At 43.3% G+C, this 72,089-nt stretch overlaps 1 long non-coding RNA gene across 3 annotated transcripts; it reads right to left on the bottom strand.

Annotated features, from left to right (window-relative positions):
* Positions 1 to 25,250: 25,250 nt before the first annotated feature.
* Positions 25,251 to 46,404, bottom strand: LOC118533328 (uncharacterized). Of its 3 annotated transcripts, XR_013448974.1 has the most exons (4): positions 46,289 to 46,404; positions 45,950 to 46,041; positions 27,073 to 30,501; positions 25,251 to 26,181 (listed from the first exon to the last, which is right to left on the bottom strand). It is a non-coding gene; the product is annotated as an uncharacterized LOC118533328 (long non-coding RNA). The 3 variants fall into 3 exon arrangements; XR_013448973.1 differs by lacking the exon at positions 46,289 to 46,404 and having other exon boundaries at positions 45,950 to 46,141; XR_004916186.2 differs by lacking the exon at positions 46,289 to 46,404 and having other exon boundaries at positions 27,073 to 27,341; positions 45,950 to 46,141.
* Positions 46,405 to 72,089: the final 25,685 nt, after the last annotated feature.

Genomic DNA, 72,089 nt, shown 5'->3' with positions numbered 1-72,089 from the left:
CTGTTTCAATAAAATGAATAGCCCCCAATATAAAAAGGGAATATTGTTCTACATGTTATCATTAGATTTCTTTCCAACTATTTTTGGACTTTAACCAAGTACACATGACTGTCTTGTGACTCTTTTTATTAACGTACCACTACATTTGTGTTTAGAGATTATAATAGAAAACATCTCTTCAGGGCGCCTGGGTGGCTCAGTCGTTAAGCGTCTGCCTTCGGCTCAGGTCATGATCCCAGGGTCCTGGGATCGAGTCCCGCATCGGGCTCCCTGCTCTGCGGAAGCCTGCTTCTCCCTCTCCCACTCCCCCTGCTTGTGTTCCTGCTCTCGCTATGTCTCTCTCTGTCAAAAAAATAAATAAAATCTTTAAAAAAAAAAAAAAAAGAAAACATCTCTTCAATCAAGAGACGTATGACTAATTTTTCAAATATAAGCACAAAGCCCCCATGGTTCCCAATCCCTGCAATTAACAGACCCGGGAGTGCCTGGTGTTGAATAAGCCCCAAAGCCCATTTGCCAGGGGCAGATTAACAGTGGCAGTCACCGGCCCTCCTCCCCATGGCCCTTTGGACACCAAACGCCATTTCTTTGTGTGTCTTATCACTCAGCCACTGCCTGGGCAGATTCTCCCCACGAGGGCAGGCTTATTCAGTCAAACAGAACCACTAAATAATTTCTGCCCTCCAGTGTCTACTCAACGTGGCAGAGAGATGATCAAGGCCCAGCCTGCCAGGAACCTCACAGTGGACGTGGCATTGAGCTTCTACGCCATCCAATTCCCCCACAGTGACAGTTTGACCCAACCTTGTAACTCAGTACTGCTCAAGGGTCTGTGATTTTCAAAGCTGCTAAACAAGACTGATATTCTAGAGCCAACAAGAAGAAGAAAGAGAAGAGGGAGAAGAGGGAGAATAAGGAGAAGAGGGAGGAGGAGGAGAAGAAGGAGAAGGAAGAGGAGGAGGAGGAGGAAGAAGAGGAGGAGGAACAAAAACAACCAAACAAAACACCCTAGGTTATTTATCAGTAATGTTGTTGAGCTCCAATTTCTGAAAGATAATGTTGGCCGAGAGTGGGTGGAAACAGTCACCCAATTTCATTCTGAAAATAGGCGGGGTGTGGATAACAAAATCAAGCTCAAGCAGATAACAATCTGTGACCCAGCATGGGGAGGAAGGGCCTGAGGAGCAGCAAGGAAGTCGGGACCCAAGTGCTTAGGATAGAGTGAGCCCCAGGTCAAGGCTAAGAAGTGACAGTGGGAGCATTATAATAGATATGGCTTTTTACCTGAGAGACTGCCTTACTTATTGCAAACTCAAATGCCTTCAGAAGCCAACCTGGCAATGTATATCAGAGTGAGAAAAATCAAATGTCTCAATTTGTATTTTATTTTACCATTTTGGATTACCAGGAAGACACTCAGGAAGGGAGTTTTATGGTAACAGAAATGAACACAGCACTCAATGGCCAATGGTGACTCACATGGGACTTCATGTGGGTGTCAGCGGTAGGACGTGGAGAAGCCCATCCTTCCATGGGGTGGCCCTCACTCAGCTCCAGAGCTGGTGGCCAGGGGACAAGGCAGGTTCCCCAAGAGAGCCCAAAGTAGGATTTGTCCATGTTCTTTACAACTCTCCAAGGAAAACATGTCTGCAGGCATCCAACAGAAAGAACCCTCTGGGTCCTCCTCCTCAGGTAGCACGGGAGAAAGCCCAGTTGAGTGGAGGTGGCATATCATGTCCACTCCTACCGGAAGGCTGCCAATCAGAGACCCATGTCCTTTGCTTCCAAGTCTAGGACTCTTGACACCGCATCCCCAGACGATGCATTGAGAGTCATCCAAACCGTCCCCCCGTCTAACTGATCACCTCCTAAAAAGTGGCAAAGCTTTATTCAGGAAGGATCATTTCCTTTGATCTGCCACAAAGCCACACCAAGTTCAGGATTTCTTCAAAACCTGCATTGAGATCTCCTTCTCCAGGGAGCCTGTCCTGAATAACTTTGCTTACTTAGAATTCTGAAAATACTTATCATAGAAATTCCACTACTGTGTCTATCTTTAGTCCATACCCACTCTCCAGCTTTGTACACACACATACACATACACACACACACACACACACACACACACACCCCTTGCTTCCTCAAGAGAACTACATTCTGCTTGAATTAAAAGAAGGTCTTGTGTGCCCATGTGCATCCACGTGCTGTGTTTGTAATGCCCACATGACAGTTCCGAGGAAAGAAATCCACATATCAGCGCTGAGTTGATGCGGTACATATTGTGGGAACATAGGGACAGTGGCACCAGGATCATATTATGCCCAATTAAAAGAGCAAACATAGGCATTTCTCAGAAAAATTCATATTTTGGAAGTATCATATGCTATGAAAACCTAAATGTCACTAACTGGGATTCAGATGGGAGATGCATGGCTTTCTTTCCTCTAAGACTAAAAGTTCAATGTTTGAAACTGAAGTAAGTCATGATTCCCGCCACCGGCTGATGAAATTAAATGCTCCCGTCAGTCCCGGTAGTTAAAAAACTGCAGCATCCAAGTAAAGTTCTAGTGCTCCCGAGCCCCGTGAGTGACAGATCCATTTCATAAGCTTTAGAAAACATGAGATTCTTTTGTGTACTAAAATCTGATCATGATCGTGCCACCGAGGCCTTTGGGCAACTCTAAATATAGAATTATGATTTTTTAAAGATAAGGATTTGGAACAGGCAGGATGATTCTGTGCTCCTGGGGAGACTGAAGTCTTCGGAATGTGGTGTGTGTTGAGTTTTCTCTTGGACAACAGGCAAGAGGTAGGAAGTGGGATCTGACCTCTCTGGGTTGCAGGCATGAGCTGGGACAGATGCACCACTGTTTATGATGAAGTAGCACATGGCTAGTGACCAAAAGATACGGATCATGGTGCTCATTCTGTTGCCACAAATATATTATGTGACCTTAGAATATTGCTCATTCTCTTTCTGCCTTCTCTGGCTAATGCCCGACCCATATATATCATGAAATGGTTGTGGGAAGAACATGTCCATGACTCTAGAAATAGCAGACAGATTGGTCTTCATTGAGTCCTATCTTGGTCTCATACTCTTGGAGGTGTTCAAACATTAGAGAAACAATATCTTTACGAATCAAGAAACAAAGTTCCAAAGGCAGACAGACGCACCTGTGAGAAACAGTGACTGAGATAAGCAATTTGATTGAGAGTAATAATTATGACATATTATTAGAATACCTATTCATTCAACCAGTATCTGTATGCTCACTTTGGGCCAGGCCCTTGGCAACACAAAACAACAGGATATGTTTATTTAGACGTAAAAGATAGATCAATTAAAAAACAGTTGTTAATTGATTATTTGTATACATCATACTTCATCACATTAAAGAAGTCATTGATTTTAACGTAGAACAGCATTTTATATGCCACACAGATCTTTAAGTGGTCGGCATAGACCCACCCTTGTAGAAACTTCTAAACATGTTTATGTTCAGAGTAAGTTTTTTCTCGAGTATGTAAGTCCCATTTCTGCGACTGCTCTTTCTGACAGTTTGATCCTGGTTTCAAGGGTTTGCAAGATAGGGCCTCCATGTATGCGAAGCCGCTGATGATAAAACTACTGAGCCAGCCTACCTTGTGTTGAGGAGGTCTCTCCCCCGTCCCCACTCCCAAGGCTGACCTAGACACTGATCCTAATTCTCTCCTAACCTGACTTGGTCACTCATTACATTGGTTTCCCTCCACTTCTATCTCACATCTCCACCCATAAGATAGGTTGGGTCAAGTATTCGACCCTCACTAAAGCCACATGTCATTACAAATTCAGCTCTGGTAGCTGAGAAACAGCCCCAAAGTGATGCTGAAAGCAGAAGGAGAGGAAGCAGGGGCTTCAGAAAGCAGCCCCTTCCAACCACCCCATCCAACCCCACCCGAGCGGGGGACACAGGGATGCTTTCAGCCTGGCAATGCCCCACCCTGGCTCCTCATGCTTGCAGGCGCACGTGGATCAGATGCAGGGTCCCATCTGATCCTGCCATGTCACACACATGGTAAAAAGTGTTCTTTGTCAAGTGGCTTCTGCCCCTCATGCTGGAGATAGGGTGAGTCGAAGCTGCTAGAGAAACAGGGGAAACCCCGCCAGGTTTTGCCCCGTGGGATGCTGTTCCTATAGCCACACCACAGGATCCTACCTCAATGTCATTTCTAACAGGAATGCAAAGTGCACCAAAGTGCAGAAACCCGAAACCACTTGTTTTATGAAAATCTGCCTCTGGGACCTACTCATTAATATTATTTCCTGAAAACAGAAATAGACTCTCAAGTGCATCTAGAGATTTTAGGCAATGACCACAGGCATGATTTCCATATCCTAAAGCCAGAACCCAGTATGACACTTGAATATGAAGCCAGGCAGACATACTCCCGCTCCTCCTACAAACAGGAAAAGAAAGGAGGGAAGCAAGAAGGAAGGAGGGATGGGAGGGAGAGAGGAAGAAAAGAAAGGAAAGAGAAAAGGAAAAAAATTGCACTATAAGAAAATGTAAACAAAATTAAAATTAAATGTTTTTAAAATAAAAAAGTATATATAAAGTGACTAGAAGGAAGTATCTAAAACCTAACATCCATTGCATTTTCTAGTCCCATAACGTATAAATAGTTATGATTCCTTCATGGTTGAACATACGTCATTTGGATCACTACGAATTTCTTCTTAAATTTGGGTCAAGACAGCTCTCCAAACATTTTTCTATTTCCTGCCAATCTGTGCAAAAGTAATCCGTGACAATACCATGTGTTTATCACTCAGTAGCTGGAGGTCCTAGAGGCGCAGATCATGACAGGCAGAAATAGATAGAAGAAACTGGAAGGACATTTGGTCCTCTCATGTTGAGGATGTCTTCACACTGGGCAGAAAAGTGAATTATTTGAAATACATTCAGTACTCTACTAGCAGCAAGAGTATTGGAAGTTAAGTGCTTGTGGAGTACTTGACGTGCCATAGGCTCAAGATAAATATTAAGTGAATAATTGTGACGTTTCTGTTTAAATTTTTAAAAAACAGATTAGTCTGTATCTGAGCTGTCCGATATAGTAGCCACCAGTTCTGTGTGGCTATTTAGATTTTTTTAAAAAATTAAAAATTAAATAAATGCTAATATTCAGTTAACATTTCCTCAACTAGCCACACATGGGCCCCACAGCTACGTGTGGGTCTTGGCTGCCATATTGGGCATTGCAAAGATTCTGCTGGACAACATGGGTCCATCTACTGACAGTGCAGGTCCCCCACAGCTCACAAGACCACCATGGCTATCTGACATGACCCTCCTTATTCTTCTTACAGAGAGTCTTATTTTTATATAACCTGCCTCCCCTTAAAGTTTGTTGATTTAGGATAAGAAAAAAACGCAGCCCCATGAGATGCCGAGATCCAGTGGAGCTTTCCCCACCTCTGAATAGAATAGAACTTCTGGGTTGGTTCCAGAAGGTCCTGACTCTCCCCATTGACCACCCCTCACTCCAGACTTCTTGTTTGTAATTGGTTTGCTGACCGGTTGATGTTTTTGTTTTGCTCGTTTGCTTGCTGCTTTTTATAGCTAGTGTTCTCTGAGGGCCTGAGGGTAACTTCCAGATCTAAAGGTTGTATTGTAGATTCTAGAAGCTATGAGACTGGGTTGAATCTGTTGTGACTTCTGCCTTTTATTATGATTTAAATAATTCCCTCAGATGAGCATTCATGTTATTCAATATCTTTACTATGTTTTACATGATTATCACTCTTGTGAAGTAAGGGATTCCTTCTTACCTTTTCCTCAGTGCCACTAGAGAATGTATTTTAGTACCACCTTCTGTTGCCGACATCACACTTATTTTTAACTTTCAAAGCAGTAGCACATACATTATTCAAAGCTTTTGCTAGAAGATCTGGGACAGACTCTGCTCTGGTGATTGCCTTTGAAAGCTATGAGTTGCCAAGCACTGAGCAAATCTCTTCTCCCATTTGCTAATGTTTTTATCTATCACTTCCATTCACCAAGTAAGTATAGGAATTATTACCAAAAAAAATCATTCGTGTGACCAGACGGAGGAACTGTTGCTGATCATTAATTCATAACATCTAATTTATTCTTCTAACTGTCTTCATCCAGTGCTGTTGGGTGTGAGGGTTCTCGTTTCCAACTGTCGTCATGCTGGGATTAACTGAATGATGAGTGCATGAGTGTGCGTGAGTGTACTTGTACTTCAGCTTTCACTTGTGACTTTGTCTGCAGGATAAAATGAATGTAAGTGGTCTCAGGTGTTCTTCCATTTTCCCACCTATAAAAGAAGATGATTAAATAATACAGTTGTTTACTTTCGTCCCTAACATATCTATCAAGCTATGAAACAGCAGTACATCTGATGACATGAGTGTGGTGCTGGATGTAGGTGGCAGCAGTCAGGGCATCCCTCCCTTCTGTCACCATGTGGTCTCCATAGAAAGTGTGCTCCATTTTGATGAAGCTCACCAAGTTCCCAGCACACAGCTCAGGCTCTCACCCAGAGCAATGGTTACATGTTCGCTTTTGAAGCATCCAAAGCAAGCATCCAAAGCATCCTTCATAAGTTATTTTCATTTCCACTGCGATCAAGGCGACCCTGCGGAGCAGCCTCCAACAATATAATCTCATAACTGTCATCAATTTCATCTGGGAATGCATGACTTTCAATACAGAAAGAAGTATTTCTTTTTAATGAGAGCTTTAGGAAATATATATAAAGAGCACTCTAGACAGAGTTCATACAGATTTACCCAATGAATGTCACACTGAACACATACATACACGCACACTCACACACATGTGGTCGAATACGCGTGAGCTCTTCTCATTGCAGACTGTCTCTTGAGCCACAGGTCTAGAGTGAATCTTGCTTCCTTATTGCTCTGCTTGACCTGTTTTACGTGAATGCTTCAGGGCCCATCCTGGTAACAGCCACTGTCAGAGAGGTCCCTCACAGATTCTCTGTGTGTTTTCTCATTATCTTCAGCCAACATTTCAGGGTTTGAATAATGACGCTTTCCCCTACCAGTTTATTATCATGGACAAGTTGCTTAACCTTGATGAATATCAGTTTGCCCATCTGTAAAACAGGGATAAAATGGTATCTAATAGGTAGAGTTGTCATGGAGACTAAGTGCAATAATGCAGATCCTCAGCACACATCATTTAAAAATGTGAGTGTTATATTACTATTGTTACGATCATGCACAAGTTCCCCAATCTTGAATGTAAAGAAAATTCTTTGATGTTGTAGAAGTTTGCTAGTTGTGATATATTTCCCCAGTCTGACTCATGTCTGTGCTCTTGATCCTGTTTTGCCGATTTCAGTGAGGGGGTTGGAAGCCAAGTTCTCCAACCAGATTTCTTAAGTTCAAATCACAGCTCCAAAGCCTATTGACTGATGGCTGTATAAACTCCAAAATGATAAACTCCAAAATCCCAGCAGATCTGGAGTTGAAATCTAGGTCTTGTTCACATCTTGTCCAAAACAAGAGGTCCTGATTTAATTGGCAGATTATTTCCTTCCAGGCAGTAATTTGGGGACCCAGGCTCCTTCCATCTTTTGTCTCAATCCTTGTCAACATGTGGCTATCAATTCAACAGGCTCAACTGCATCACATGAACAGAGCAGGAAATAGGCAGCATCTCTCATGGGAGTCTGCATGGTCCAGACTTGGAAATGGTATCTATTACTTCTGCCTACATTATATGGGCTGGAACTCAGCCCGATAGCATATCTAACTACATAAGGTTCTAGAAGCACAGCCATGTGCCCAGAAAGAGTGTTGTGAGTTTGGTAATTACCTGGCAACACTGTCCAGCAGAATTTTCTGGGGTGATGGAAACGGTCTACAGTTCAGTTGCCTGTAGCTTCATGGGGCTATTGAACACTTGAAAAATGTCCCCTGAAACTGAGAACTGTTTTACTCTTATTTGATAGTAATTAGTTTTAAATAAACTTGGATATCCACATGTGCCAATGTTTCCAAATTGGACAGAGCAGAAGGCTCTCGCACAATGACTGATCAATTTACTTACGAGTTTCCTTATCTACAGAGTACTGAGTAACAAGCGTGTGCATTTCAAAAGTCAACTAAGTTAAATGAGTAAATGCTCAAGTTTATAATCACACTACATTGCAAGCCTACTTTGAAGATCCTTCTCTCTCGTTAGCAAATCATTGCCATTCTCTGACCCCCTTGTCAAGTATGATGGTCAAGAGCAGCAAACTGTAAAGGTAGACCCAAATTTGACTCCTTGTTTCTCAGTGTATCAGTTGTGCTTTATTGAACAGATGACACAATCCTCCTTTTGCCTATCTATAAGGGATACAAACATTCTTAGTTATGTTTAAGGATTAAACAAGATAATAATCAGCAGAGAGTTTAGCTATTAGATCTCACCCCATATAAAAGGCCCCTTAATTGACTCAAATCAGATGGTCACCTGCATAAACTAATTCCCAACTAGTAACAGCTTCAACAATTTGCAAATAAAAGCCAATATTGGCCACTTTGATCTGAATTATTCTGCACTGTTCTCTCGGCAGTGACAATGACTACTAATTTTTAACATCTGGAAGGCCCTATGTTTTTAGCAGGACCTTATGTTTTGTCATTTTTTTCCCAGAATTGTCCCTCAATTTCCAGGCTCACAGCCCATGAGTCACTCACTGAGGATGGCACAGAATAGCTGTTAATTATTTCTTTCTACTGCACATGACCTGTAATGCCAGCTTGGATACTGGGGCAGCTTCCTGCCTTCCTTTCCCATATGCCAACAACACGATCCCCAGCATGTCCAGAGTCTCAGGAGGTGGAGTGCATGTTTTTTTGTCATGAGTAGGCTGTGAAGGTAGGTGAAGAGAAAAGTGAGCCCTGATGTGTTTGTAAAGATGAGAATGAGCAAGGTGATCATGCACCTAGAATACAAACCAGGGAGCAAAGATCCTTTTCCATCCCCAGGCACTGAGTTAACTGGGTTTCAGGAAATATTCAGCAGGTTTCTGAAGAGACATTTGGGGTGAAAACTGTCAGGCAGGCACCCTGTGGCAGGCCCCACTTTTCATCTAAGCACCCCTGCTTCATCTAAGTAGGCAGTTTGCTGAGGCGAAGGCACATCCTTAAAGGCCCGGATCTCATGCCTCTCTTTCCATGTTAATGAAGTTCATGATGAGACTGTCTTTTTTCCTTTGCAAATTAAAAATAGAGCTACCCTATGACCCAGCAATTGCACTCCTGGGTATTCACCCCAAAGACACAGATACAGTGAAAAGAAAGGCCATATGCACCCCAATGTTCATAGCAGCAATGTCCGCAATAGCCAAACTGTGGAAAGAGCAGAGATGCCCTTCAACAGATGAATGGATAAAGAAGATGTGGTCCATATATACAATGGAATATTACTCAGCCATCAGAAAGGATGAATACCCAACTTTTAAATCAACCTGGATGGGACTGGAGGAGATTATGCTAAGTGAAATAAGTCAAGCAGAGAAAGTCAATTATCATACAGTTTCACTTATTTGTGGAACATAAGGAATAGCATGGAGGACATTAGGAGAAGGAAGAGAAAAATATGGGGGGGGAAATCAGAGGGGGAGACAAACCATGAGATACTATGGACTCCGAGAAACAAACTGAGGGTTTTAGAGGGGAGGTAGGTGGGGGGATGGATTAGCCTGGTGATGGGTATTAAGGAGGGCATGTACTGCATGGATCACTGGGTGTTATACGAAAACAATGAATCATGGAACACTGCATCAAAAACTAATGATGTACTGTATGGTGACTAACATAACATAATAAAATAAAATTAAAAAAAATGAAGTTCATGATGACATGAACAAATACTTCTGTGACCAGTTGAAGGCAGGCAACTTATCCATTCGAAAGTTTCAGAACAATTTTCACAATTCTGATGCAAATAATAACTGGCTTATCATCCAGGATCACTGCACATTATTATATATCACAATTGCACTGGTTCACATTATAATTACATGATTACATGTATTTGAGGTAAGCGTGTTCTACAGTGTAATTACCAGTAAGGTCATGTCCAGGTAGCTGTTCCTTGAGCCTCTCTGCTGGGATTTCTGTTTCATAACCAGATGACTATTTGAATTGGCGATGTTGATGACAAGATGTACCATATTAATATCTTTCTTCAACAGTATACTCTCTGTCACATTTAATAAGTAGTTTTTTAAATACAGGCCACTTGAAGAATTCAGATTGAAACTCACTACAAGAGTGAACCAAACTTACTACATTTGCTTTGGGTCCAAAGCACATGCACCCTTGTGTGCTACACTCAGCAGACCCGAGCTGTGCGGTGCTCGCTGGGGGTGAGGGGGAGGAAAGAGCCTTCAGAAGACATAACGGTAAGCAATTCAAAATAGGATCAGGAGTGAGATCTTCTGTGGCTGTTTCTGGAAAATAAAATCAACACTTCCAATCATGGAGAAAAAGCAGAGGTCTTCAGTGAAAACTTTAAAGCCCCGTAGAATAAGCCAGGAATGACGTGCACAACATTGGACTCAGTAAAGCAGTAAATGCCTTTGAGGGTGATTCAGTGCCAGAGCGAAGCTGAGACATCTGAAAGTAACATGAGTCGTGGATTGCAAGTACACTGCAGAACGATAAATGTGATTTCTGCCACATGGAAAGGTAAAAGAAATTATAACTAAAAGAAAAGCTGTACAGCTTCCCCATGGCTGAGGCCTTGAAGTCTTATGCCCCTTTTTTTGTTTGTGGTGGGGGTATGATTAATAACACCGGTCAGCATCCACCTTCTCTCTTCCCATTCAATCCACCTACAGAGCCAGGTGCCTCAATTCACCTCAACCTGTAGGCTTCAAACTGGGCCAAGCTGGTGAGCATTTTCTTTCTCTTCCAAGAACATAGGGATCTGTTCAGACATTTGCACCTTATACTATTGAAACTCCTAAGTACCAAAGTACCAAAGACTCTGTAATTGAGTTTCCCACTATCCTGCACATCACTCAGAAGAATAGGAATGCTATCAGCCCTTGTTAATCTCTGTTAGAAAATGAGACCATCGTGAGACCAGGGCCTTCATGGCTACTCAGCTTCTCCATCTGTCACTGTCCACTTTCATAAATCAGAATGGAGAGAGTGTTAAGATACAGAAAACATTATTTTGGAGGATATTTGAAAAGTCTGGCACCCAATTTAAAGAGAATTTCTCAGTTTTCCATCATGAGCTTTTAGGAAATATTTCTACAAGATAATCAAAGTCCGTCTTCAGAAAATTATGAAGAAAGTCAATTTTTACTCTGGGATCTTCATGTTTATTCTTTCTCCATCCTCCGCAGCCCCAGCTTCAGTCTTTTCATTCAGTCAACAATCTCCCATTGAATATGTTCAGGTAATCAGGCTATGTGCAGGGTACCAACTGCTGCCATGATGGACCCCTGGCCAAACCTGCCCTTGCCCTGATGCTTGCCTTGCATCCTTGGTTTCCCCCTTGTTGGACCACACTCTTCCCAAAGCCCGTCCCCTGTGAAATCATATTTATCCATGTAGTTTGAAAATTTGTTTGTATACATGTGTTCTGTCACTCCCCTTGTGTCTAGATTCCAAAAGAATTTGAGGAGATCTGAGTTCACTTGTTAGTGTCTCATCCCACAAAGTTCCTGTATCGCTTGGTAAAACAAGTGGAACTATTCCTGTTTTATAGATGAAAAATCAACAATGTGAGATCTAACTTCTTACCAAATTTTCAAATGCACAACACAGTATTGTTCACCATAGGCTCTATGTTGTATAGCAGGTCTCTAGAGCTAACTTGTATTGTATAACTGAAATTCTTTCTTTTCCTTTTTTTATTATTATTATGTTATGTTAATCACCATACATTACATCATTAGTTTTTGATGTAGTGTTCCATGATTCATTATTTGAGTATAACACCCAGTGCTCCATGCAGAACGTGCCCTCTTTAATACCCATCAGCAGGCTAACCCATCCTCCCACCACCCCCAGAACCTTCAGTTTGTTTCTTAGAGTCCATAGTCTCTCATGGTTCATCTCCCCCTCCGATTCTCCCCCTTCATTCTTCCCCTCCTGCTATCTTCTTCTTCTTCTTCTTCTTCTTTTTTTTTTTTAACATATAATGTATTATTTGTTTCAGAGGTACAGGTCTTACGCAATTCAACAGTCTTACACAATTCACAGTGCTCACCATAGCACATACCCTCCCCAATGTCTATCACCCAGCCACCCCATCCCTCCCACCGCCCACCACTCCAGCAACCCTCAGTTTGTTTCCTGAGATTAAGAATTCCTCATATCAGTGAGGTCATATGATACATGTCTTTCTCTGATTGACTTATTTCACTCAGCATAACACTCTCCAGTTCCATCCACATTGTGCATAACTGAAATTCTATCCCCATTGAACATTAACTCCCCATTCTTACCACCTTCTAACACCCAGCAACTACCATTCTACTCTCTGCTTCTACATGATTGATTATTTTAGGCTCCACATGTAAGTGAAAATGTGCAGGATATGGTGATGGTTTCATGGGTATATGCATAAGTCCAAAGTTTTCAAATCATATACATTAAGTATATGCACTTTTTAATATCAGTTACACCTCAATAAAGCTGTTTTAAAAGAAGAACATGGCACTAGTATTCTACTTGAAACAGTTTCAGGAAACATTAAATTGGCCTTATGCTCCAAATTCAATCTTTAGAGTAAATGTTTGCTATTGAACTTCAGAAAAACATCAATAAGTTTAATGATTTTTAAGAACATTTTGTTCTGGTTTTGTTTGTGAGAGCTCCTTAAAAGCAAACGGTCTAAAATAATTGAAAACACACTATAGATGATGTTGGTCATATAGGAGATAATATTGGTGCTAAGTGCATTCAAATGCATATTTGGAGTGAATAAATCAAATAATAAAACGGGAAAAAATGCTGCATTGTATTTCTAAGACCATGAATTTTCTTCCTTGCCTGTGAACCTGATAAAAGTGAAGGCTGAAAAGATGACATAACTGTCTGTTTAAAATCTTTTTAAATATACGGAATAGCAAACCAAGGGAAGTGGGTGGCAGGTATGTATTGTGGCATAAGAATGTTTCCTTGACTCTCAAGTCAGAGATTAAGTGGTTGCTTCTTCTAATTTAGTGATAGCTGGTTATTATTCCATGCAAATTGGTTTTTTTCCCTTACCCTGAAAATACACCTATCCTTTCTGATGAACAAGACTTGACTTGAGATGTTGTGGCAACTCCCGAGTGATTTCTTGGGTCACAGTCTTCCACGCCAGCAGGACCTGTGCCACCCACATGGTTTACCTCGCTGGATGAAGTGCAGGGTGATGGATAGGAGCTGGTCTGGCTCAGTTCCAGGGACGGTTGGAAAGACAGAGCACCAGCCCATCACAAAAACGGTTGAACATTCGTGATTCCCGCCAAGTAATTTTATGTGAGTATGGAGGCCAGATACCAAGAAGCCAGAAATCCATAGCTCTATGTGAAATCTCATGATTTTTTAAACGTCAGTGTCCAGCCAAGATTAAAACTCTGTTTGGGCCAACAATGTGAAAAACACTGTTTGAGCCAACACTGTGAAGCCAAAAATCACTGCTGAGCCTGGCCTGGGAGCCACCAGTTTGTGACTTGGATTTGGGAGTTCTAGAAGGTCTCCTCATTATACCTACTGTCTATGAAACATTGCTCCCTGGGGCGACTCTCTTGGCAGTAAGCCAACACCCAGCAGCCAGAGATGGTCACCTGCACTTGCTGTTGTTAAGTTCCCTTGGTCACTGTAAAGGAGCACATGGCCCAGATCAGAGCTATGTCACTTCTCTCCAGAATAGCTTAGGTCATAGTGCACATCCCTGTGCATCTTTTCTGTCAGAATGCCTTGGCATGGAACTAAGCCATGACTATATTTTGTAAGTCTCTTTACATATCCAACAATAAAACCAAAGAGACCAAAATGTTTCAAATGCCATAATTGTTAAAGCACATTATCTAGTCATACCTGATTACCTCAAGGATAGCCAGACCGCACTGAAAACAAGCAGGAGAATTCTCGGCCCTGAGGGTACTTTCTCAGAAAGTCTGAGAAGACTAAAAGAGGGAAAGTTAAGGGAAAATGCCTTCTCAGCCACACAAGGGATTAAGTCTGCAGCACATTGCTTTTGCTTTAATAATGATAGGGTTGGGTTGGTTGGTTGGTTTTCATTTCTGCCACATAGTTCAAAATGCCAAATATGGTAGCAAGGTGCCAACTTTTGTTAATATCCTAGTTGATTACAAGACATTATGCATCACTTAATTAAGTTTTAGAAAGTTAAAAACATGAAATTAGATAAATGCAAGAATTTCAGTACCTGGGACTCCAGTTACAGAAGAGAGGTGACGAAAGGAATCAAGGGAAGTTCAACTCCACTTAATTTAGCAAATATTATTTGAGCATGGACCATATATGCTTACTGTGGTGAGCACTGTGTTGATATGAAAGAATTAAGATTCTGCACATTCATTAGGATAGCTTATAACATAAGAATGAAGATCTCTTTTTCAAAACTGCTGATAAAATAATACAGACTAGAATCCCAATATATGAATTTCAAGGCCAGAAACAAATTGCATTCACCCTGAAGGCTGAGGGGACTGTTAGACTCTGAAGCAGCCCAATGGAAAGGCTGACTGTGAAGGACAAATTCAAAGACACATGAAAGTATTAAGGCTGCATCCTGGGGAATAGTGGGACCATTAGTAGAAGCAGGAAAGTCAGGGGCATGAGGAGTAGATTCTGGAGGAAAGTTTGATTTGTGCCCTCATGAATCTTAGGGTACAAGCAGGTCATGCTGGAGTTGATGCCAAAAAGACCATTGGAGGTGTGCAGCTTGAGCTCAAGAGAGCCCAAAGCTGGAAAATTGTACTGGAGACTTTGACGGAGAGGGGATAACTAAAGTCTTTTGCCTGAAAGTTATCCCAAGTTCAGGAAAGAAGGTTGAAAGAGAGAGGGCGAAAGGCAACTGAAGCCAGAATTAAAACAACAACAACAACAACAACAACAACAACAAAACCACTTATATTAAAAGTTTAGAGAAAGAGGGGCGCCTGTGTGGCTAAGTCAGTTAAGCATCCGACTTTTGATTTCAGCTCAGGTCTTGATCTCAGGATGGTGAGATTGAGCTCCTGGTGGGGCTCTGCACTCAGCAAGGAGTCTGCTTGGGGTTCTCTCTCTCCCTCCACCCACCCCCTGCCCTGCTAGGGCTCTCTCTCTAAAAAAAAAAAAAAAAAAAAAGTCTAGAAAAAGAAAGCCTTAGGAAGCAACACAAAAGGAGGAAAACCAAGATAATATGTATTTTGATAGAAGCCTTAGGAAGGAAAGATATCCAGAAGGATGTGGGAGTCAAAACATGTCTAATAATGTCAAATGTTGCCCAAGTTCAAAGACAACGGGACTGCTTGCTTTGGTGAACAGAAGGTGAGCCTTGATAAGGGAGGGTAAGTGATTTTAGCAGCATTATAGGGAGAAACATTATAGATCAAGAGACAAATTATAGGTAGAAGGAGTAGGCACAGTAAGAAAAGAATAGCCAGGCCTGTTAGGGAGTTAGACATTGAAGAGAGTTGTTCTATTGAATGATTAGTGAAGTCAAGAGAAGGTTTCATTTTTTTTATAGGAAAGAGAAGACAAAATGGAGAAAAAATAAAGCACAAAAGAGGAAATAACTGGTGGATAGAGATTCTGAGGATGAAGTAAAGTTCTTGGAGGAAAGGAAACATGGGAATGAGAAGGATTGTTTTCTCTACAATAGGAGACAAGGAAGTGAGAAGGTGAGCATATGGAAACATAGGGATATGAAATAGAGATGAGAAACATCAGCAACACAAACTTGACTCCGTGTGTAGAAGGAATTGAGTGAATGACTGAGATGTCAGCATGATGAGACAGAACAGGGTAGCTTGAGGAAGATCAGGAGTTCCTGAGTGCTGCTCTCACATGTGGGATAGGGTTCTAGCAAAGAGGATATAGAGATAGATAGGCAGATATAGATAGATATAGATATAGATATATATAGTACATAATTACATGTGTTCTATTCTCATCACTATCTTTTCCTTCTCCTGATAAAAAGACAAGACACAGACTGGAAGAAAATCTTTGCAAAAAACATGTAATTAAGGACGAGTATCCAAAATATACAAAGAACTCTTAAAATTCAACAGTAAGAACCCACTTAAGCAACCCAATTAAAAAATGGGCAAAAGATCTGAATAGACACCTCACAAAAGATACACAGATGGCAAATAAACATGTGAAATTATGTCATTAGGAAATTGCAAATTGAAGCAACAATGAGATACCACTAGTTTGCTATTAGAATGGCTAAAATCCAAAGAACTGACAACACCAAATGCTGATGAGGATGTGAAGCAACAGGAACTCTCACTTATGGCTGATGAGAATGTGAAATGGCTCAGCCACTTTGGGAGACAGTTTGCCAACTTCTTGTGAAACTAAACATACTCTGACCATATGATCCAGGAATCATGCTTCCTGGTATTTATCTAAAAAGTTGAAAACTTATATCCACATAAAAACCTGGAATGTATATAGTAGTGTTATGCATAATTCCCAAAGCTTGGAAGTGACCCAAATCTGTCCTGCAATAGATGAATGGATAAAAAACATAATACATCTATATGGTGAAACATTATTCAGCAATGCATGCATGAACAGGTAGAGCACAGGGGATATTTAGAATATGGAAACCACCCTGTGTGATGCAGTATTAGTATGTGCATTTCCTTATACATTTATTAAGACCAATGGACTCTAGGGGCGCCTGGGTGGCTCAGTTGTTAAGCATCTGCCTTCGGCTCAGGTCATGATCCCAGGGTCCTGGGATCGAGCCCCGCATCGGGCTTCCTGCTCAGCGGGAAGTCTGCTTCTCCCTCTCCCACTCCCCCTGCTTGTGTTCCCTCTCTCGCTGGGTCTCTCTCTGTCAAATAAATAAATAAAATCTTTAAAAAAAAAAAAAAAGACCAATGGACTCTAGAACACAAAGAGTCAACCCTAAAGTAAATTACAGACCTTGGTTAATAATCATGACTCGAGGAAGTGGTAGCGTGGCCGAGCGGTCTAATAATCATGACTCGATATTGGCTTATCAATTGTAACAGATATACTTCACTAATGATAGATAATACTAGGGAAAACTGTGCAGGTGTACACACACACACACACACACACACGCACACACACATACAGCTGTTCTTTCCACTCAATATTTTTGTAAATCTAAAACTACTTTTTAAAAATAAATCTATGAATTTTTTTAAGATATAAGTGCCATTTTAGGTTCACACCAAAACTGAGTGAAAAGCCTGATTTGGGAATTCTCACCAATTATTTACACTTTATCAAATTCTTTTGTCTCTTTCATTTTTTTTTTTAAAGATTTATTTATTTTTAGAGGAGGGAGGAAGAGAAAGAGTGTGAGCAAGGGAGGGACAAAGGGAGAGGGAGAGGAGAATCTCAAGCAGATTCCCTCCTGAGTGCTGTTCGATCCCACCATCCCATGACCCTGAGATCATGACCTGAGACAAAATCAAGAACTGGATTCTCAACCAACTGAGCCACCCAGGCGCCCTGGTCTCTTCTTAATTTTTGTGTGTTATGTGTTCAGCCTTTGGAATATAAGTGAGAAACTGACGGAGAGAGAATTTCCAGAGGAAGAAATTGCAGTATTTTCTTTTTATGAGCCCTTATCATATAACATAGCAGGAAATGCTGAGTATAAATAGACCACCTTTATTTTTTATTTTATCTATGCAACTTAGATCTGTATTGCCACTACATTAAGTTTTCATTTTTGAGAACTTGAAGAATAGCTTTTACCTATTTTTCACAATCTATGGTAATTTAGCAATCCCTACTCACATATTAATTGATATTTCATTTACCAGGATAGTGAAATCAATAATGTCTAACTAATTTCAGGTTATAATATTAAATAAGGTATAAAGTGGGAATTGGGGAAAATGTATTTTTAAAAATATCTGTAAAACAAACGGTTTGAAATAATGGAAGTGGAGTGGGTTTGTGGAAATAAATGGGACGGAACAGAAAACTGGATTGAAGTGGATATAAGTGAAATAATGGGTTAAGTGAGATTGATTTCAGTGGAACCCTTTATATAGGCAAATTGATAAGTAATCATTTTTTGCATGTCACGAATTACCCACGTTTCCACCATCTCTCATGTTCAAGGAAAGTGCTGACAAATTACTGCTTATTAGGGAAACAACCATGAAACAAAATGACACTCCACTTCAGGCAATATATGCAGTCAAAATCAGAATGCTAAAAACATTTAAAAATCTGTCAATTAATCCTCTTTTTTTCATGACTGTATTGTTGCTGATTACAAATGAGTCATGGAAACAATTTCTTGCATACAGAATTTGGATTTAAGGAGTGTTTGTGTCAAAGCATAGAAATACAGGAATTACTCCTAATTTAGCCAAACCTAGATAGTGCACAGCAATCTCTAATAGTTGACTCAGAAATGAGTAAATGTAACCCGAGTGACTGTGACCGACTCACTCAGGTTCGTCACCAGGAGGATGGCTATACCCACACCATGAGTATCGCACGGACATTCAGACTGATGGACATCAGCTTCACATCCATGTTTACGAGCATGTACAACAGAATGAATGATAGTAAATAATGCACGGGGGGAAGTCAGAGAAGTAGTACCAGAGATACTGCATTTGTTTATGTGTATACCAAAAAGGAGACAGAAACACCAGTTATGCCAACGCAGAAAAATGATGTAACTGTTGACCTGGCATCGGGTTGGGAAGGAAGCAAGTGGGAAGGCAAGCCTGTGTCCACGGGGCATGGGCAGCAAGTGCAGTGGGGGAGAGGAGAAGAGATGGCTGAATCTCAGGTGCTGGGGGGGCGGGCAAGAAGTTGAAACTCGCGGACACCTGAGGAGGGGGCGCCATTGTGTCAATGCTACCAGTGACCCTGAGCTTCAAGGAGGGTTTCGGCATCCCTGGGAAAGCCTGAGGCAGCCGCTCCTGCGAGTGTTGGAAAACTGCACACTGAATCCAGCCGTCCCTGCAGAAAGGAGCCGATCTGGGTGGACTCTCGGGAAGAAAGACCATGGAGGCCACAGGGAGCAGAGGAAGGAGCAAGCCTGGTGTCTGCCCTCTCGCTCCCTGCAGTAGAGTCTACCCTGGGGCCAACTGGCCCAGCAGGAATGGGTTTGCGGGGCCCCAGCCCAGCACCATGGAGCCATGGACACAAGCTCGGTCGCTGACCCGGGGCCAGACAGTAACCCCTCTCACCTTCTGCCCAGTTCCCTCATTCTGGGAACACAGTGGGATTGCTCCTCCCCTTTCTTAATGTGTCTTGGATCCTCCCATCCCACCCCCAGAGCATCTAGGCGCCATCCATTTCAGCCTCTTCAATGAGACAAACAACTTCCCTGAAGTCTGTCTCCTTGACTCAGTCACCTCCTGAACCAGAGTCCCTTTCCTAAGCTGCACAGCAAACGCCCCACACTTGTCTCGTGGATTGTGAGCCCTGCAGCATGGACGTGCCAAGTCTGTATCTCTCCCCTTCCTGTCTGTAATCTCCCTGAGGAGAGGAGCCCCATCTGGGGCATTTTGTTACAGCAGCCCACGCAGACTGAGACAGATGCCAAGGATGTTTCCAAGTGGAGGCTGGAAACAACAAAGGAACAAACCCTCCAAGAGAAAGAGCGGAAGAAGCATCCTGGTCTAAGAGCTCATCACTTGGACTTGGTGCCAGCAAATCTCCAGGGCGAACTCATCAGACAAAAGACTTCACGATGCGAATTAACAACCACTGAGCACAGATGCCTGACCCCCATACCCGGGTGGAGGCTCTCAGAACGTTGTGAGTCTGGGGCTCCGGGTTCAGCATATCCATTATGGTATCAGCCTAATCCCTTGCCGAGAAATGCACGTCCTTTGTGACCTAGATGCTTTATTCTGCGTTGTCACTCTGGTTTTCATTAGTCCTGTCCTCAAAGCAGAGCAACTACATGCAAGTCAGTGTGCATTCGTTAGCTGGCTTCTGGAAAAGAGAAAGTGGGTGAAAACGGCCTCAGAATGTAGGATGTTGAGCCTCACCACCTTCAAACCGTGCCTCGGAGTAACAACAAAACAGCATTCCAGCCCAAACTAAACCCAGTATCAGTAGTCCGTATCAGTTCTGCCACTGTGCTGCAACTGGGTTTTAGTTAACCTTGCTTAAAAGTTTATACCATCTGAAATTCTCAAGTTGTGTTTGCAGGTAAGTTTTTTCTTTACGACTGGAGAGCCTTTATTTTTTTTCTTCCTTTTCTCTGTCACTACACTCTGTGATGTGTAGACTCATCTTGGGATAAAGCGGTAGATCTGGGTATATTGGTTGTTAACTGGAATACCCACCAAAAAATAATTAGCATAGACTCTCGGTATGATGTGACAACTGAACAGTCGTGACGAGCTGGGTTTCGAGTGGAGGAAATACAGAAATTGCGTCTCTCTCAAAATAGCCTGCTCAAAACCCGGATTAAGTGTGAGTGCCTAGATATCTAACAGCAGGCGGACCACAGAGCCGGGAATCAAGAAACGAACATCCAAAGTGATTACAGGAAAAGAGAGGTAACGAGGTAAACCCCAGCAACGACGCAAATGTGCAGCAGCAAGGAAGTGACCAGGAGAGAGGGTCTGGAGGAAGACACACCCAGAGGAAGGAATGTTTAGGGTAGTATTAGCACACACGTGGGGAAATACAACTCATTTGAAAAAGAACATTCGCACCCTCTGCCCTAGAACGTCATGAGAGTGGCGCCATTACATTAAATAATTATCTCTCTGGGGAGGAGGCACAAGCAAATTTACTGAGGTATTTAAAATCGGACCAGGGAAGCAATTTTTTAAAATCCCACTGAGAACTATAATTCATTGGCAACGATATCGACTCGACAAAATGTTTCCCGTTCTAATTTCAGAGGGTTGGATGAGGCTCTTATTTCTATCCGCTGTACTATCTCTAACCACCGTCTTCTGAACTTGAAAGGGGGCTAACCAATGGGAAGGAAGTGCTGGATGTCCTTGAAAAAAATACTCACGATTTAAGATCTGTAGTTCTTACATCGCAAGTGAAATACTGAAGACCAATGAGGCTGACAACAAACGAATGCCTTCATTCATAAAATCGGTATTAAGGAAGAATCTTATTTTATGGACGGGTCCGTTTCCTGATGAGTGTGTGTTCGCTGGAGCCTATCAGGAGCAGAGCGGCTGGGCTGCTTCTCCTCTGTTCTCGTCTCTGCTCGCCACTGGCCTCCACCCCCCGTGGGTACTTGTATCTGAAAACACCTGCTCTGCGTGCCTCACAGAGGGGTAGTGAAGGTGGAACGGAGGACCGGGTAAACAGAGCTGTCTGAAAGGCTAAGCTACTCTCCCAGGGCAAGGACCAGTGTCGTGTGATGTTAGAAGGAAGACAGTAAAACGGTGAAGTGACCAAGTTTAGTATGGGATTATGCGCTCAAAAGCTTGATACTCATAGAGAGAGCTCTAGGGTTTCAGAAAATGGGGATCACACCCACAGGCTGAACTGGATGAGACTGTATACCCCCCAGTGACTCCCTCAGTGCCTTCAAGTGGCCTCTTCTCTCTGACCCAAACGTTTCAGGCAACATCGTCAACCCGTTTTCATTTCCTCCGTCCCCAGATGACCCTTCAAATGCTTTGCTGCCACTAACTTGGTCCTCGGCCTTTCTGCCTTTCTGACCAGGGATCCCACACTGACACAGGACACTGGGTTCCAGCTTGCTGTTTCCTCTGGTCTCATGTCCTATCCTGCCCCTAAAATGCTGCAGTTCTCTGATGTCTAGGCCTGCTCTCTGAGAAACGCTTCACATGTTTCATGAGCAATTCTTCCACGCTCCATAAGGACTGCCCTTTCTGAGCCTCAGCGAGGCCCCCAGGTCCCCCCTGTAGGTCCTCCTCATCTCGACCCCTTCCCCCCCCGTTTTCAGTGTGATGATTTCTGGATGGAACACAGCACCCACATTACAACCGTGTGACTTCACAGGCTTCAAAATTCCTTCCAGTTTTCCCGTGGATTTCTCATGCTATGCTGTTCCAAATACGTTCACCCTTTCCCTATAGATTAGTCACTGATTTATTTAAGGTGTAGTGACCTTCATCACAAACTAAGCCAATTTACCATCTGTGTTCTAGGACGTGCCCTCCTGCTGTGCTATCTAAATAAGTGAACGTTCCTGTGCTTTTCACTGGGGATGATGAGCGATGCTTACAACTTGGTGGCTGTAAAGGTATAATCAATAAAATAAGAGAAAGGCAATTTGGAACAAATTCTTTGCTCATAAAGATTGTTGTCCTGTAATCCCCAAATCAGTTGATGTGGGACGGGTGGTGACCTTGGGGGGCCTTGAAGGACATGACAATGAGACAGCTGGAAGATTCTCCGTGTATCCACAGGGCTCGGTTGTAGTTAACAAGGACTGACCTCAGAGTCCCTGAACAACCGCCCTTTCCTTTCAAGGGGGGCTCATGTCCCACCTTCTCCCAAGTGTCCCCGCTCTCTGCCGCTTGCTGTCACTCTCCTCTGAACTGTTGGAGCACTGTGTCTTTGCCCCTGGCTTCCTCATTAATGACTTAGCATAGACTGCAGCAGGTAATTACAAACATATTTTTAAGCATGCGCGTATTCACCCTTGCCAAATAGTTGCAAGCCATGGAAGGCAGAGAACACACGGCATGTATCTGTTCCCCAGGGTCTGATGCTGAACCCCATGTTCCATCGATGCCCCAAAAATACAGAGCGGGGACTTGGACAGTGGGTAAAATGAGAAGATGCACAACCAAACAAGAGCGATCGCTCATCTAAAAGCAGGACTAGGCATCTCCTGGGTGGTTCCTTCATTCTCCATTAACACTTATCTTCGAGCAGATCTGAGCATTCAATGAGTGAATGTGTGTAAATCGCTTGATCCGGTATGGACACAGGGCATCTGCTCTGCAGACATCAGTGATGACTGTGATTGTTCAAGAACCACACTCCACCCAAAGTGGGAGCTCAGAAAATATTTCTGAATGTAAGAGGATTGAATTGGTAGTAAAGATGCCACAAACACTTCCTATGTTTGATTTTTAGAATAAATGACTGATCAAATCCTACTGAAGCAAATGGCAAAAGACGTTGTGCTTTAGTTGCAATAAAATTTCATGCAGATGCACTCATGGCGATCATAGTGAGGCATCGTGGGGCCTGAGGACCAGAAGGAACAAATAATGGGGCATAAAGAAGACAATAAAGAGCTGTTCTGAATGTAGTTCTGGAGGAGGAGAAGTTGTATTTTTAAGATGTGACATATACGCCTCAATTTTTATTCCCAAGCTCATTATTGGAGCTGTGTGTCACTTTCTGTTCCTGCGCTTTTGCTTTGTTTTGTTTTGATCTGAGAGGGTGAGGATTAAGGGTAATGTTGCGATAAGGGAAAAACCCTCCCCTGCTGCGAGTCCTTCTGTCTTACCTCACTGCAACACAGCCCTCTGGCACGTGGGACAATTCTGCAGCCCCAGCTAGGTGTGCTGCCATCTAACCCAGCCCCAACACCGTCTACCTGGAGATGGGTCGGACCCCACAGGCTGAAGTCACTTGCGGATGCAGGAAGGGACCGCTGACCTCCTTCTTTCCCCAGGAGAAGGGTGCTTCGGTGGCTCAGTCGATTAAGGATCCAGCTCTTGATTTTGGCTCAGGTCCTGATCCCAGGGTCGTGAGATTGAGCCCTGCACCAGGCTCCATGCTCAGCACGGAGTCTGCTTGAGATTCTCTCTCGTCTTCTCTCGCTCACGCCACTCATGTTCTCTCTCTTTCTGTCTCTAAATAAATAAAATCTTAAAAAATAATAAAATAAAAACTGTCTTAAAAAAAATTTCCCCAGGAGAAAGGCACCTTCCCTGCACCGAGAAAAGCATAGCATTCTTACTGATGCCCAAACTGACCTGTGCAAACATACCTACTAAAATAACCCTAATTCCCCCATGGTCCCCCCATTTATGTCCAGTGTATTGCCTGTGGCCCACCCCTCTTTTTCTCCTGTCTTATCAGTCTCTGCCATGTACCTCTTTGTTCAAATGGTACATGAGCTCTCAGGCTGGTCTCCTTCTTGGGTCTTCATCTCTTACATAATGAAGGCATCCATGTAGATGAAGAATGTTAACATTCAATAAAGTGTGTATGCCCTTCTGTTCAGTTGGTTTTTTTTTTTTTCAGTTTAATTCCCAACAGTCCCAGACCCCAAACGAGTAGAGGAAAATCCTCACCTCCTCTTTAGTTCTGAGGACAAGGTTACCTGACCAGCCAATACCTCATTTATGCAACACCAACCAGGATTCAGAAATATTCCTGTCATAGTGACATTTCTTCTAGAAGCATCCATCAGTGATAGCTCCCTAGTAAAATTTTTCCTGATTGCCATACTTTATGCCCTTATTTTAATTTGCTTAAGCAGGCGTTATGATTATAAATTGGCTCTTGATTATCCACAGAGGTATTATCTCCCGATACTTTCTGAAAATAACCAAGCAGAAGAGGTACCTAAATCGTTTATTTTCTTTCACATCGCTCTGCACGTGCTGTTGCTTTTCTGGTTCCTGTGACTGACAGCCCATGAGAGATTGGATAAGCTGAAATATTTGGTGACTTCCCCAGCCCTTCAAAGAGGGGTAGAATAAACCTGGGAAGAAGGGGAGCTCGTGGGCGTTTTTGCTGGAAGCGAGGGTCGTGGGAATGCTGAGGAGGCTCACAAGGGAGCAAATTCCAAGCAAAAGTAGGCAGGCAGATATCCAGGGACTCTCCCAGCGAGCCTGGATCAGGCTCCAGACTGGGGTCATAACTGTGTCTTTATTGTGTCATGCATTTCTGGTACACCCCACCCCTGACAAAGACGGAGGTGCATCGTTAAACAACGTGAAGATTCTTTATCCTACTGTTTCCTCAGTCGTGCGCAGTGCAGGCAACCCGTGCCCCGTTCGTATGGAGACTCGCATCGCGACGCGCATCTTTACTGCTGCAGGCCTGTCTTAGTCAGCTCTAGCTGCTACAACAAAAATGCCACAGACCAGGTGGCTCGTGAACAGCAAACATTTATTTATTCCTCACAGCCCCGGGGGCTGAAGTCCAAGATCAAGGTGCCTGAAGATTCGGTGTCTGGTGAGATCCTGCTTTTTGGTTCACAGACACATTTTCAGTGTCCTCACCTAGTGGAAGGGGGTGAGGGGGCTCTCTGGGGTCTCTTTTATAAGGACTCCTATCCTGTCATGGGGGCCCCACGCTCATGACCTCAGCAGCCCCTGAAGTCCCCACCTCCTAACACCATCACAGTGGGGGGTGAGGCTTCAACATATAAATTCGGGGGAATACAAGCATTTACTTTACAACATGCCTCAAGGTCCACAGTGCCTGCCAATGAGAGCTGGAAGCACCCCACAGTGGGAGGGGAAGGAAACCAGAGGTGCAGGATCGGCACGCCCACGACTCTCAGCAAGGCACTGAGACCCTGGGCCGTCAGGGTGCTGCACGGGAGAAGGCCTGGGTGTGTCCCTTCAGGAAGTGGTGACAGTTCTGTGGCGGCAGGACAATCCCTCCTGACACTGGCCCTGCTTATTTCCAGAAATGTCATCACCTTTTTCTCGGAGGTCAGCCCATCATGCTGGGGGGCCACACGCCCGGGAGGACTTGGGTGCTGAAAGCAAAGTCGAAAAGCCACCAACAGGCAGCAAAGCCAGGCCGGCAGGGGGACGTGCCCGAGGGGCCTTCTGCTAGCAGCTTGGCTAGCAGCTCCAGCCAGGCCCAGCAGGTGCATTCTTTGTGACAGCAGGATGCTTCATGGTCATCCCTCAGCCCAGGCTGTGACCCACATGTCCCCAGGGCTGTGGCCATGGGTGCCTGCTGAGCCCGCACCGCTTCCTGCCGTGTAATACTCAGTTGCTGACTTGTCCTCGGGGTCTTAGCAGGATTCCTTCAGGCAAAGAATGGTCCACCCAGGAGGAGCGGTCTCCCTGCAGACCAAAATGGGAGAATCAGGGACCACCTCCCCACCAACCCAGGAACAGAAGGCAGGATTCCTGTGATGTTTGGGTGGCAGTTTATTAATTCGTGGATGGGGCCGTTCTGAAATTTAGAGGAGCCAGAAAGTTCTGGAGAAAGAGAGAGCGAGACAAAAGGACAGCACCTGCCTGGGAGGGTGTAGGAATTTTCAAACACAGTTATCTGTTTTTAATTTTACTTACTGAAGGTGGTGAACTGTCCACTGTTCTGAAGATGGAGTCAAGAGCCCCCTTATTTGGATGTCAAGTGAGAATGATGTCAGAGGCTTAAGGGGTGTATGGTCCCTCAAATTATATTAAAATTTTTATTATACACGAAGGCCACCTCCCAGGCAGAGCCCCTGGGGGCAGTCTGGTCCTCCCTACCCCCCCGCTCAGGAGTGTCAGCTAGCCTCCAAGGGCCCCCACCAAAGGTGCCCAAGGTGGACTGCCATATCCAGCCTTACCGGGGAGAGGGAATTCCCGAGCTCTGCCCTGCGGGCGAAGAGCTCCAGGCCTGGGGAAGCCCCAGCAGAACCACAGAAGAACCCCAGGTGCTAACGATAAGAAGCCCTAGCCAGAGATTTAATTTTATAATCATCTCAGGACATTGATATTTTTAAGTTTCTCTTATGGAATTGAACAAATTGTAGAGTATCAGTATAAATATTATTATATAATCACCTAGGATGCCAAATCTGAGGAATAAAGGGGAGTTGTTTTATCACCGTTTTCTTCAACCTTTAATGACTGTAAAATTACTGGAAAAGTTGAACGGCATGTGGATTCCATTTTGCTAGTGATTTAAGAAAGTAGAGGAATCAGAGACAGGAGTAGAACAATTGAATTAGAATCCGAACTTACCGTGAGAGACCTACACGTTGGGGTCACATGAAACAGGACCAGTTATATAGAAATAGGCATGCAGTCATGCACGAGGCCGCTCTAAGGTGATGACTGAAAACACGTGCCCTGGAATAGGACCGCCCCGTCTTCATCCCCATCTTCATGTCCGCTCCAGCAGGTGGGGAGCCTCCCCGTGACTCAGTGGCCTCATCTGGAGGGTGCAGGTAACAATACCCATCTCAGGGTGGTGGTTGTGGACATAGAAGTGAGCGCACACCTGTAAAGTGCTGGGAACACACGCACACACTCAAGGAAAGAGTCGTGTCTTGCCCACAAACCAGCAGCATGAGAGCTGATAGGCATGATAAAGCGGGGTCTCGAGTCTGCTTCTCCACAGACGACGTCCTAGCTGAAGTCACATCCAGCAGAGTTGTTTCCAAAGCCAGACAGAAACTTGTAATTTGGACACTGGGATAGGAATTTCACACCTGGTGTATCTGTTAATCCTCACAATAGCTTGAAAATCTGGTGCTGTTATCTATAGAGTTGTGCCAACAGAGACTCGGGAAAGCCGTCCTCCAACAAATAGGTAAACTAGCATTTGAAGCCAAATTTAATAGTCTAAGGTGGAGATTGAGAAATTGGTATTCATTCAAGGGGGTGGGGGAATGGAACAGTTAGAAATCATCAAACTAGGGCACCCTCCAGAAACCTGGGCACAGCTCATACGAACAAACAAACCACAACAAAACACGCTTGACATGAGACCTAGTTTTTGTCCAAAGTACCCATGATGGGCAGAACATGGGTAACAATGGCCATAGTTGGGATGAAGACTAGTAATGTTTGTGTGAAACTTATATTTCAATAATTACATCACTTTCTATGCAGGAGGCAAATATTGTCAAGAAAGAATTCAAATGTCGAAGGGGCATTAGAACAATCTACTATTCGACTGTATTTCTTAAGGCAGAGTGAATATATTGAGTAAAGACCCAATGAGGCAAACACTGGGAATATTCAAAGTCTGGTCATCTGGCTCAAATTAATTTCAGTAGCAGGAGAATAGCATCAATTACACACTAAAATAGATCTAACATTATTAGTGTGGAATACAGGGAGGCCAATCATGATTCACTTCCGTGGGCTTAGGTGACCTCAACACCAGAACATCTCAGCTCAACTAACCTCAAGGGGGCTGGTATTGTTGCAGAAAGCCCTGCTCGGCACTCCCAGGCAGGTGAACTGTTTATGCATTTGATATATCCCAAATGGACATGTTGAAGACCTATTTACCTTTCTGATACCAATTCCAGCGTGGGGGTGTCTATATAGGTCCCCCCTACAACACTAAGCAATTCACCACCACCTGGGTGTCCTACAATTTGACTCAATTCTGACGCTGTCTACCTGGTGAGGGGCCAGATCTCACAGGTGAAGGGCTCAGTCCCACAAGACTGCCCCCACCCTTCATACACCGATTACAAGTCCAGGTTGTGACCAGGCTTCTGACAGATGGCTGTAGATCGGAGGTTGCAGCAACCCTCTCTCTAGATTCCATTAATTTGCCAGAGAGGCTCATAGAACTCCGAGAAATAGTTTACTTACTGGATCATCAGGTTATTTTTTTTTAAGATTTTGTCTGTTTATTTTAGAGAGAGAGAGAGAGCAGAGGGAGGGGCAGAAGGAAAGGGAAAAAGGGAATCCCCAAGTAAGCTCCCTACTGAGCAGGGAGCCCAACGCGGGGCTCAATCCCAGGACCCTGAGATCATGACCTGAGCCAAAATCAAGAGTCGGCAACTAGGCCATCCAGACGCCCCTGGATCACCAATTTATCATAAAGGATGTAACTCAAGAATGGCCAGATGGAAGAGACGCATAGGACAAGGTATGGGGGAAGGGCTTGGAGCTTCCATGTCCTCTCCCAGAAAGCCACTGTCCCCAAGTCTCCAGGGGTTCCCTGGAAGCTCTCTGAACTGCATCCTTTTGGGGTTTTATGAAGGTTCCATTACACAGATCCCCCTTCCAGCCCCTCTTTCCTTCCTGGAGATTGGTGGGGGTGCTGGATCTGAAACTTCAAGCCCTCCAGTCACAGGGTTGCTTTTCCAGGCAACCAGCCCCTAAAAGACAGTGCCTTCCAAAAGACACCTCATTAACATAACAAAAGACATCTCCATTACCTTCTTCACTTAAGAAACCCCAAAGGTGCTAGGATCTCTGTGCCAGAAACAGGGGAGAAGCCCGAATATGTATTTCGTACTATAAATCACAACATCACGGCCTCGTTAATCAAAGACCTTGAGCCTGGCAGGGAATGGTCCCTGCCTGCCGCTCTCCCGGCAGGAGTGACCGTGGCCCAGAGACAGACTCCTGGAGTAAACACCTGCTCTGGCCCTGACCTGGGGGTGAGCCAGAGGACTCTGCGCGGCCCTCAGTTTCACTCTCTGCGTGAAGGACTGTCGCCAGAGTGAAGGAGATCCTGCGCCCCCCGCGTTCACCCAGTGCCGGAAACAGAGCTAAGTCCTCAGCAAATACTATTATGTCATTAACAGGGCTGACAATTTATGGCAATTTCCTTCCTCATTTCATGTTTTTCTGTCTGATTCTGCTGTCCTACTTTTCATGCTATAAATTTGGTATCTAACCACAGATAGCAAGTTCCAACAGAGTCTATATTTTACAGCTTGGTCGTTCATTCTGACATTGTCTAAAACGCCCTGCAGCATCCAGAAGCATTCAATAAATCCTTGGCGAATTAAAGGGATTTTCACATTAATAATGGTAGCATTTATTATGTATTTTCTTTGTGCTGGGCCCTGTGCTGAGTGTTTCACGTGCTCGAACTCATTTAATCTCCACTAACAGCCTTGAAACGCAAATACTCTATGAATGAAATACATTTTTTGATGAGCGGCAAGGAAGCTGCATTTTTCGTTGCCATAGCAACAGGGGTCTGGCCACACAGATCCGATTTTCGGAGGCATAGTCATTGTTCTGCTCTGGTCTCCTGTGTCAGCGCAGTTTCAAGGCACTCACATGAAGACAGTGTGGCGTGAGGCCTGCCCAAAGAGATTTTCTTCATTGCTGCCATTGTTTCCCACAACGGCAGATGGATGTTCTAGAATCTAGACCCTCCCATTACTGCATGGAAGCTCTCTGTGAGCCCAGGCACAGACCTCAGAGGTCCGTGGAACGTGCCAAAGACATACAAAACGAAAAGGGAGAAAGTTGGTGTGTACTTGGGGAGCTTGGCTTTAATTCAGTTGTTAAATGCTTGAAAGCATTGGGTCTATAAAAGTGCAGGGGGCACGATCGATTATGAAGAATTCAGGGTTTGCATGAGCACTTCACATACACTGTGAGCTGGCCAGTCGACACCCCAGACTTCTGCTCATGGTCCTTGGCAGGCCAGATGGGTCCCAGAAATCTCTTTCACGGTGGCAGCCTCTGTTTGAGAAGGGATTGTATTCATAGATGTCCTTTGCAAGAGGTAGGAACTTTATAATGTACCCTTTATAATGTCTTCTCCACTCGAACTCATAATAAAGCACTAATGAACGTTCATGGTGCAATGAAAGAAAGTGTGCCCTTGAGTAAAAAAATAAAATAAAATAAAGAGATATATTTATAGAAATATATACATATGTGCTATAGTTTTCTAATTTTTAAAATGTTATTGAATACTAAAACACAGTATTTCATTCTTTTTACATTTTTGTTATGGTAAAGTAAACATACTATAAAATTTACCATTTTAACTGTGTTTAAGTGTGCAGTTCAGGGATGTTCTATATATCCATAGGTTGTGCAGTGATCACCATCCATCTCCAGAACCCTCATTGTCCCAAACTGAAACCCCTTATCCACTAAACACATACACTGCTTTCTTTCGTAGCAGCTATCAAAGCAGACTCATGAGGATTCTTGCTTTTTTCTTGTATTTTTTTTCTTTTCTTTTCTTTATTTTTTATTTACTGAAGTGGACTTGACATACAATATTAGTTTCAGGTGTACAACATATGGATTCGACAATTCTATACATTACAAAATGCTCACCACAATAAGTATAATCACCATCTGTCACCATACAACGTTGTTAAAATACTTTTCATCCCTGTGACTTATTTATTTTATAACTGAAAGTTTCTACCTTTTAATTCCCTTCCCTTATTTCACCTGCCCGAACCTTCCTCCCCTCTGGCAACCACCAGTTTGTTCTCTATATTTATGAGTCTGTTTCTATTTCTGGTTTTGTTTGTTCATTTGTTTTGTCTTTTGGATTCCATATGTAAGTGAAATCATATGGTGTTTTTCTTTCTCTGCCTGATTTATTGCACTTAGCATTATACCCTCTAGTTCCATCCATGTTGCTGCAAATGCCAAGATCTCATTCTTTCTTATGGCTGAGTAATATTCCATTGTACGTGTACACTGTATCTCCTTTTTTTAAAAGTTTTATCTTTAAGTAATCTCTACACCCAACATGGGGTTCAAACTCACAATCCTGAGAGCAAAAATTGCACATTCCCCTGACTGAGCCAGCCAGGCGCCCCGACCAGATCTTCTTTATCCATTCATCTACCAATGGACACACAGGTTGCTTCCATATCTTGGCTATTGTAAAAAATGCTGCAATTAACAGAGGGGTGCATATATCTTTTTGAATTACTATTTTTTAAAATTTTTTAAATTTTATTATGTTATGTTAGTCACCATGCAATACATCATTAGTTTTTGATGTGGTGATCCATGATCCATTGTTTTCGTATAACACCCAGTGCTCCATGAATTACATGCCCTCCTTAATACTTTTGTTTTGGGGGGTTAAATACCCAGTAGTGGAATTACTGGATCATAGTGTAGTTCCATTTTTAACTTTTCGAGGAACATCCATACTATTCTCCAGAGTGGCTGCATCAGTTTGCATTCCCACCAACAGTGCACGAGGGTTCCCTTTTCTCCACATCCTCACCAACACCTGTTGTTTCTTGTGTTGATTTTAGCCGTTCTGACTGGTGTGAGGTGATACCTCATTGTACTTATAATTTGCATTTCCCTGATGATCAGTGATGTTGAATATCTTTTCATCTGTCTGTTGACCATCTGGATGTCTTTGGAAAAATATCTGTTCAGGTCCTCTGCTCGTTTGTAATCATATGTTTGGTTTTCTTTGGTACTGAGTTGTAAAAGTTCTTTACATGTTAACCCCTTATCGGATCTGTCATCGGCAAATATCTTCTCCAATTCAGTAGATTGCCTTTTCATTTTGTTGATGGTTTCCTTTGCTGTGCAAAAGCTTTATTTTCATGTAGTCCCATAGTTTATTTTTGCTTTTGTTTCCCTTGCCTCTGAAGACAGATCCAGAAAAATATAGCTAAGGCCTATGTCTAAAAGTTTACTGTCTATGTTTTCTTTTAGGATTTTTATGGTTTCAGGTCTTACATTTAAGTTTTTAATCCATTGTGAGTTTATTTTTGTGTATGGTGTAAGAAAGTAGTCCAGTTTTATTCTTTTGCATGTTGCGGTCCAATTTTCCCAACATCATTTGTTGAGGGGACTGTCTTTTCCGCATTGGGTATTCATTCCTCCTTTGTCGAAGATTAATTGCCCATATAATTGTGGGTTTATTTCTGGGCTCTCTATCCTGTTCCACTGATCTATGTATCTGTTTTCATGCCAGTACCATAATGTTTTTATCATTATAGCTTCGTGGTATAGTTTGAAATCTGGGACTGTGATTCCATGACAAATCTTAAAGCATGCATATATATTTCAGTCTCTAACATTATGGGATATTCAAATCAGGAAACATATTCTGAGGTGTTTGACATTCTCTGTGGAAATGTGGGTCATGTGAAACTTAAAATAGGGAAGTGACTACGACTTTATTATTAAGGAAATGTGCTGAGAATTATGAAATTAACACATGAAATTAGATACTAAGCTTGAAATTTGAATCACATTTGCATTACTTGAAAAAAAAAAAAAAAAAGAAAGTAAAAAGAATTGTGTCTAAAAGAAGCCAGAAAAGGATGTAGGTAGAGTTGCTTAAGATAATAGCATCCGACAGAATTTAGTACAGGTTAGTGGTTCGTGTGTTGCTCTTAGGCTCAAAGTGAGTTACATGGAGTTACTGATATTATTATTGTTAGTATTTTATGTTTTAATCTTTTCACACCTCACTTGCTTCCATGGATGGATTTCACAGTTTCGTGGATGGTGCTTTAAGTGGGAAGAAGGTGGGAATACCAGGACAATGGATCTGTATCACAGTAACAATGGGATGCCGCCCAGATGGGCCCCCAGCACTGACCCTGCATTTTCCAAAAGCCATTGTATGAAGAACCGTGTCTAAAAACTCATAGAACTAAATTCAGTATATACATATTTGAAGGAGAATAACTCTGATTCGAGGATTACATTTTCGAATCCTTTTTTCTCTCCCAAGTGGATGGACTTTTCAAACTTGTCAAAAACACTCTTCCATCACTATAGATCCTTTGTCTTCTCTCTTCCTTGGGACAGTCCACGAGAGTTACAGAGAAGAGCCTTGCATTACTAAATACTGTCAGTAGAACCAGATCGTGTCCAGGAGAATATTAAAGCTAAGCTAATGACAGAAAAAATTTGATTTAGCATTTGAAACTGAAATTTTTTAGTTTGCAATATCTTTTACTATATTCTCCATGTGAGCAAGTAAACATTTTGAGTAATGAATGTTTATTACCGTATGCTCCTAATATAAGCTTTATATTCTGACCTACATTTATGTATAAATGTCCAATACATGGGTTAACAATATAAAGCAAAGATTTACAGAGTTACTTCATCTTTGGTGTTTAGTACCTCATTTACAGAAAACAGTCCAAAATTATTTGCCAAATGGAACAATTAGGGAATAATAGTTTTGTTCCAGTTAAAATAAATCCTGTAAAGGAGTTTTGTTATCTTATCTATGTAGCATCCTCTAAACTTAGCACATGTTTTATGCTATTTATATTATTTAAATAGGAAAATAAGAAACAGTTGAACTGAGCTGAATTATCAGATTAAGTTCTTTGTTTTTAATAAAAACATATGAAAGATAAAATAAGGGCCCTCTATGAATTTACTATTACCAAATAACTTTTCCAATACTTTTGAGATCTTTCTTTTTAGTCTTTTTTATACATATTTTATATAGCAATTATAATACTGTGCTTTGTTCACCTAACGTGAGCACATTTCACATTTTAGAAACTTGACAAACATTTTAATGAATTTTTGCTCATTTGTTGCCTAGACGTGTCATGCTGTAATTATTCACTTTTATATTGTTGAAAATTTAGATCTTTTATTTTTATTACTATTATGAGCACACTATGAGAAAGATCTTTCCACATGTGTTGAGATTATTATCTCAGAAAGATTCCCCAAAATAAGAATACTGAATCAAAGGCTATGAACATTTAAGATTCTTGTCAATTTGCTTCTTCAGGTAAATAATTTTCTCAAATAAACAAGACATTATTTATAGTCACATCAGCAATGTACCTGAGCACTCATTTTTTAATTATAAAATTTAATGGTTATAAAATACCATTTCTTTTTAATACGAGTCTTTTGAGTAACAGTGACAGCTAGTCTTATGTGTCAAATCTACTGGGCCACACGGTGCCCAGATACTTGGTCAAAAATTACTCCAGGTATTTGTGTGAGGGTGATTTTGGATGAGATTAGTATTTCAATGGATAGACTAGCTGAAGCAGATTGCCTTCCCTCATGTGGGTAGGTCTCATCTGATCGGTTGAAGGCCTGACTAGAACAAAAAGCTGGCTCTTCTCCAAGTAGAAAGGAATTCCTCCTGCCTGACAGCTGTTGAACAGGAACACGGGGTTTTGCCTGCCTTTAGACCTGAACTGAAACGTGAACTCTTCTTTGGCTCGTGAGCCTCCTGGCTTGGACTAGAACTACACCTTCAGCCCTCCTGGGTCTCCGGATTGCAGACTCACCATGCAGATCTTGGGACATGTCAGCCTACATAATAACATGAGCTGATTCCTTATAATCTGTCCATCCATCCATCTATCCATCCATCCATCCATCCATCCACCTACATATCCATCTATCCATCTACTTATCCACCCATCTATCTATCTATCTACACATTCACACATACATACATATGTACATCCTTTTGGTTCTGTTTCTCTGGAGAGCCCTAAGACAACCACTTGACCAGTTTACTGCCTATTTGCTAATTAATTACATTTCCTTACTTTTGAATGATATGCTCATGTTCTCTGGCTATGTATAATTTAGGGCATTCTTACTAGTTGCCAGGAACTAAATTCTATACATTTTTATCATGTTTTCAGTAACCTTTAACTGTCCTGACCGACCCACCTTCCTAAAATCTCAAGAAATTCACTCAGAAACACTAAATTTTAACGAAAACTTAAAGAAAATTCTGATTCAGAAAAAAAGAAACGAATGAATAACTAGAGTATGTAGGACACGGCTTCTCTTCCTCCTGGTCAAAAAAGAAAAAAAACGCAAAGCCAGTTTCATGTTTAGTCCTCTATGAATTAGTTGCTCTTTTGGCATTGTGTCATGGCCAAATCCCAAGGACTGGCCCCGGGTTCTCCAGCAATGCATTAGGTCTCTGCCACTACAGGGCAGTTTGACAGAGCTGTGGAGTTCATTTTTACTTGTACTGGAGAGATTCTCAGCCTTGTGAAGGCGATCAGCCCGAGGCATTGGCAGAGCAGTGGGGTTGCAGGCCGAAGGTCTGCCCTGAACTGTGCAGGTGGGCCTCCCGCCCTTGGCCGTCTACCTCTCACAGCTCCAAGCTTCGGGAAATAGGGACACCACTGCTCCCATCTGGCACCTTCCTGCATTTCGCGGTTGCCCATCCCTACATCCGTCGACAGGACATTTGCGCCAGCCATGCGCTCTTCCCTCTACCTTGGAAGCTGAAAGAGAAGTAAAACAACTCTGCAACCAACAGGAACAGTTTCTGACCTCTGCGGTGGTTCTTAAGGATTTATTTAGCTGCTTCTGGTTTTCGTGGCAAGAATTTCCTTGAAACCCTAAAAGGACCTCCACTTTTACATAAATCAGACCAAAACAGTCCCCGGCCTTGCTTGCTATCATTCTCCCTGTGGCTGACCACGAGCTCTGTGTGTCAGGGACACGCAGCCCGGGACCCTGGCCAGAGCACTTCCTCCCTTGCTCTTTCCCAGGCCCTTAACTCCATTAGGAGGGGCCTAATTGGCCACAACTTGCACACAGAGAGGGGTCTCTACCTTAAAAAGCCTCAAAAACCCACTGTCCAAACTAAAAATCTCAGCACGCTTTGCTGCCTAATGTTCACTTACAGAAGAAAAAAAAATGAAAACTGGGATTAAGAGAGCCGGAGGAAATGGAATTCCAGCCCTAAAACCCAACTGGCCAATAACTAGCCACAGAAAGTGGGATCATTCATTGTTTTTTCCTCAGACTAAAATTAAAACTATTATTATTTCCCCCACTTAATGGTTTAAGTTTAACTAACAGTTGTAAATATCTTAGCAGGCAAAGAAAGGTTTTTCTTAATAGGATTTCATTCAAAATATAGGATCGTAATTAAAGGAAACCACTGGTGTTTACAGTTTTATACTCCCCCTATTAAAATGAGCTATGTATGAAGAAAAATGTGTATCATAAATGGAGATTATGGTCACGGGAGAGGATTATCTATTTTAAGCTAAATATAAATAATTCATATGTTCCCCATAATAGCACATGCTGTCCTAGATGTTTGATATCAATTCATAACACAAAGAAACCGATAATGTTACTAAAAGGTGGTCATAAAAATATTTCTAATTTCCATTGTCTACCACAAAAATGCTGGTAATTATTCAGGGCGAGAGCTTTTTTGTTTTCTGAAATTATTCTAACAAAACCACTTCCTTTAAAGATGCATGATGAAGTGCAGGCCTCGGCTCATTGCAAACACATCTGTGCAAAATTGCTAAGAAACCTATTCTAATGTTTCATTTCTTTTTTAAAGTGCATGTCTTGGGCTGTAATGGTCATTGGAAAGTGCTGCTAAATTTGCAGGTGAAAATTTTGTATAGAACATTGCTTTAGGGAGGAAATGACAATTAAGCCCTTAAAAAAAGATTTTGCAGCAATAGGATTGTACTTCTATGGCCTCAAACATTTTCTTCCTACTTTTTTGTAACACAAGAAAGATTTGGGGTTGCCTTAACAAAAAACCTAGATAAAATAAAAACAAAGATGATTAGCAGAAAACTAAACAGCTTAGGGTCAAGCTGCTGATTCTTAGAGACTCCTCCAGGAAAACCAGAATTCTAGATCATATCATTTCTCTGGGCCACACCTGCCTCCGAAAGGCAGGTTGTATAGTTAGAAAAGAGCTGGGGTGGCAATCCCAGGACCACAGGTCACTTCAAACATTCCTGCATCAAGGAGAAGACAGAGGAAAAGAAATGCCCTGGACAGCGAGTCCACCAAATAGAGACACTTAGTGACCATGTCCTGCATGAGATCCTGGGGCACAGGACCTGCAAGTACAGACTCATGCTTTGCCTCAGGAAGACCCTGGTCTTTAAAAGCAGAAGGGGAGTGTCGTCGAGTGCTGAGCCATGAATGCAGCCTACAACAGAGGAGGTCACTTGTGCAGCAAGAAGCCACCCCGCGGGCAGGATGGGAGGTGTGGGGCAGCACAGTGGGACATACCCATGGCGATGTCACCTTGGCCGCTTCGGCCCCCGTCCCGCCCTCACCTCCACCTGCCTGGCTCTCCTTCTCCATCCTTCTTCCCTTCCAACCTGCCAAAGGCAGTACCCTAGAAGCACCAAGTTGAAAGAGATCTCAAAACACCAGGTTCAGAGTGTTCAAATCATTCAGGGTCTCAGGTTTCACCCCTGCTAATAATTTCAGTTCTTCTTGCTGGACAGCTAGGCAAGCCCCGTAGAAAGCATCAGGGAGGGCCAGCCCTAGTCCCTTTCCAATAGCTGGTGGGTCCCCATGAATAGAGTGAGGGGCAGTCTCGCTGGGAGGTCTTTGGGGCTTCCTCCACGGAGCCATGCCTTTCTTCTGCGACCTTCCAGCCCTCAGCTTGTGTGCCTCCGAGCCTGTTTTCCACACCTGTGAGCCGCCCGGACCACAACTTCCCAGGCTGGCCCAGTCCCACCCTGAATGATTACACTTCCATCCTGCCTTAATGTGTGTCTCTCCCTGCATCCCTCTTCTTTCGGAGACTACCTCCCACGCCTCTGCTCAAATCTGCTCCTTCTCGCGGGCTTTCTGCAGTTTCTCATGTGATGCTCAGTGATGAAACCATCTACAGTGTTCCGGCAGCTTCTGAATAAAGCCAGGTGTTTTCCACTGTTCCAGTCCTGACTCTCCAACCAGCTTTGTGGCCTAGAAGAAACCCTTTCCCAAAATCAGATATATTGTCTATAAATGACTGGTCTCTTTGGATTATATGTTGGGTAAGAGACCATCCTGATGAACTCTGGAGGTGCTCTCAAGCTTACATTACATTCATTTATTTATTTACTAATATATTTATGTGGTCAACAGATAGTTATTTAGCACTTGTTCAGTTTGGGGCACTATGCTAACAGCTAGCAAATGTCGTATAGGATGGCAAATTAAAATAAATTACTGATTAGATTTTGTATTGATATACATCACTTCCATGCATCTATTTATCTATATCCTTACATAGAATGATCTATTATCCACCCACCCGTGAGCCCACTGTCTCCAGCACTATATTATATGCTTCTCAAGAAGAGGGACAGAAACCGTATTTCCCTGTACACAGCCCAAGAACCCAGCACACTGCCTTTTGGTTGACATGAATGTTGGTGAACATTCATTCATTCATTCAACAAATACTCATGCTACGTGCCACTCTGTGCTTCAAACAGAGTCATCACAAAGCCCTGCACTCATGGACTTCACATTTTATGGGGGGAAACAAGGAATGCAAAACTCAATGAAAGAATAAACAGCATCAGCACAAACTTTCAAGTAGTTAAGAGTAGATAAATAAGTGAGAGAAATGTAAATGCAACAGTGACTCAGCACCACAAAGGGAAGATGAGAGAAGGCCTGTTGGAGGGGAGCACTGAGTAGAGACCTGATTGGACAGAAAGAGCAGGAAGCTGTGAAGACAAAGGAAAGCAGCATTTCGGTGGAGGCCAGGGACCAGAACACATGCCATATTCGGGAAGAGAAAAGAAGGCCAGTGGGCCCAACCATAGCAAAATCAGAGAGCATGACATAGCACTGTGGACAAGAATGACTTCTTGAATGGACTGTAGACAATGAGGTGCTTCTTTACCCGTCAGCCAACTGATCCTTTCAAAATATGTCATATAGTGCAACTCTTCTGCTCAAAATAGTCCATGATTTGGCCACTTGGAATAAAACCCAGAATCGATACAACAACTTAGGAGTTTGTAATGCCCTCTGCTCCTGACCCTCGCCCTCTAGCCATCCACATGCCTCCCTCCTCACTGTCATCATCAAAAACTTCTTCAGAAGCCTTCCCAGACACCTGTCCAAAATCTAGCCCTTTCTTCTATCATTATCCACCACCCTCTCTGGTCTATTTTTCTTCTTAGCCCTTACCAATGCCTTGACAATTAACTAGTTGGTTATTTGCTTATCCGTTTGTTGTCTATCTCTTTGAACTAGGATCCATTATCTTGTACATGACTCTATACCCACCACCAAGAATCATGTCACACACAGAATGGGTACTCCATAAATACGGGCTGAATGAAGGAATGAGGAAAGTCATGGATGCAACCAGAACCAGCGAGGAATATAGAAAGCCATTGGATCAGCTCTGATGAAAGGGGACAGTATCTTGTATTGATGTCAGTAGTAGAGACGGAGAAAGGTGGGAAGACTCAGTAGAATCAATAGGAAAGGCAGTCAACCAGGCATGAGGAATAGTGGCAACTGAAGAATTAGGAAGGGCTTGGAAAAGTTTGGAATTTGAACAACTAGAGCAATGGTGGGACTGTTCACTGGGAAGAGAGGACTAAAGAGTATGGTTTTCTGTTCATTTTCATATTTATACTCTTATTTTTACTGAGAGTTTTTCTTTTGTCCATAATAGTCTCGTGCAATATGTTAGCTCAGTGAAAATTCCACTTATGCAGTGGATTAACAAGTCTGAAGCTCATAAGAGAAGTCATAACTAGAAATATAAACAACGATCATGTACATACACAAATAAGTTTTTTTCAGAGCCATGCAGGTGAATGACTTTGCTTGAGAGGAGAAAGCTGTTATAGAAGAAAAGGGGGTCAAGATTCTATCTTTCTGACATTTAGAGTTTGAGAAGATGAGGGAGACCCTGCAAAACAGACTCAGAAGAAGGAGCCGATAAAGCAGAAAAAGAATCAGGAAATAATACAGGGTCTTAAGAGGAAATATACGGTCAGCTGCGTCAAATGCTCCGGAGAGTTCAAATAAGATAATTCCAGGGAAGTGAACATTGGATTTAGCAACACGAAGAACATTGTTGACCTGAGGAGAACAGTTCCCGGTGGGATCATAGGAACAGTAGCCCCTGGAAAGGTTAACTGTTAAACTTAATATATGCATAAGAAGAAGGAATGCTGTCTCTGTCTATCATCCATCCATCCTTCCATCAATCCTTCCTTCTTTCTTTCCTTCCTTCCTTCCTTTCATCCATCCATCCATCCATCCAACTGTCCATCTACCCATGCCTCAGGAGAAGGTACTGGCTCAGAGAGACAATGATGTCTAGTCTCCTATTAGGCAAGAATTGTTTGAAGTAATGGGGTTACATGCTCAAGCGGATATGTCTGATAAAGAGGAAAAACTCAAAGAAAAGATTAGACTTGAAATAATGATATAGGAGATTGTCAAATCCGTGAGAGTGGGTGGAATCATTGAGGGAAAAACATACTGGGAAGAGAGCAGAGGTTTGTGAAGGAAAGCCCAGTGGTCAGGGAGAAGCAGAGTGGTGAAAGGAGCCGGAGGGTAAATGTAGGCTTTTATCAGAGATCTAATTCAGGGACCAGGCCGACAAACTGCAAGAGTACATCTCAGAGGTTATTTGAGCAACTTCAAGTCAAGCTGCAGGATGCATGAAGTGAAAGTGTCCCCCATTGTGACTTGTTACTGCAAAAGAATCATCACACGCCTTCAGCTGCAGCCTTGTGGCACTTAGACACACCAGGTGACCCAAATGTGGCATCCTCTTGCTCTATGACTATGCCAGGTGGGGGGGGAGTTTCTGAGATTTCCAGCGGTGTGGCAGCCCCTCAGGAGGGCTGACCTGCCTTCTTTCTGATAAATTATAAGCTGTTCTCCTCCTGCAAGATCATAAAGGCATGGGATGAAAAGTGCCTGGAGAGGTCCATCAGGAGGCTACTTGTGGTTTTTCCTCTAAAAAAAGATGTGAAGTTTGGAGGAAGAACTAAAGCTCCTCCTAAAATTTCTACTTTTGGGTGGGCTAGAGAAGAACAATGGACCGGATTCCATGCTGGGGACAACAATCTAGTTATCTGGCCTGTGCGAAGGAAAGCTGCCGTCGCCCCTGCGAAGAGCTCCCAGGATCACAGGTAGCCAGCAGCCAGCATCCGTCCCAGACGACCCCAAGTCCCAGCCACCCAGGGCCGGTTCCCTCCCCTCTCCCCACACACACGTCCCTTCTGACACCTTCCTCCAGTCTCTCCAAGGTCGCTCTCTGTGGCACCTGCCACAGTGGACTCTGGCATGTGGGGCCCTTACCTGAGCCCCTCTGCCTCCTGCTTCTCATGTCCCTCCACTCGGACAACGCTCTCAGACGCAGCCACTAGCCTGCGTGAGGTTGAACGAGGGACCAGAGAAGATCCCTAGTTAATATCTCAAAAAAATATCGTGCCACCACATAACATATCCCAACTTCAACATCCCTTTGGCCAAAAATGATCATTGTCTTATCTTCACACTCTGTTCAGCTCCTTCCCAGTTCACGGTACTCATGCTCAGTCACCCAAGTCATTTCCTACCACACCCTCCCCACCAATGACACCGTCTCTCAATCTCGCACACTGCTGAGTTTGTTTCATCAGAAACCACAACTGGTGGTCCTTAGACACTTCTCTGGAAAAATACCATTTGACACAAAAAAAGATTCTCTTCCCCCAAAAAGGCTGATTAAATAAACACGAACAACTGAGAAGTCACTCGGATATATAGGTCAGTTAGCGAGTCACAATTGGAAACAAATAGGATATAGTTTAAAAGGATGCCTGAGAGCCATTTTTCCAAATCACACTGGCTCTTTAAAGTAACTTAGATTATATGAGCGAAAAGTATGCTCATTAGCAAAACCTAAATCAAGGCCAATGTAATTATATGGGTAACAGCTCGGTCTGAACACCTCGAGCTGCCTTGATAAGTGTCTCCGTCAGCTGGAAATGGGGGGGGTGGTGCAGGGCCGTGAAGCTGCTTTTAGCTACAGACATTTGTGACTTTTATAACTAGATAAGAAAGATAAAATTTAATTAATTTTAGTGTAAAATGGAAGAATCACATTCTGATTCCCATAGACACTCAGGCAGCCACTTTCAAAGAAAACTGACCAGGTTTGACTGAATCACCAGTACTCGAATTTCTAAGACGTTCTCGACACCTGACACTATTGTCCACTTTCTAGCTCGCTCACTGGCCCTCAGCAATGGCTTAAGTATGTTTTGGTAAAAGCTAACTGCTATGACTACAAATAAATATATTTGTGGGTCAAACACTAGGACACGAGTTTTACAAAAACTTGAAGTTTTTGTAAATAATGGTCACATTTTAGAACCTGGTAATTAAATGGTAAACGAGATTAAAAGTTTTCATTATGTGTTTGAAAGTGGTTTTTTTTTTTCTATCTTAACTCAGATCTTGACTAAAATAATACAGAATTGATTTAGTCAATGCTATTTGATTTCTTAGAACTATAGCGACTAGAACAGGATTTCCTGGTTTTTGAGAAAGCCGCAGAGATCAAACAACACATCTGGAGCCCCGGGCCTCATCTGCCGGGTGGTGGGGCAGTCATGCAGATTGCTTTATTAGTGCTTGGTTTCCACGGGTCTCCTTCTCTCTTCTCCTCATTGACTGGAGGAGTGCCTGGGACCCTCCGGGTTCTCCCCAGGACACCGAAGACTGTTCTCTCCATGGGCTTCTCTGTGTGTTTGTTTCGATTTTGTTTCTGATTTGTCCCATGTTGCTTTTCACGAAGAAAAACGTAAAGGAAACTTTTAGACAGAGCTTTTCTCTTTTCATCGAAAGAGTAAATGCTTCTCCTGATCCTTTGGAAATTTCCCCTTTCATGATACACTAAGCATTAAGTCACCCAATGTGAAGACTGTGGGATTTTAGCAAACGCGGTCCCGGGGGGTTGCGTGCTCCTGGGGCTCCCCAGCGCCAAGTGGAGCACACTGCCGGCTTGCGGTTCGTGCTGTGTGTCTTCAGAGGAAGTGGGCTCATTTATCTCTGATTCACTCTGTGTCTTTTTCCTGGTACAGTGTGAGCTCCAAGTAGACCACATCTCAGTACCGCGGCCAATCAGAGACAGGGCTATCACCAAAATCCCATTGGAAAGAGACGTCTACAGCTTGGGGCTGTTGATTGACTTTGCGTTTCTATCTCAATCCCAGCTCCCTGTCCTCAGTGCCAAAGCAGTCTGTGATTACAAACGGTGCAAAACTACACCTGGAAGTGGCGACAGGTATCCAACACGTGTCTAGTCTTTCCAAGAAGAAAAAAGCCAGATTAGGTTAATAATTGTTGACCTTTCCATTGCAGCGTAGTTATGACAAGGTGCCTGCATACACACCACTTTCGTGTCCCTGAAGCAGTGACCTCAGACTCCTGAAAAGTAGCTTCCTGTCCTTCATTTTTCTATGACTGGGTGGACTGGGATGCCTAGAACATGGCCTAATCTAGACGCATCCCAAAACATCTCCACTCCAGAGGCGTGCATGGGTAAGTCTCAGATTCACCTTCGTTTTATTTCCAGGTGACACATGTTCCTATTGGGGGGAGGGGAGGTGGTGCATCCTGACCTGCAGCGTGTATTATGTTCACTTAAGATCAAAACAGTCATGTACTGAAATGGGACCCAGCATGAAATCCAGGTGCCCTACAAAGGATCTGGAGAGTTTTAGGTAAACAGCACACATTTACTGTCACCCACTTTGAGCGCAGGGTAGGGGGGTGCTAGGAAGCTCGTCCCCATGGCCGCTCACCGCAGAGACAGGGAGACTGCATAACACACAGCAGGGAAAGGGTCAGGCAGGAGGGGGGGCCCGGGGGGGGGGTGCGTGATTAAGGTCTCCATGCAGCCTGAGGACCCATATAGGACAATGACATCCTAAATCCGTCCCCAGAGTATGGCAGATGCCAGACATTACAAGGACTATTTGTGTTTAAATTTGCTACTTTCAATAACAAAAATTGCTAAAATGAAAATACTAAGGAAGTCCATTTGTTCTGACCTAGGGAGAAAAGTGCTGACACCAAGAACAGCCATATTTTCCCAACATAAAGTGAAAATTTTCAGTCACAGCCATGATCAAATAGTTAATATCTATTGACCAAATCTTTTTTTTTTCTTTAATCTTCAGTTTACCATTTATATTCTCCTTCCACAGTCAGGAAGAACTACTGAAGACACAGAATCCTAGACAGATGATAATACAACCATCTTTAGAATTAAAAGTCATATTAAATAAGCCCAGAGGCAAGCACCTCCATGCATAAATATGTCACATTTAGTTGATCATTAGAAAAGTGCGAAAAATATTATGTCTTCACCCTGACGAAATTATGGGAAGACATAAAATTTACTTGAACCCTTTAACCCTTGCCAAGATCTGACACAAAATGCAAAATCAAGGACAAGCTGAGGGTTTTTTTCTAGCTCACAAAGTTGCCAACGAACACCGGAAAGTTTGCTAGCGCATTTTGTGCTTATAATTTTAAGATCAAGTGTCTGGATCCCGTGGTGGACCAAGGATTCATAGAGAGGAGGGAGCAAAATGGCCTAGGGATGGGCAGCCAGCAATGCATTGTCTGTGGAGAATTCAAAACGATGAGAAAGCCAGCTGAAAGTCAGTTCACTGTCTATTTTCCCATGAACAGACAGCTACGTGTAATATCAGTGTGAAGTCCTTTATTAACAGGAGGGAAATCCTAACGTTTATGAAACATTCACCCACATTATCACTTGCTGACAATCCTCAGTCGCTTAAATACACATAGAAAATCTCCCTTCACACAAACAAATGTAAAATAATACTAGATCAGAGGTTATGCAATATGTTGATTGTTCTCCCCACTGTAGTTCAGGCTCAGGTGATACATTGTTGGAAGGCCCAGAGTAGAAATTTGAGCAGGTGCCTCCAGAATTGAAAGGAAACCTGCCACTCTGTAATTGACTACATTCAGTATTTCGAGTGAACTTGGTTTTGAATACATTACTCGAAATATTGCCACAACGTTCTTCTCGGCTTCATTGGTAAGAATAACTTTTGAGGAACTTCAACCACCAGGATTGGAAGGCATGACACTTTCTACGGTAACGTCGTTGAAAATTATGAGGTTAAGGCAAGTCATGAACATTTTTGAAGTGCTAATTTTTGCAATGGACTCATTCGCTGTAATATGAGCAAACACATGCCCTTGCAGTTTCAACGTGAAAAATGAAAGGACCGTGCAACATGCCAGGCGTACCATTGTGAGCCTGATGAGAAAGCAGACAAAGAAACCCATCACAGAGAGACGATGGGCCCAAGCAGCCTCTGCAGAGAGCACAGATCGGAATACATCCCGTGGTACTTCATCTAATGCATGCATAGACTCAGAGCCTTACCTGTAAATACTCATGGCCATGACATGCTGCATGCAGACAGACATAAAACTCGAGAGATGGACCGGTCTGTGGAGAACGAGCTGTTGTTGCTGCTGAGAAACCAGAGAGAAGAGATAGAAATAGGGGTGGACTACGCAGGTAAAACAAGGCTCACGCTCAGTCCCGTGCTCCGGAACGTTCCTTCATCTAGTGTCAAAGTGCCAGCCCCTTTTTCAGATAGAAATGCTCTCTATCCCCATGCAGAGGAAGGAAGTGGATCACAGAGCAAATGCTTCTACACACACACACACTCACACACACACACACACACACACACACACACACACACACGGAATTTACCTTGAACTTTATACAGTCACTGTCATTCGGAATGTTTCAGAAACATGCTGTATGTCAGGCAGTGTGCTGGGCACCCGAGAGAGGCGAACAGAGGGAGGCCCTGGGAAACGGGCTGGCCCAGGTCCTACCCCGGGTCAGCCTGCCTGTGGCACGAACAGCTCCCCACCCCCACCCCAGCCCCGGTAAGTCTGACGCCCGTGGTTTCGAGCTCCAGTTAACACGGAACGGCAAACTCACATCACCCAAGGCTGTTGAGAACACTTGACTTCTCCGTCAGGGCGATGTTCTTCTGCACCAGTAGTCCCCAAACTCTGTGGCAAGGGACCAGCTCAGATTGCGTTTGATTGCTAGTTACTGGTTTTAAAAATCCCTGGCCTGCTAATTTTATAAATTAGAAAAATCAAATTACAAAAAGAAATGCATACAAAATGCAAGCCAAGCTTTTTACTCTTACATTCGCTGACCTAGAATCACTCTGTCAAATTACTATAAAACGGGCACCTGGGTGGCTCAGTTGATTAAGCGACTGCCTTCAGCTCAGGTCATGATCCTGGAGTCCCGGGATCGAGTCCCACATCGGGCTCCCTGCTCAGCTGGGGGTCTGCTTCTCCTTCTGATCCCCTTCCCTCTCGTGCTCTCTGTCTCTCATTCTCTTTCTCTCAAATAAATAAATAAAATCTTAAAAAAAAAAAAAAAAAAAAAAAAATTACTATAAAACTTTCTGAAAGCTCCGAGTCTGGTTCTGTGCCGAGCGTGTGACACACTGGTCACAAAGCGCTCACAGACAGCCCTGGGGCACACAGCACCCGCTAAGTGGCCCCACTCCAGACTCCAAAAGAGGATTGATTTGTGGATCAATGTACGTCTAAAAACAAGGTAGTAGGAGGCTTAATTTTAATTGCCGGCAATAAAGTGGAAAAATGCCTGGCACATAATAAGCATGTAACAAATATCTGCTGGATGAATGAATAACCAGATAAATGAGCTGTCCCTGGCAGCCTGGGGGGAGAGGAGTATAGAGAGGGAAGGAAATCCCCCCTCAGAGAAGGTGCCGGGAGAGGCGAGGATGCCCAACACACACGTGGGAGTGCAGACACGGTACCGTCAATAAAGTGAAGATGCAAAAATTGTGAACATTCAGAGATTAATCCAATGAAACGTAACAGAGGAAAGTGCAGATTCATTGCGCCTGGAAGAAAGTGAACCACACCCCAACAAGACCATGAAAAAAAGGACACAAGGCTCACGGCGTTATCTATTGACAGTGAGATGAACAGTGGGATGAAGCTGCCCATCCCGATTTCACCAGAACAAGAAACACAGCAGCCCTAAAGCATTCAGTTCAGGCTGAACCATTTTACAGAGGTTTTGACAGAGAGCATACGTGGGCAGGCGTGAGAGCAGCCAGGATTTGGAAATGCAGGGACGGAGATCAATCCTGGCCGGGGTGCAGGCCGGGGTGGGGGGAAGGGGCTCTCCTCTGATAGTTCTTGGTCATGTCACGTGGAGAAGGTACTAGGTCTATGTTCCTGATGGCGGAGGGAGAAGAGAAGGCTGGACATATCTAACCTGTCATGAGGTTTTAATGTCAATAGAAGGAAACACTTTTTAATCATAAAATTGGTCTACAATGAAAGTGAAACATCACCTTTGGAAGTGGTGAGCTTTTCCCCATCACTTTGTATTCAAGATAAATTGGGTGAACCTATATCAGAATGTTGCAGAGAAGGATCCTAAATTGAGCAGAAACCAGCATACTTATTAGGAAGTTCTCCATGATGGAGGCCAGTCTTCCATTAAGGAAATATTTACTGAGCACCTGCTATGGGCCATCATGGTTCTGGGGGCACCACAGGGGAGAGCAAACAGTTCCTCGTGTCTGAGCTCCTTTTCTGCCAGGCACATAACGAACATGTACCCAAACAAGATTTGCTTTTCGACTGTCAAATCAGTGGTTCTGTTCACACCAGCAAGACCATTCTCAGAGGCAGGATACGTGGAAAGAAGAATTTCTAAATGACAAAGTCCTTTTTTCACGTGTTAGAGAGCAGGTGTTATTCATGGAGATGGATCCTTCCTGCAGGGAGAGGGAGAGGAAAAGCTTCTTGTCTCCGTGCCTGTGGAAAGTTCAGGGGATATCATGAATTTGTTTGATGTCAAATTCTTGAATGACCTTTTCCCTTGGTGGCAAGTAAAAGTGACTTTGGATGTGTCCAGGGAGTGTGGAGCCTCTGAGGACACGGGCTATTGACAGACGTTCCCTGGGAGGCCGCAGACGATAACCTGCCGTGTCGCTGACCTCATAGCTTCCCTGCGGCCAAGCCAGCCAGACATCACTTATGGCTGTGTTCCTGTTGTGCTCACGCTCACACACCAAGTTTCAGAATGGGGAAATCGCATGTCTGTTATGGGGCAAGCGATGAGAGGTGGCATATGTGAACAATGAACATTTCGCTGACAAAACCGACTCACCTGACAGAATTCAAAATGACAAATACAAAGTCAGATATGAAAAAGAATATTTGGAACACATAAAGAATCAGAAAACCTAAATTTTTTAAAAAGTGACCAATACTAAAACCTCCAGAAAAAGAATATATTTTTATTAATGAACTATCTGACACATTTCCAATTCTGCTCTTCATACCTTTTTCCTAAATGTTCTTTGATCACTTCTTCATGTGGTGATGAATAATAAATATTTCTCTCTAAAGAAAATAGATAATTCAGTCCTTCCTCTAGCATAGTCGGTCAAAATGTTTTTTATTAGTATTGATTGGTGGGAAAGTTTCTTTCATCTTCATAACTTGCTGAAGACTGTAGTGTCTCAAAGGTATATCAAATCACTCAGGACTCAAAGCAAGGGGAAAGAAATCTGGTCCTACCAATACATTGAGATCCAAAGTATCTCCAAGTGGATAAATGGCATTTCTAATGCAGATGCAACAGAGTTCTTGAGGTCCACTGAAAAGACTCTGTGGCACAAAGATACAGATGTAGTGAAAAGAAGGGCCATATGCACTCCAATGTTCATAACAGCAATGTCTGCAATAGCCAAACTGTGGAAAGAGCCGAGATGCCCTTCAACAGATGAATGGATAAAGAAGATGTGGTCCATATATACAATGGAATATTACTCAGCCATCAGAAAGGATGAATACCCAACTTTTACATCAACATGGATGGAGCTGGAGGGGATTATGCAAAGTGAAATAAGTCAAGCAGAGAAAGTCAATTATCATATGGTTTCACTTATTCGTGGAACATAAGGAATAGCATGGAGGACATTAGGGGAAGGAAGGGAAAACTGAAGGGGGGGAACCAGAGGGGGACAGGAACCACGAGAGAATATGGACTCCGAGAAACAAACTGAGGGTTTTAGAGGGGAGGGGGGTGGGGGGATGGGTGAGCCCAGTGATGAGCATTAAGGAGGGCACATTTGTAATGAGCACTGGGTGTTATACACAAACAATGAATCATGGAACACCACATCAAAAAAAAAAAATAGAATCTGTGGCTTGAAGACTAGTCAGTCACTGGGCTGCCATCAATAACCTGGTGAACAGCATTGGGTCAGCTGGTCCAGACTGGAGGAGAAGGCTACAGCTAGTGTGAGCTCTGTACTTGAACAAGTCTAGTGGGAAAATTGGCCCTGTGCAATGCCAGCCAGAACAGATGCCAGCATTGGGCTCAGATGCTGTGCCCTCACCAAAGTCTCCGCTGGGGGCTGGGGGCTGGGGGCTGGGGGCTTATCTGAGTTCTATATTTTGTATGAAATTACTTCCTCAGTAGAGCTGCCAAGTGCAGAAAGCTTAGATTCTCATCATTTATGCAAATACCTCATTTCACCCTTTTCTTAGAATCTTCGAGGATGAGTTACATTCGGGGGCTTAAGACCGTGGTGCAACGGTTCCAAGTGCACTGGCCGCCATCAGCATTATTTGTACGTCATCCTCCACAGCCTGGGAAGTTCAGGGTGCCTCTGACTCGTACCAGCGAAGTCAGAAAAGAAATGCTCTTCCCCGTTTTCACACAACAGGACTGTGTTTCTGCGGGGATTGTCTCGCACCAACTATACCAGTTTCTCTTAGACCCTGTGCTCTGTGTCCTGTAAGTCCTGTGATCTTCTTGACAACATATGTTGGCTTCACCCCCTTTCCTTGTCCAACAGTTTGGATGACAGTTATACACCACAAGCTCCTAGATGCATATATATTTGTGTTTCGGGCATATTCTTAACACTGGGTACTTTGCAAGATTGAACCCTTTGCAAAGCCCTTTTTCGTGATCTCATGACTATTTTCTTCCATTATCTCTTTCATTTTTATCTTCTCAATCTTGATCAGATTTCCATTCAAAACAGATAGGTGTCTGAAGCCTGTCTGTATTTCAAAACACCTTGATAAAAATACTTAATTTGTGATTTTTATGCAAAGAGTAACTGTTTCCAAACATGAATAGTCAAATATCAGTTCCCAAATTGTTTCCAAATCCAAGGTTCAGGCTGTGCTGTTCAGGAAATATGTGCCAAGTTAAGCCAATTGATTTTGTTATGCAGCACATTAGTGCATCAGATGTGCTGCTGAAAATGCTTTCTGGGGCCACTCAGAATTTCAAATTCTTCTAAATTTCTTACTCAGTTTCAATGATGACAATGCTGGATGAGGGCCTCTCTTGTTACAAAATGAGATGACTGTTTGCCGTGCTGCAGTGAGTCAGGATGATTCTTGGCAGGAGCATGCCCATGGGACACTGTTCCCAACGCAATAATGACATGATAGTGAATAATAATGATCCCAGTTCCCACTGAGCAACACCTATGGGGATGGGTGATGTGACGTGCTGGCCGGATCACCTCTCAGGATGGAGACACTCACTGCCCATCCCCCAGGTGTGTGCCCACTGATGACTGACAGTCGAGTCCCTCCCCCAGGAAGTGCTCTGACCCCCAAGGAACCGTCTTACCCAAGATTCATGTCTGTCCCTGGGGACAGCTGAATCTGATGACTTTTCCAAAGATGTGACAAAAGCCCAGGCATGTTGCCTCAATTCACAAGACTGTGGGATCCCAACTCTAGAGCTCCCACAGGATTACTAGTGGGGGGCCTCTGTTTACATCAGATCACAATGTCTGCTTCGACCCATTCCTGCCCCCTCTCTCCCCCACACTTGTTATTCTTGAGCACTTACCCCGAAAATCTCCATCTCAGAGTGCTTCCCCGGAGCCTGAGCTATGCTGCTTCCTCTGTGCCATGACCCTGCCGACCTCTCCATATATATTGTCTCCTATATGGATGCAGCTGTATCATAGAGACATTGTCGTCCCAAGATACATATTATTAGATCCGTTTGACAGATGAGGAAAATGAGATTCGGGTATTGGAAAACGCTAACATCAGGGCAAGGATTCAAAACTGAGACAACGTGCATCCACAGTCACAGTGACTGCTCACTTCAGTCTCCAGAAGCTCCTTGGAAATCTTTCTGACATTTATCCATCATAAAAATCAATCATGATTCCCAGAGAATGTATTAAAAAAAGTAACAGGCCACCTAAAGAAGGAAATCATATCCATCAGCAGCCATAGAGTGGTGGATCCTGGCGAAACACTCTCTCTAACTTTCCCCCCGATCTAATCGATCTCTTACAAAATGCATGCAGGAACGATCAGATTTTGTTGTAAGATCTGAGCATCCAAAAAGTTCAGGTTTTGAAGGTCCATAATGTGGGGGGTTACACTTGCCCATTGCTCAAGAGGCCAAGTGTTGGGGTGCACAGGGGACAGGTATTGGATCAGTGAGAATGGGCTGCATCCTAGGTGGCTTGCCAAGACCCTTAAACTCCGTGTGTCTCGGTTTTCCAGGGGGAAGTGATAACATCCATTCCTTGGCGCTGTTGTAGGAATTAAATGAGATATGCACTGAGCTTTTACTAAAAGGTTCCATATGTGCTTTTCAAAAATCATTGGTTCAAATTTATGAAATATAAAACTCATGGCCAATCATAACAATTGCTATTGCAAACAAAAATTAAAATGTTGACATATGTGGTGGGGATTCTTAGAAATGTCCTCAAAAGTTTAACTCAATGAGAAGTCCCTCAGATCATGGTCCCAGATGGCCTCTGTTCAAACTCCCGGAGAGCGCCGGCATCAGGATGCCCTCCTCAGAAGCAACGAGCGTCCAGCTGAAGAACAGAAATCAACTCTGGATGTATGAGGTGCAGGGAATAACTTCTGCAGCAGAAGCAAGATAACCATTGAGGCTTGATAACCCCGGACATTGAAATAATCTTTTGTTCTGATCAATCCTCAATAGTATTCCACAAGTCCATGGATGTGCAGGGGTTTGTGTTTGGGGGTGGGGGACGGTGCATGGAAGCTGGAGAGAAATCAGACAGTCACGCATTTGCTATCTGTTCTGGTTTTATGACGCTTGTCTAGAGAGCAGGAGGTATTCTTGGATCCTCTTCTTGAGGTGAAAGGAAAAGACTGAGCAATCTCCTGCAAGAAATAATTTTGGGTAACCGCAACTATTTTTATCTGAGAGTTCAGGAGCTAATGTTTGATTTCAGGGCAAAAATTGAAAACAGTATAAAAAAAAAAAAGAAACATCAGTTGTATGTTTTGATTTTTTTTTTAATTCTTTCTCCAGAGGCAAGATTTGCTTAGTCACAGAAACCCAAGCTGTCCTCCTAAAAGGAGTTTAATTGGCAGCAGAACATTGTTAAGGAAAGCTTAAATCCAGTGTCATAAGGAAATAAACCTACAGTGACAAAATTAAAGTTAACTTTTACAAAATGGAAACCAGACGCAATCTAAGCCAAGTGCCATCTGTAAGATCTTTGTGGCATGGAAGGACGCATGGAGCGTTTCAGACCTTGGACGGAAACATTCTGCAGGATTCCAGCTGGTCTCGGCTTCCTACAGGCCATGTCTGGGGGGACGTGAGTCCCACTGGTGGGTCTCTGACAAGGGGTGCGGGTCAGGACAGGAGCCTCATGCCCTGAGGAGGACCCCAACACCTCAGACGCCCGCCCAGCTCTGTGCCACATAAGAAAATGCCAGGCACCGAGAGAGAGAGAGAGAGAGAGAATGGCAAGCAGGGCCCCACGTTTCCTGCAGGGGTTCAGACAAGTCTGCGTGCACACACACCCGATCACACGCACCTGCTTTGGCGTGTGGGCACTGAGTTTTAATACCGTGTTTTCCTCCTCTGTCGCTCTCTTCTCCTTGTCTGGGGGCATTGGTCCTCCAGATCTGTGTTGATCGTCATGGAGCGTTTTGAAGGCGAGGAGGAGAAAGCAAAGGCGAAAAGTGTGGGGAAGAGGCTGTAAGACAGGTTTCTTTCAAGTGCTGTGATATTCAGGGCACTTGGGTGGCTCAGTCGGGTAAGCGTCAGACTCTTGATTTCGGTGCAGGTGGTGATCTCAGGGTCTTGGGATCAAGCCTGCTTCGGGCTCCATGCTCAGCGGGGAGTCTGCTTGAGACTCTCTCTCCCCCTGCCCCTTCTCCTGCTCTCTCTCTCTCTCTTTCTCTCTGTCTCAAATAAATAAATACATAAATCTTTAAAATAAATAAGTAAATGGGCGTCTGGGTGGCTCAGTAGGTTAAGCATCTGTCTTTGGCTCAGGTCATGATCCCAGAGTCTTGGGACTGAGCCCCGCATGGGGCTCTCTGCTCATCAGGGAGCTTGCTTCTCCCTCTCCCTCTCCCTCTGTGCTCCCCTCCTCCCTCTCAAATAAATAAAATCCTTTTTAAAATATCTTTAAAATAAATAAGTAAATAAAGTGCTGCAGTATTCTCTAAAACCAGAGCAGCAGGTTCGGTAGTACAAGCAACTGCCTTCTTTTCTTAACACCAGGGACAATTCGTATTTATTGCAAAAACTGAGAAAATGAAAATTGCTGAAATCTCCTTTCAGAGTTACCTTACAACTCAAGACACCAAATTGTGTGTTCCCCAAACATTTCCTTTCTCTAAAAGTAGAATAGATGACATTCTAATGGAAGCGGTCCCTGAGAATCTAAATATCTAAGGTCTTCGCTAAATATATATATATATATACACTGCAATGATAATAGTGATGATCTTGATGATTTTTAAAGTTTATAAATTTGGACTGCAATTATTATGCATTGTTTCTGTTTAAGTTAAGACAAAGATCAGCAGCATTACTCATCAGATTTGGATGGTAATACGACTTTAGTTCTGTCATTCCTGGCTTAGGAAAGAGTATTGCAGGCAAATTCTCTGTTTTCCATTTATTTATGTTTTATTATTCATTTCTCTTTTTTTGTCCCTTCTGGGTAACATATCAACGTTTCCTGAAAATGGTACAAAATGTTAAAAAGGAGTATGATTTCACAAACAATTAGACTATATTTAAGAAAGGTAAATATTATCTTGCTCTTTTGGTTTCTTCCCTGTAGCTTAATTATACACTACAAATCTCTTGCATAAGTAGCCTATTAACTAAATACACAGAGCTTAACCCCACATGAAAATAGGCCTCACTCTGTGTTTTCCTAAACTGCCTCCCTGGGGAGTAGGCATTGTCATAAAACGTGGTGGCCCCTGAATTTGAAAAGAACAGCTTCATGTCAATAAAGCAGCCCATTTACTTCCCAGAAAGATGAACATCCATTCCCGTCAGGGAGCTTGTGCCCTCCTCCCAGAGATGACATTCTATTCCTTTCCTTCCGCCTGCTACCTTTAGCTGCCCGTGACACGGTACACTCACCCCTTCTGGCCGCTCCGCATATCGCCCCGGTTCGGGAGCTGCAGAGCTGGCTTCTGAGGGCTGACAAAAGTCGTTTTCATAGTTTGGGCGCAATGCCCTTCATCTTTGGTATTTGTGTAGAAGCTGGAAGGTGCATTTTTAGAGGTTGGGCCGTTGGGTCAGTCTGGCGCATCACCAGATGAGGGTTTGCTTCTTGAAGGGACAACCACGGCAAGTCAGACTTAAACTGTGTCAGAGAGAAAAGGTCACATAATGTCATCTGTCCTTCCATGACACTGGCTCAACCGGGCACTTTCCAGTTCCCCTGTGTTTGGTTATTTATTGATTTATGTAATAAGAACTGTGTCTATTTAAGGTGTACAACGTGATGATTTGATATACACAGATGCAGTTAAATGATCACTAGAGTCAAGCTAGTTAACACATCATCTTCTTGTATGGTTATCTTTGTGTGTGTGTGATGAAAGCACCTGAAATCGAGTCTCTTAGCAAAGTCGCACTATATAGGACAGCGTTATTAATTACAGTCACCATGCTGTATGTTAGATCTCTAGACTTACTCATCCTATGGAACCACAAGGTGTGTCCTCTGACTCACATCTCCCCATTTCCCCCCTGTGATTCAGCAATCTCATTCCTGGGAATCCACCCAAAGAAAAGGAAATCAGTGCCTTGAATAGCTATCTGCAATCCTGTGTTCACCGCAGCACTATTCACAGTAACCAAGACATAGAAACAACCGAAGTGGATGAATGGATAAAGAAGAAGTGGTATATATGTACAAGGGAATATTATTCAGCCATAAAAAGCATCCTGCCATTTGCCATAAGATGCATGAAACTAGAAGATGTCAAACTAAGTGAAATAAGCCAGACACAGGAAAAAAAAACAAAAACAAAAACAAAAAAACTACATGATCTCACTTCTATGTGGAATCTAAAAAAGATGGCCCCGTAGAAGCACGCAGTAGAATAGTAATAATCATGTGTTTGGTTTTGATCATTTGCTCCCGGTGGAAAGTATGTTATGTTTGTGCTTAGCAGATTAGCTTTTTATAAGTCTATAAATAATAGCCACATTCAGGGAATTTTGACTGGGGTTTCTATTCTTTTTTTTCCCCTCTGTTATAACATTTTTTTAAAACTAGAATACACTACCCAGATAAACAACGTCTCTGTATCCTGATGACTATTTGGGCCAGAAATAAAGGCTAGCTACAGAAATTTTAAATGGCATTTCTTTGAAAGGACCTTAGGAAGGAAAGATGTACTTTATAAGCTTTGAATAAATCCACTCCTTCACAGTACTTCAAAGTTAAAAACCTCTTCCCCTTCCCAGTTCAGCCAGGTACCGAGAGTGAGCCGGGAAAATGTCTGAACTGAACACTGAATCACACTCCTCCTATCAGGGGGTCCATGCCCAACCTGTCCTTCTGTATTCAGTGCACCTCACTTGACACAACACCCTCTCGGTCCATCCCAGAGAGCACTAATGGCAGGATCTTTTAAGCCTGAATGACATCCCATGGTATGATGTATACGTATATCAAATTATCAAGTTGTATACTTTAAATAGACACAATTTCTATTTGTCAATTATACCTCAGTAAAGCCGGAGAAAAATAAAAGAAAAAGAACACATTACAAAGTCACTGGTCCCACCAGTGCTCTGGTGACAAGGGCCCCCCTCAGAGGACAAGGAAATGTTATTCACCTGGATTCCAAGTTTTTGGTGCAAGTCAAGGTTGCAGAGTACCATCTTACTATCAAAGAAATGGTTCAGAAACCTGTTGATATGTTGACATGGTCATTGAATTTTGTTGAAAGTGCTGAATGGCTGTTGGTAAAGTGTAAGCAGAACCGAGGGAAATACATGAAAATGATCAGTGTCCCAACAAACCCTTTGCCACATGCATTCAGAGAACATTTTTCAAGTCGCTGATGAGTAAATCATCACAATGAGTACTCTGTCAGAGAAATGTCGTGTGATTTGAAATTAAAATAGTACAAATGTGCTGGGTCTCTGGGTCTCTGTCCTCCCCGTCCCGGCTGTAGCAGGGTCAAGGCCATTGCCCTGGGGCCACAGTCCCCCTCCCCAGCCTTAGGCAAGGAGAGGAGCCCCTCTGCACTCCACCTGTCCCATCGCTCCCACAGTTATTTCCTGAAACCGCCCACCCCCCCCCCCGCCTCCAAAGGTGGTAGGAGCACAGGACCCCACCTGGAATCCCCATGCTAACCTGCTTCGCCATCCTTCACTCAGAGCACACAACTCACCCTTGTCCCCACACCCACATGCAGCAGCGGACACACCAGTGTCTTACCAAATGAGGCAGAGCTCATCCAAACAAAAGCCTTCCAATTTGGAGGATAGTTTAACAAGGTGATGGGACACTGTTCCAAAGGCCATTGACTAGCCATACGAGTCACCTCTTTTAGGTCTGATTTCAGAGCACAAAAGCCAGAGATTAAACCGGGGAATTCCTAAGGCTGCTCATACTTCTAAAACTTATGAAATGTAACAAGAAATGGTTTCACAGAGTTGACATTTGATTTAATAAATATGCATTCGCACTTTTGGTTACTTTTGTGGGAGGACAAGTTTATGACTACCTCTCTTCATTTATAGCAGGACGGTAAAGGGAAGCTCATCTCGTTTAGGGGGATTGGATGTTCTTCTCCATGGGGTCTTCTGTCCAACTCCTGAAATGCAGATCACAGAACCCCAGAGCTTTCTCACCCATGAATCTGTGCTATTAACCACAGTCCCCAACTCAGAGGGCTGCTGTGTAGATTATCCAAGGCACAGGGGTTCACAGGCGAGGTCAATGTTAGATATTCATGGTTGATAACTCAGGATTTCAAGGAGGCACAGACACACTCATGGATCCTCCAAGTTAAGATCACCTGTCATGTTTGTCATGGTTTTTGGTATTAAGTATGCTGAAAAGAAGAGGCAGCTAAAGTATATGCAATAAATTACAAAAACACTTGCCTCCGACAAACCAAGTTTTCCTCCTTCCAGGGTTTTATTATTTTTTAACTGTGCAATGCACTGTTTTTGTATAGTACTTGAGTATTGTTTCAAAGTAAATTGAATGAAAAATGTATATCCATAGCCCTTCCTGAGATATTAGTATGTGATGTTAAAGGAAGAACAATGTCATTTTGTTATAAAATGACAAGTCTAAGGAAAAATACTAGTAATAACTTTTGGATAGCAAATGAGGAAAAGAGGATTATGTATATTTTAAACAGCATTTACATTAAATTGAAGTGGATTTCTGAGAAATAATCCCTAAATATATAGTTTGAAGAGATAGATGGGTAAAGAAATGCTGGAAATGTAATTTAACACTAAAGTAACATTTATTTGAGCAATTTCAGCCTTCAGTGCAACATTATTGGCCACCTATTCACCAAGTTCTGTACTTCTATGAAGGAACCCAGCAGTGCGATTGAATTTCCTAAAAAGTAACCTGTTATTTCTGCGTATCCCCAAATATAAAATGAAGAGATGACTTACTGCAGATCCAGAAGCAGCAAAGCATTCTGCCCTGCTTTTGCTGGGATAAAAATTATAGATAGATAGATAAATGTGTATGCATTTACTATTCTACTTATTTGTATGGAACACACAGACACAGAATATGATACAACTCTGAAAGGAAAAGAATATTTCTATCAGATTTTTAATAATGCAGAATTGTATCGTTTGATTTAAATTCTATCACAAAAAAATCTAGTATTTTTCTGATCATAAAAATAAATTACATGTTCCTTGGTCTTTACCCCAAAAGAGTTAAAAATGTTATGTCCACACCAAAACCTGTACATGGATGTTTACAGTAGCTTCATTTATAATTGCCAAAACCTGGAGGTAACCAAGGTGGATAGATAAATAAACTGTGGTCCATCCAGACAATGGAATATTATTCAGCACTAAAAAGAAATGAGCTATCAATTAAAAGACATGGAGGGAACGTAAATGCATATTACTAAGTGAAAGAAGCCAATCTGCAAAGGCTGCATACTGTATAATTCCAACTCTATGACATTCTGGACAAGGTACAGTTGTAACAATAATAGAAAGATCACTATTGTAAATAGGGGTGGGAGAGATGAGTGGGTGGAGCAGTGGGGCTTTTAGGGCAGTGAAAATTCTTTGTAGGATATTATAATGGATAGATACATGTCATTATACAGATATCCAAACCCATTAGTCCAAAGCTGCAGGAGGTATACCAAGAGTGAAACCTGGGTGATGATGGTCAGTTGGCATTCATCCTTGGCAAACAGCGTTCCACTCTGGTGAGTGACATTGATAGTGTGGAGTCAGAGGGTATATGAGTGTTTGTACCTTCCTCTCAATTTTATTGTAAACCTAAAAGTACCTAAAAAAATAAAGCTTTTAAAAAACTATAAATAGGGGGCGCCTGGGTGGCTCAGTTGGCTAAGCGACTGCCTTCGGCTCAGGTCATGATCCTGGAGTCCCTGGATCGAGTCCCGCATCGGGCTCCCTGCTCGGCAGGGAGTCTGCTTCTCCCTCTGACCCTCCCCCCCTCTCATGTGCTCTCTCTCATTCTCTCTCTCTCAAATAAATAAATAAAATCTTTAAAAAAAAAAAAACAACCTTAAAAAAAAAAAAAAAAAAACTATAAATAGGGGCCCCTGGGTGGCTCAGTAGGTTAAACAGCTGACTCTGGATTTTGGCTCAGGTCATGATCTCAGGGTCCTGAGATCAAGCCCCACATTGGGCTCCCCACTCAGCAGGGAGTCTGCTTGAGTTTCTCCCTCTCCCTCTGCCCCTCCCTCCACTCCTGTGAGCTCTCTATCTCTCTCTCCCTCTAAAATAAAGAAATATTTAAAAATATATGCATAAATAAAAGCATGCAAAAGATAAATCATAAATATCAATATAGGAATTATGCTGAATTCCTAAGAACATACAATGCTATAGAATGTATTTTTTAAAGGGAAACCATTAGCTAACCTGGCGATCTGCTAATCATCTCTAAGGTAAGATGAGGCTACCCAGTTGGGGCATAAAAATTCAAGAAAGTAGGGGCGCTTGGGTGGCTCAGTTGGCTAAGCATCTGCCTTTGGCTCAGGTCATGATCCTGGGGTCCTGGGATCGAGCCCCGCATCGGGGTCCCTGCTCAGCGGGGAGCCTGCTTCTCCCTCTCCCTCTGCCCCTTCCCCCCATTCATGCCTCTCTCTCTCTCTCAAAAAATAAATAAATAAATAATCTTTAAAAAATTTCAAGAAAGTAGTGAAGTATCAATGACTTAAGTATCAATGACTATGATTAACTTGGAGAAACATCTGACACTAACACTCTGAGAAAATATATTTCACAAATTATGGGTTTACTATTCAGTCTAGACCAATTCAGATACCAATAACAGGTGCTTTCTCAAAGCAAAGTGTCAATTAGACAGCTCTGCTTGGCACTGAGAAGAAGACACTTGTAAAGAGAGAAGAGCTTTTCTGTGTGTCCTTGAGCAGCTGACTGAGGCATCTGTGTCTCTTGTTCTGCATTCAAAAAGTCAGAAATAAAAGATGTTTCTAAAATTACTTAAAGACCCCTGGTAGAAAGGTGAGGGATTCCAGTGGCATCTTTATGGAGCAGTACATCAGAGGCATAAAGGCTGTGGAGAAAAAGGGCTTTGCCTGGCAATAAGTGGTTTCAAACGCAACTGCAAATTAAATGCAAATTTAAAATTAAATTTAATATTATAATGTCAGACTCTCCAAAAAGCCATTTCCTTGGGTATTTGAACCTGGAGGTCACGTTCATTTTGAGAGTATATAAATTTTTTAAAAGCTATAGTTATTTATAAATTATTGGTTATATACTTTAAAACATTGCAACTTGAGCTCCATGGCTTAAGTGATGGAACATAAAACCTTTGGAAGAACATGGGTTAGTTACAGTCAAGGAGTCATAAGGTCAAGTTGTAGGGTTGATTCTATTTTTACTTAAAAGATGAGGAAACAAGATATTGGAGTTGACCCTTAGCTGGGATGAAATCTTTAAAATTTCCATGTCTTTAAGTGAACCACTGTCACAGAACCAGAAATACAGGCATCAGTGTATGGGTTAGCTGATTTAATTTTCACGTTCTTGAGGCATACTCTTTACTTTGAAAGGAATAATATGATTAAAAGTGGCTTTTATTTTTTAAAATGTGTAACAATATCCCTGTCATTGAGGGTATCGTGCTCTCGAATTTAGTAAATATGACTTTTTAAGTTTTTTGCCTTTTTAAAATATGTTGTTAGTTTTAAAACATAGCCCAAATTCCTAACACTACTCCTATCAAGACTTGGGATGTCTGTTCACTCCCCTTGAATCTGAGCTCTGCATCAGCCTGACCAATATAATATGGTAGAAGGGAAACTTCCAGGTTCTAGGTGCAGATCCCAAGAAACTATCATCCCCTACTTCTTCTCTTTGGGAAGAAAGTCCAAGTACCCAAGGAGAGATCCACAGAATAGTAACCACAGCCCTCAGCCCTCAACCACAGCCAAGCTCCCAGCCAACACCCCACACCACCTTGCCAGCCACCGTGGGGTGCTATCTTAGAAGTGAGTCCTCACAGATTACCCCAGACCACATCTTAGAAGTGCAACCTCACAGATTACCCCAGACCACAGCCCGCAGCCAGGGCCTGCATAAATCACAGATCCAGGAACGAAATAAAGCCTTGTTCTCATTGGATGCCGTTCAACGTTGGGATGATGTGTTATGTAGTTACAGAGAACTAGAGTAGATGGGGGTACCCAGAAGCAAGGTGCTGCCAGAGAATGCCTAACATATGGGGTACTGGTTTTAGGACAGCAGTGTGTAGAAGCTCTGAGGGCCTTGAGAAGAGTTTTAGTAAAGTCTTGAAGAGCCTCAGGAAACAGGAATGGCCCAGAGGAGAGTGTCAGTGGGAGGAGCTCTCTCTGAAGCATCAAGAAACAGGAGGAAGAAGTTAAAAAAGCTTGAGGAAAGGTTCTCCAGTTATGGGGAAGCAGAGAGTCTGGCGAGTCTTCTGGTGCCTGAAATCATGTGAAACTGGGAAGGTGCTGTATCAGTTAGCTCAGCCACCATAAAAGAGTCTCTCTAACAGTCCTGGAGGCTGGAAGTCCAAGATCAAGGTGCCGGTTGGTTTGGTTCCTGGTGACCCTCCCTTCCGGTCTTGCAGACACTGTGTCCTCACGAGGTCCTTCTTCTGCATGAGTGGAGAGAGAGGGGAGATGCCTCTTTGGTGTCTTTTCATCTTTTCATTGGATCAGGGTCACACCCCGATCACTTCATTTAATCCTAACTAATCCTTAAGGGCCCCATCTCCAAATACAGCCACACAGGGTGTTAGGGCTTCAACATAGGGATTTGTGGGGGGCACAAGTCGGTCTATACCATGCACCTAATGAGCTAAGTGACTTAGCTAAGGAGAATCACAGCCAAAATATTAAAACATTCAATGGCATTTGTTTGTTGCCTGTGAAAATATGCAAAACGAAATAAATATGCTGAAGCATAAACTCTTAACTAAAGGAGGCAGGATTGGCCGAGCTGATAATTAAAAGATTTTCTCTTTCCCAGCCTCTCCAGATGACAAAAGATCGCATGGCACCTAGTCTTTATAACTTGGAGCAGGACATGATCCTACAGTGATAGGGTCAGTGGTTAAGCCAGTGGGAATGGACTGCCCTTGAGACTGGAAACATGTGAGTGGATTCCAGGGTCAGTGTTCTGATCCAATGGTTGATATCATTTGTGGGTATTGAGTTCACTCTCCTAGAAGTTTGGCTTTCTTTTTTTTTTTAATTACTACAGGTCATCTTTTCTTGGTAAGTGTTTTTGGTTATCTTTTACAAGAATGATCCTTGAACTCCCCTGACCCAAAGTTTTATCACTGCCCATCAGTCTAACTTAGGTCGAATGGCAGGGTCATTAAGGGATCCAGCGTGGCAGCCTTCCAGATGTGCCATGTGACTAACAGACAGGCCATCCATCCACACTAAGGAGTTTCAGAGTCTCCGGAATGTGCAACTCGATTCTGGGATGATTTTTTACAAAGGAAGAGCAATGACAATGTAGTTCATCCATCTACAATGGTAATAAGAGCAACCACCACAACCCCAGTGGAGCTAACGTGTACTAGTTCTCATGGTGGACCAGGCTCTGACCCAAGCACATCTCACCCACTTACTGATTTCATTCTCAGAACAACCTATGAGTTAAATATTTTTTTATCATGCACATTTTGCAGAAAAGTAAACTGAGGCATGGAGTTTAAGTAACTTGACTAAGTTTGTAAGACTGGTAACAGGCGATTGAGCCAGGATTCCAAACCAAATATTCTCAAAGCTAGGACTATTCAGTTGAAGAATGCAAGATGCTTGGGGAGGCAGAAAATTAATTCCACCTACTACCATGAGCTTACACTCACAGTAAAATTGGTCTCAGGGCTTAGAACCTCACAGTATGTGAAAAACCAGAGACGGTTAAGTCCTTTTGCTTGGAGGCCATATTATTTTATTAGCAGCTATCACGGCTCATTATAAATCCTTGTTTCTGTGGGTTCCTGTGTCCTTGAAAGTTAGGTATGTCAGGATTGAGACTTACTCTAGGTTAGTGTCATGAGTGTGTAATATGTATAATATTTTAATTAATTCAAAGTGAAACACAAATGAGTTAGGGTAATAATCTATAGGTTAGCTTGGGCTTCAGGTGAGGCCACCCCAGAACTGAAGCTCGGAGCTCTTTACTGTGGTTGGGACAGTGCTTTCTCCCCACCCTCCGTGGGGCCTGGCTGCACCACTCCCTCCTTGAGGCTTGGCACACACCTAAGCCAGGCTAACTCTTTTTTTTTTTTTTTTTAATTTTGTTATGTTATGTTAATCATCATACAATACATCATTAGGTTTTGATGTAGTGTTCCACGATTCATTGTTTGCGTATAACACCCAGTGCTCCATTCAATACGTGCCCTCTTTATTTAGATTGGGGGTGCATTTGCAATAAAACTCAAGACTGATTGGGAGAAGGAAGGAGGTGCTAGACCAGCAACCACCCTATAAGATGCTGCCTTCCCTCTCCCACCCAGCATGCAGACCTATTCAGAGCAGAGCTAGCAAACCAGCCACGACTGATGGAGAAATGCATGGGGAAGAGGAGCCAGGCTCAGGGCCAAAGGACGTTGGGAGCTGGGGAGAGAGAAGGAGCATCAGTGAGGCGGATCCAAAGACAGCCGTGGACCTCCCACCAGTTGGGCCCAGAACAGGTGCAGGGATGGCTCGAAGGGGTGCAGCATCTCCTGTGGATACAACCTGCCCCAAGGGAAGGACTCTGCACATGCTGTAGATTCCCTGGTGTCCTTTGTTAGGAAGGGTCTACTAAAGCACAACACTCCCTGTTCTGCAAAGACTATTACTCAGGAGCCGTACTCAGATAATGGGGAGCACCACCCGTGTCTCATGGTAGACCTGAGTTTCCATTCCTTCCGTCCTTAAAAGTGGATCCTCCCCCTTTTGTTCCCCTGGTCTCAAAATACACACAGAGTTACTTTCAGAACTCTAGGAGTAGCGTGAGCCTTTTCCCTTTGTCTGCCTCACTGATGTCTTGCTACCTGGATTTCTCGTTCTTGTTCCAAGCCCAGCACCAGCCCCTCTGGGATTCTTGAAAGCTTCCCCTTCTGCTTCCCGAGAGGGTTGAAAAGCAGGGGCAGACAGGCTCGTGTGGGTCCACATTTGAAGGTGGGTTGAGAATTCCTGCAGAGCTAATGAGACCCGCAGCGCCGGGCTTGGGGCCAGCAGGGCAGGGCCCGCGCGCGGGAGACTCGCTTTCCAACGGCGGGCTGCAGGCTAAGGCCAAGTGCGTCCCGCAGTGAAGCGTGGAAACCTCAAAGACTTGTTTTCTCGCTGGCCTAGATTTCGGATTTCTCTATTAAGACCAGGATCCATGCCCTGGCAGGCAGCTCACCCTTTTTCTTTTTTTAAGAAATAAAAACGGATATAGAGAAAGAGGGGAATCCAAAAATAGGATTCGTCTTCTAATCAGAAAGAAATCCCACCAGCCTGGCAGAGTCCAGATATACACAGTTTGCTTAAAATGTTTAAAAAAAAAAAAAAAAAAGGAAGGAAGAGAAAGGTTCTTTTATTTTGGGTTTGCTTCACTCTTTCTGAAAACCCCTTCCTAAAGCCTTAAAAAAAGATAGCATTTTGTGTGTCTGAGGTCTTTTAAAAATCACCCCATATTATTTGAGAGAAAAATCAGCTGGAGGCTTTTTCTGCAAAAGGGTATTTAATTTCATACTCCAGGCAGCAGCACCAGCAATTTTGAAAGTAGCCACCACTAGATAAAGGGAAATTTATAAAAATGTTTTATAGAGATTGAGAATATAGGCTGTATTTGCTGGACTGTCCCCTAACCACGGATGTGCCTTTCGGTGTCAAAGATACTTTTCTAATGTGTTTCTCTAAGTCGAAATATGATTTCATGAAACCTTGATGGCAAAATTCCCCACATGTGTGTCTCCTGGGTTGTGTTCCTCTTTCATAACACCGTGGAATGGCAATGCGGCGTACGTGCCAGGTAAACTCTCAATGCTGAAGACAGTACCTGCAAATGTCCCTCATCACAACAAGAGCCAATGCTCAGATGGCACTCGCCACATGCTGGACACCATCCACGCATTGGATGTCTCTTACCTGATTTATGCTTCACATGAAACCAAGAGCGGGCACCATGATCAGCCTCCCCACGTGCAGACGAGGGACTCAAGGCGCCCGGCTGTTCGGCCCCACCCTCCGGATTTCAGAACTGGACGGGGGCAGGGTGAGGATTCCCACTGGGGGATCTGCTGCAAGGAGCGGCTTGCAACCCCCCCCCGCACACCACCGCTCACCCCGCTCCCTCCTTCATGATAAGGAAGGTCTTTCCTCCTGCTTACTGCCAAGCCCTTTGCCTCTCTCCACTCCAGACTCTAGAATGAAGCCAAACAACTCTTTCAGAAAGCCTGAGCCTCACAGTGCTGGAATCACAGTGTCCGCGTTGTGTGTGGTTTCTCCTGCTCCACATGCGATCTGTGAAGTTCATCAGGTCACGCACATCAGCAACCGGTTCCTACGGTGGTGGAGTCAGACCAGAGTTAACTGCAGAGGGGTGGAGGTGGCATTGACCGGGAAAGGTCAGGCAGTCCCCAGTGGTTGATGGGAGTCTCCATTCTGATCCAGGTGGTGAAGTGACGCAGGAACACGTGTAAAAACTCGCTGATCTGTGCACTTCTTGGCAATGTCTGCCCCAGTAAACAAAATACAGTGGGGAGAGAATGTTTAGAAGAAGCCAGTGTAATCACAGGATTTCCCTGCTTCAAAGTCTTAAATAATTTCCCACCAGCATGAAAATCAAAATCTTTCTCAAGCTTCTACAGCCTCACCTGATCTCCTCCCTTGGGATCATTTCCCGCCTGCTCCCTCCTCTCTCTCAGACTGTGGTCCAGCCACACGGGGCAGGGGGTCCTCCCACTCCTTGAGCATTCCCAACGCTGCCCTCTCCTCCCTCAGGGCTCCGGACATGCTCCCCTCTCCGGCCAGAACATTACCTGTTTGCCTGGCCAACACCACCTCTTTACTTTGACCTCAGGTTCAACGGGAAAAATGAGATCACTAAAAGATACCCTCCTGTGGCTTTAAGTACTTCTCCATGTTAGCATTTTCATGATTATAACTTTATATTGTTTTGCTGCTATCGTTATTACTTTGTTTCGTCTTTAAGTAGACTTTATTTTTTAGAGCATTTTTGAGTTCACTGCAAGATAGAGCAGAAAAGTAGAGATCTCCCTGAGACCCTCAGCCCCACACGCACACAGCCTCCCACTGTCAACAGTGGGCACCATACTTTTGTTTTTTTAATTGTCCCATTAATGTCTGCTTCCCTTCTGGATAGCAAACTCCATTAGGGCAGGAACTTGACCTATTTTTGTCCAAATTGATTTCTGTCACCTTCTGGTGACTTGCTTAGTAAGTGTTTAATAAGTGGATTGATGAGGCACTCCTTTTGGATTCCAGATCCAACGCTTGATCTAGCTCACTGTGCAGGTCAGTGACTAGGACTCAAACACTTGTTCCTGAGATGCACAAGGAAGTTTTATTTTATTTTCAGGAGGGAAGAGAGAGCTGTCGAGTGATCTTTTTTTAAAGGCTTACATTTCTGCAAAGGTGGTGGGACCAAAAGAGGAGAAATCAGGACCTTCGAAGTTTGTACATTTATCCTTCCTAATTACATGAGTGAAAGTTCACTGGAAGCTGTACTTCCCTACTTCTGAAAGGTTACACAACTTCTTTAGAATTGGAAGACAGAATTCTAAATGTAATAATTACCTTCCTGTTCTGTTTGTAGTGAACATCTGAGGGATGGTCCCCACTGGAGTGAGTGTCTTTGCGACTGTGACCCAAAATAAGAGTGGAGAAAAAAAATAAAGAATAAAAGGAAGGAAGGGAGGGAAGGAAGGAAAAAGGGAAGGAGGGATAAAGCAGGGAAGGAAGGAACATCTCTGTCACCATATATAACACGAACAGGAAGATGGTCTATCACTTCTCCTTCTAGGCCCACCATGGTCTTCAACCACTGGGAACATCAACTTGCCCACGGAGCTTTATAAAACCTTTCTCACCCTTATTGAAACCATATTCCCTGATATTTTCTATTTTATTCCATCCTATTCAGTTCCAATAAATTCCATGATATTTTAATCTATTATATTCTACGCTATTCTACTTTAAAACTCTGCGATGCAATCCACTAAATTAACTTACCACTATGACGTGCCTTTTTAAGAAGTCTACAAGAAACTGGCATTGGTGTTTTCAAAGTAGAACCACCTGGGATAAACAGCAAGAACTCTGGTCAAATTGTCCCGCGGCCTCTGTGGAGATTGGCAGCCTCATTTTAATTGGGCTGCATTTCTGTTCTTCGGTGCCTTGTTTTGTCGATATGCCCATTCTTCCCCAGAGACGTGAGCTACGGTGATTGTAAATGCTCAGCATAAATCTCATAAATAAATACAGAGGAAATCTTTTCCAGAGTTTCCCTGAAGTTTGGTGTTAATCAGGGATGCAGAGCAGAAGCACATGGTCATAGACACCTGTTCGGTGAGGAGAGGCCCCTTCACAGTCAAGAGCGGCTCAGAAGTTTTAACCTAAATTATGCACCGCTTAAAAGTCCTGAAATGAATTAAACACCACACAAATCAATTGCCAAGTGAAAACCACACATCCATCTGTTCAGTTCTGTGACTCACGGAAACCTCCACTCAACTCTATGCTGTTGAGAGGCGAGAATGTCCGGGTGACCCGATCAGTTAGTAAAAGTGATAGTGCATATGCGCAAGTCTAGACACATTTATTTACTATTTTCCTGGGGATAGCTACGGAAATCGACTGTCTACAATCCGTTGTTGCGGCAACGACTGTAAACACCAGTTTGACTACTGGCTAGAGAACAGGTTGAAATCATCTGTTTAACTAGCAATATGTGCTAACAAATCAAGGGGAAGAGTATCCTATTCGCTGATTTCCAGGGACTGGCAGCGTATTTATAGCTCAATAAATGTCTGCCGAGGGAATGATTGAAGGCATGATTCAAGTTTTTTCAGTTTTTTTGCTAGATGTCAAAAGAGATGAATCCCAAATTCTTACAATTATAAGAACCAACAGCAGTTGTGAGAAAAGCTCCCCCCTACGCTCATCTTTCTGGATCATTTCCATCAGGATCCGCAGGTCTTTTCATCTCTAATAGCTTTCCTTCTGTCAACTTCGCAGGTCTCAGGCCTGCCCACAGCATCCTGCTCTTCCTAGAATCTTGTCTACCAACCTGAACATTTTTTTTTCATGATTTTCCATTTTACTATTCATTGTCCACAGGCTGAGCACTCTCTCCACATCAATTGTTCTCATCCCTATAGAGACTGATGATTGTCCTCTAATATTCTTTCTCTTGATGTTCCAACTCCTGGATTTTATCTTGACGAATGACTGTCCATAATAGATCCTCTAAATCGATGCTAAATGGCAAGGAAAGTGCCATGTGACAGCTTCTAGGTGTGTTCCTTACAATGTGTCTTGTTGTACGCCCCCTTATCCTGGTAATTGGAACATAGATATGATGACTGGTACTCCAGTCACTTCTTGCACCACAAAGATGGCGGGTTACACCTAGGGATGACAGAGAATGGCTATCTCGGGTCTTCATAGAACTGAGCATTCCTCCTCCATCTGGGCCCCCCACCTCCAGGTTTCTATGTGAGATAACACTTCCAACACTTCCAACATACCTGGATTTTCGGGCTTCAAGAGGGAGGTTGCATGCTGGTTTAAAGTGCCATCCAACTGTGCAACTGGGGTCCTCTGGGCCTTGGGCAAAACCTGGAGAAGGAGTGGGCCAAGGGCATCTCTAGCTACCACGAAACAAAAGATAGCTGTCAGCTGTGTTCAAATAAATGGTCCATGCCAGGTTTTGATGCAAATCCACACCACAACGAGATATCACGTCACACCTGCAGGAATGGCAAAGATCAAAAAGACGAGAAACAACAAGCGTTGGCGAGGACGTGGGAGGAAAAGGAACCTTCATGCACTATGGGTGGAAATGTAAATTGATGCAGCCACCATGGAAAACAGTATGGAGGTTCCTCAAAAAATTAAAAATAAAGCTACCCTATGATCCAGTAACTCCACTACTGGCTGTTTACCCAAAGAAAATGAAAACACTAATTTGAAAAGATACGTGCACCTCTATGTTTATTGCAGCATTATTTACAGTAGTCAAGATATGGAAGCAGCCCAACTGTCCATCAGTAGATGAACCAATAAAGAAGATGTGGTTTATATAAACAGTGGAATATTACAGAGAATAGACTCAGCGATACTGTGATAGTGTGGCATGATGGCAGATGGTCCTTGCAGAGGAAGCTCGGGAAAGATGCCACCCTCTCACAGTATCGCTGAGTCTACGTGTGATGAGCACAGTGTAACGTAGAAGTTGCATCACCATGTTGTCCACCTGAAACTAACATCACATTGGGTGTCAACTATGCTCAAATTAAAAAAAAAAAAATTTTAATGGTCCACGCCCTGTACATATTAAATAAGTAAGTTTTACACAATGTTGGGATTGGAACTTGAATTTATTATTTACTGTTTTGTGTTCCTTTTCTTCCACCGTTATTTAAAATTCATCAGCACTCATTCAGTCTGTTTCCACAAACATGTTTATTATGTGCATCCCCTTGTCAATACATCCTCAGTTCTCTCTTCAGTGTCTACAGCTTTCAAGTCAGTGCCTGGCCTTTTTATAGCTGTGAACTCCTTTCAAAGTCAATACTAAAAAAGAAATCAGCATCAGTTAATCAAATTGTCTTCTTTATTGAACTGGCATTTGATGTATGAAATCTTTCCAGATGAATGGTAACGTTTTGTTTTATTAGAGATTAGCTCCCGCTACTGTTTCCAGAGAACTTTCTGGCTTCTTTCCTCGGGAACTTGCTTTTAAAATCAGCCCCGGAGACTCCAAACTCAGAGGCGCTTAGCAAAGGGCATGTGAAACAGCGTCTGTGCACCCGCCACCAGAGTAAGTGCTCCTTTTGATGTTGTCTTGTTGCTGGATGAGCACATCAAAGGCCCCCAATGCCTGGCAGCTGAGGGCCAGCAGAGTGACTGGACACTAGGAGCCACCGTGGGGAGCAGAAAGATGACTCCTGGTTTGAAACATGGGCAGCAACATCTCCTTAGGTCAGTAATAGCCACATCTCTGGCTGAACTTCTTGGGGCTCCTTCTGTCTTCACATTCTTGAAACTTGACAAACCACCTAACTGCCACTGGGCTCGCAAGAATTCTCCTTCCTTCCTTCCTTCCTTCCTTCCTTTCTCTCTCTCTCTTTCTTTCTTTTTGGTGTCAGCAAAATAACCCAAGAGAGTAAGTATCCTCTAATATTTTTAATGGCTTCATATTTAAGAAATAGAATTGTTTTGCTTTTTTGTTAAAAAGTTGGAGAACAGGGGCTTCTGGGTGGCTCAGTTCGTTAAGCATCTGCCTTCGGCTCAGGTCATGATCCCAGGGTCCTGGGGTCAAGTCCCGCATCGGGGGGTCCCTGCTCAGTGGGAAGCCTGCTTCTCCCTCTCCCACTCCCCCGTTTGTGTTCCCTCTCTCGCTATGTCTGTCAAATAAATAAACAAAATTAAAAAAAAAAAAAAAAGGTTGGAGGACAGCAATGAGGCACTAAATTTTGCATAGAGATCGACACGAGTGGAGATCTGGTGAAACGTTACCTCATGCGCATTGACACCTGCTGTCCCATGACCAGCATTAAGGTTCCCACAAAATGCTTTCTACGCTCGAGATTCTTCCAGCATTCGCTCCACAGAAGGCTGGAGCCAGAGCGATGGAAAGCCACCTTACAGAACCCCTCACTGTGCAGGGGAGGAAGCCAGGCTCCTGGCTGGCGGGGCACGTGTGGTCAGGCGGCACCCACTCCAGTCGTGAGAGGCAGCCCGGGGCGCTGGGACCCGGATGCACCCCTCCTCCTGTTTAGGTGGCCAGGTCTGCCCAGCACCCATCTGGCTCAGGTCCCATGCAGTGTCTTCCAGAATTTGTCACTATGATACAGGGACCACAGACCTTCAAACAACCAGGACTACAAATTCAGATGTAGTAAAGGGGGGCTTGTCCCCTCTGGGATCCCCAGGGAGTCAGGTCCTCGGATGCCTGAGAGCCTCGGGCTCCAGAGCAGGCAAAGGATCCTCACAGCTGTCATAGTTAACTCAGGCAGGTTAGGCTCATAGATCAGCCCTTCTGTTTTATATTAGTTCAGTTTGGGTTAGTCTGTTCTATTCTATTCTATTCTATTTATTTTTACTTTATCTTATTGTATTTTACTTTTCTTTTTATTTTGCTTATTTCATTTACTTTGTTTCATTTTACTTAACTCTAAACAACAGTGGAGACCCCTCCCACCACATGCCCACACAGTGTCCGATTTCTGCCGCACATCTCCCTGGAAGGCCTGGGCAGG

The sequence above is a fragment of the Halichoerus grypus genome, chromosome 6 (genome assembly GCF_964656455.1).
Source record: "Halichoerus grypus chromosome 6, mHalGry1.hap1.1, whole genome shotgun sequence".
Lineage (NCBI taxonomy): Eukaryota > Metazoa > Chordata > Mammalia > Carnivora > Phocidae > Halichoerus > Halichoerus grypus.
Note: the sequence above shows the minus strand (reverse complement) of the source record. Positions and strands in the feature narration are given on the sequence as shown.